Raw genomic sequence first — 72,089 nt, 5'->3', positions numbered from 1 at the left:
TAATGACCAATGATGATGAGCATTTTTTCATGTATTTATTTGCCATTTGCATTTCTTCATCTGAGAAGTGTGTATTCATCTCAGATGCCCATTTTTGGATTGGATCTTTGAATTTCGGAGGTCTGAGTTTCTTTAATTCTTTATATGTTTTAGACAAGAGGCCCTTGTCTGAGAGAGAGTTCACTAAAATCTTTTCCCAGTTTGTGGGTTTTCTTTTCACTATGCTGGAGATTTCTTTTGACGTGCAGAAACTTTTTAATAAGAAGTGGTCCCAGTTATTGATTCTGGGAAGTATTTCCCGTGCGGTTTGAGTCCTGTTCATGAATTCTTTACCTACTCCTATGTCTCCAAGGTTTCTACGTATTTTGTCTTCCAATAGATTTAGTGTTTCTGTTTTAATATTCAGATCTTTGACCCATTTACATTTTAATTTAGTACATGGTGATAGACATGGGTCTAGCTTTAGTTTTCGGCAAATGGAGAGCCAGTTTTTCCAGCACCATTTATTAAAGAGACTGTCGTTCTTCCAGTGAACCTGCTTGGCTCCTTTATCAAAAATAAGGTGGTTGAGTGTGTTCGTAGTTGTGGTTGTATCTTCTAATCTATTCCACTGATCTTCAGCTCTGTTTTCATTCCAATACCATGTTGATTTTACTACTGTTGCTTTGTAGTATAACTTCAAGTCAGGGATTGTGATGCCTCCTGCTTTGTCTTTGCTGCTTAGAATTGCCTTTGCTATTCTAGGTCTCTTCTGGTTCCAGATGAAATTTAGGAGTGATTTCTCTATATCTATAAGGTATGTTGATGGTATTTCTATTGAGATTGCATTGAATCTGTATAACAGTTTTGGGAGAATGGCCATTTTCACAACGTTTGTTCTTCCTATCCATGAGCAAGGGATGTCTTTCCATTTTCTGAGATCATCTTCAATTTCCTTTTTCAGTGTATTATAATTTTCACTGTATAAGTCTTTCACTTCTTTCATAAGAGTAATTCCTAAATATTTCATTTTTTTGCTTGCTAATGTGAATAGTCCAGTTTCTCTTATTTCCCTCTCTGTAATTTTGTTGTTCGTGTATAGGAATGCTATTGATTTCTGAGTATTGATTTTGTATCCAGCCACATTACTGAATTTATTTATTGTATCTAAGAGTATTTCAATGGAGTTTAGGGGGTCTTCTATGTAGAGTATCATGTCATCTGCAAACAATGATAATTTAACTTCTTCTTTTCCTATCTTTACCCCTTTTATTTCTCTTTCTTGCCTAATTGCTCTGGCTAGTACTTCCAGTACTATATTAAATAGGAGTGGTGATAAAGGACATCCTTGTCTTGTACCCGATTTTAAAGTAAAGGCTTTCAATTTTTGGCCATTTAGTATGATGCTGGCTGTTGGTTTGTCATAAATGGCGTTTATTATATTGAGGTAAAGACCATTTATTCCAATTTTCTCTAGAGTTCTTATCATGAATAAGTGTTGGACCTTATCGAAGGCTTTTTCTGCATCTATAGAGATGATCATGTGATTCTTATTTTTGGCTTTATTGATATGGTGGATTACATTTATTGATTTGCGTATGTTGAACCATCCTTGAATTCCTGGGATGAATCCCACTTGGTCATGTTGTATAATCTTCTTGATGATTTGCTGGATCCTATTTGCCAATATTTTATTGAGAATTTTTGCATCTGTGTTCTTTAGGGAGATCGGTCTATAGTTCTCTTTTATAGTTGGGTCTTTCTCAGGTTTTGGTACTAGAGTAATATTTGCTTCCAGGAATGACTTAGGAAGGATTGCTTCCCTTTCAATTTCATTGAATAGTTTGAGGAGTGTCAGCATTAGGTCTTCTTTATATTTCTTGTAGAATTCTGCAGTGAATCCATCTGGGCCTGGGCTCTTCTTGGTGGGCAAGGACCCAATTACATTCTCAATTTCATTAGCAGAGATTGGGTTATTCAACAGTTTTATATCCTCTTGATCTAGCTTTGGTACTTCATATGCTTCTAAGAATCTGTCTATTTCTTCTGTGTTATCAAACTTTTGAGAGTAGAGGTTTTCGAAATAGGTGTTGATGATCCTCTGTATTTCTATTGGGTCTGTAGTGATTTCTCCTTTTTCATTTCTTATTGTATGAATTTGAGCTTTTTCTTTCCTTTTTTTAATAAGGTTGGCTAGGGGCTTATCGATTTTATTTATTCTTTCAAAGAACCAACTCTTTGATTCGTTGATTCTTTGGATTGTTTTCTTAGTCTCTATTGCATTGATTTCTGCTCTGATTTTTATAATTTCCTCTCTTCTTTTGGCTTTGGGCTTGACTTGCTCTTCTTTTTCTAGCTGTTTGAGGTGTAGCATCAAGTTATTTATTTGTAATCGTTCTGTTTTCCTGATGTGGGAACTCAGTGCAATAAATTTTCCTCTCAGAACGGCTTTCATTGCATCCCACAGATTCCGGTAAGTTGTATCTGCATTTTCATTTTCTTTTATGTATTGTTTAATTTCTTCTTTAATTTCTTCTGTGACCCACTGATTACTCAAGAGTGTGTTATTTAGTTTCCATGTGTTTGCAGAATTTTTGCAGTATCCTTTGTCATTAATTTCTAATTTCAGAGCGCTATGATCCGATAATATGCAAGGGATGATTTCAGCTCTTTTGCATTTGCTTAAATATGTTCTGTGAGCTAATATATGGTCTATTTTAGAAAATGATCCATGTACTGCTGAGAAGAATGTGTATTCTGATGTTGTTGGGTGGAACATTCTGTATATGTCTATCAAACCCATTTGTTCACAGGTGTGATTCAGTTCTGTTATTTCTTTGCTCATTTTCTGTCTGGTTGATCTGTCCCTTGGTGTCAGTGGTGTATTAAGGTCTCCTGTTACAATTGTGTTACTGATAATTTGAGTTTTCATTTCTGTTAATAATTGTTTTATATAACTGGGTGCTCTGGAGTTTGGTGCGTATATATTTAAGATAGTTATCTCTTCCTCTTGGAGTTTTCCCCTTACGAGTATGTAGTGACCTTCTTTGTCCTTTATGGTCATTGTTGGTTTAAAGTTCATGTTGTCTGCAAACAGAATGGCTACTCCTGCCTTTTTTTGGATTCCTGCTGCATGAAGAATTGTTTTCCATCCTTTGACTTTCAGTCTGTGAGTATCTTTCTGGGTTAGATGGGTTTCCTGTAAACAGCATATGGTTAGATTTTGTTTCTTGATCCAGTCTGCTAGTCTGTTTCTTTTGATTGGTGCATTGAGACCATTTACATTAATGGTTATTACTGTTAAATGCTGGTTAATTGTAGGAATGTTATCTCTCTGCTGTTGCATCTTTATCTTTCGGTTCTGTTTAATTATTTGCTTTGCTTAGTGGTTTTTTCCTTTGTGTATCTAAACTGTCTTTCAATATTTTTTGCAGGGTTGGTTTGGTGTTCATGAAGTTCTTCAGCTGTTCTTTGTCATGGAAGTATCGTATTGCACCATCTATTTTGAATGATAGTTTTGCAGGATATATCAGTCTTGGTTGGAAATCATTTTGCTTTAGGATCTGGAATACTTCACTCCATGCTCTTCTTGACTTTATCGTTTGTGCTGAGAAGTCTGCTGTGATTCTGATAGGTTTTCCTTTATAAGTGATTTGTCTTTTCTCTCTGACAGCTTTTAATAATCTATTCTTGTGTTGGATTTCTGGGATGGTGATTATTATATGTCTGGGTGTAGTTTTATTTTGGTTATGACTGTTTGGAGTTCTATATGCTTCACTGATCCTGATGTCAGTTTCTGATCTCATGCTTGGGAAATTTTCAGCTATTACTTCTCTAAATATCCTCCTGACATCCTTCATGTTGTCTCCCTCTCTTTCATTAATCCCTATCATTCTTATGTTATTCTTCTTTGCATCGTCTTGTAGTTGTTGAATTGTTGTTTCCTGGTTCCTTGTTATTTTCAAAAGATCTTTCCTTTCCTGTTCACTAGCTGCAATCCTGTCTTCAAGGTCTGAAATTCTATCTTCACTTTCATTAAGGCGGTTTTTACAACTTTCAGTGGAGTTTTTTATTTCCTGTATATCTCTGTGCATCTGCATTATGTATTCTGTTTGTTTCTTATATTGCTCGTCTAGGGATTCTATCTTTTTGTTTAGTTCCTCCAATTTTTTATCTGTGTTTTCTTTAGATATATTTAGAATCTCTTTCATTTCTTTTATCATTTCTTCTTTTATCTGGGAGATTATTTCGAGTTTGAATTTCTTTAAAGCTTCCTGGAGTTGCTTGTCAATTTCAGTGGCTATTGTGTCCGATATATGAGGTGGATGGGATATATTTTCTTCTATATACATCGCTCCTAGGGTTTCCTGAGATGGGCTGGAGGTTTGAGGTTGTAATTTGGTCTTTCGTTTTGTCATTTTCCTATATTTCTGTGTTTCAAGTGTTATTTGAAAGCTTCCTCAGGATCTGTTGAAAATCCCCTTCTATGTTTGGAGCTACTGAGACTCTGGCACCGTGCTACCCCAAGCCATTAGGCCTACAGAACCAGTGGCCCTCCTCTGCCTGCTCAGAACTCCGCGGTTCCAGACAAGCTGGGCCTCAGGGACACTGTGCGCCCACCTGCCCCTTGGAAGCTCCACAGTTCTTCAATCGCAGCCGGGTTAGGGTACTCACCACAGGCCGCAGTGCTTCAGGAACCTGTGGACCCTCCCTGGTTGCAGAGATATCCACAGTCCTCCAGACACATGGAGAGGCCGATGCAGGCACCCCAAATCTGCCCAGCTCCTCCTCTGCAGACCAATGGCCAGGTGCGGCAGCTAAACAGGCTGGGCTAGGCTGGTAGTGTGGGCCAGCCCACCTATGGGGAGCTCAGCAGGTCTCCAAGTGAAGCCGGGAATGGGGAGGCTGATGTGGTAGCCTCAAACCCACCTCTCTCCTTCACTGCACCTGGAAGCCTGAGGGAACTCCAGCAGTCTGGGCGCAGATATCCAGAGTCCTCCAGACACGCAGAGAGGCCAGTGAGGGCACCCCAGATCTGCCCAGCTCCTCCTCTGCAGACCTATGGCCAGGCGCGGCAGCTAAACAGGCTGGGCTAGGCTGGTAGTGTGGGCCAGCCCTCCTATGGGGAGCTCAGCAGGTCTCCAAATGAAGCTGGGAATGGGGAGGTTGATGTGGAAGCCTCAAACCCACCTCTCTCCTTCACTGCACCTGGAAGCCTGAGGGAACTCCAGCAGTCTGGGCGCAGATATCCAGAGTCCTCCAGACACGCAGAGAGGCCGGTGAGGGCACCCCAGATCTGCCCAGCTCCTCCTCTGCAGACCTATGGCCAGGCGTGGCCTTTAGCTGTATTCTTGAAGCTGATTGTATTCTATTACGTATGAGATAAGATGATATAGAAAATTCAAATGACTCCTATTAATAAACCATCCTACTACTGAGGACAAAAGACTAACAGTTCACCTAGAGATCTAAAGTGATAAAGGTAATAAGACAGTGAGCATGACGTGTGTAACCTCACGATCTGACAAAGATTTAGTTTTCGCAATGCCCATGAGCCCCTGAAGACCCTGCAGGAAATGTTTGTAAAGAATCACACTATAGGTCTATAAAGCCAGCCCATCCTTCCTGTCCCAGAGCCCCTGACAGAGCAGCCTGTGAGAACCCAGCAGCTCCCCAGTTCACACACTCAGTGGTTGGTCACTGGCTGCAAATGTGACAGCTGAGATGTGAGCACGTCCCAGTGCTGGGTTCCTGCAAGCCACTGTCCAGCACTGCATGGGGCATGAGGAAGGGATCGCAGCTAGCACTGGAGCCCAGGCAAATTCCTGCCTCCACCTACACCTCCTTCCTTCAAGGGATTTCAGCATCCCAAGATTTATGTTTTTTTTTTTTTTCTTTTTTTTAAAATTTTATTCAAAAGGATAAAGAGAAAAACACAAAACAAAACAAAGCAGTGTAAGGGTACAAGTAATACAGAACAACAACAACAACAAAATAACAGTAAGAAATCACCAGTTAATAGATTACATATTATCATCTTAGAGACAGTTGCTCAAATCACAGTATCAAAGCATACAAAGTGGACATTCAAACAGTGAGACTGAAAACAGTTGTGTTCAATGATCCAACCAAAAACATTAATATGGTCAGCTATTTAACACCCCTAAATACACTTGCTGTTGTATCCTTTAGAGCTCTTTTTTTCCCTCTCTTTTTTACAACAAAATTTACACATTTTGGGTTTTATTACTCCTTAGTTCTTATTACTTTTTTTGGGGGGTGAGGGAGAATAAAATCAAATATGGCAAAATAAAGCTGACAGTCAAAACCAAGGATAGACATAGCACATGATGTAAAACAGAGCACAAGGTTATCAACAATAGTTATCAACAATGTCTCTTGTTTCCTTAAAAACAATTGTCTATCTCATTATATATTATAAAGTTGAACAAAACAGTAGAGAACAAGACCAATAAAACTTAAGCATTGTAAACATTACATGACTTCCAAAGGAGACAATAGTCAAACCAGAATGGGCATCTTAGTGAATCTTATTGCCTTCAAAGTAGTTGCCTATACCCTCAAACTTGATACTATCATACAGAATGGAACAGAGTCTAATCAGTCAAAACAAGATCGTGGGTGTATTACAGGACTTCAAAACAAGTTAATAGGAAATCAAAAAAAAGTTATGATTATATATCCTGCTAATTTTTAAATTTTTCCCCTTAATTAAAACAAGCATAAGAAATAACTAAATATTTTTTTTAATGAATAAGGGAGAGATTGAGATAAAACAAGACATAACAATATAACAATACAGGTCAAAGCATGACTGTTTCAGCAACCTAGTGCTTCACCACCAAATAACCCGACTTAATATTAATTACCATAGTGTCTGTCTTTTTCCTTGAAATATTTGAATAAAACTTCATATACTATAGCTTCAAATATTTCCATATCAAGAAGCCCAGAATAAAGCCTTTCCAATTAATAAGTGAAAACTTTATAAGGCTTCAAGGCCACATAATGGGGAATCATGAATACCACATATTTTTATATATTTGAATCATTACTTACATTAGGGTAACTATTCAGTATTCACACATGCGAGATTGGTTTATTTCACTTATGAGTATGGTCTCAAGCTGTGCCCATTTATTGATAAATATCAATGTGATCCTTCTTTATAGCTGAATAATACTCCATTGTATAGAAATACCACAGCTTTTTTATCCATTCCTCAGTTGATGGACACTTGGGTTATTTCCAAGATCTGGCGATTACAAATTGTGCTGCTATAAACATAGGTGCGCATATATCACTGTGGTATGATGCTTTCAGTTCTTCTGGGAATATGCCTAGAAGTAGAATAGCTGGAATAAATGGGACTTCCAATCCCAGCTTTTTGAGAAATCTCCAGACTGACCTCCACAAAGGCTGCACCAGTCTACACTCCCACCAACAGTGTAGGAGAGTTCCTTTTTCCCCACAGCCTCTCCAGCATTTGTTGTTGTTGGTTTTCTTGATCCTGGCCATTCTTTCAGGAGTGAGATGGTATGTCAGTGTGGTTTTAATTTGCATTTCTCTAATGACCAATGATGATGAACATTTTTTCATGTATTTATTTGCCATTTGCATTTCTTCATCTGAGAAGTGTGTATTCATCTCAGATGCCCATTTTTGGATTGGATCTTTGAATTTTGGTGGTCTGAGTTTTTTTAATTCTTTATATGTTTTAGACAAGAGTCCCTTGTCTGAGAGAGAGTTCACTAAAATCTTTTCCAAGTTTGTGGGTTTTCTTTTCACTATGCTGGAGATATCTTTTCACATGCAGAAACTTTTTAATAAGAAGTGGTCCCAGTTATTGATTCTGGGAAGTATTTCCTGTGTGGTTTGAGTCCTATTCATGAATTCTCTACCTACTCCTATGTCTTCAAGGTTTCTACCCAATTTGTATTCCAATAGATTTAGTGTTTCTGTTTTAATATTCAGATCTTTGACCCATTAAATTTTAATTTAGTACATGGTGATAGACATGGGTCTAGCTTTAGTTTTCGACAAGTGGAGAGCCAGTTTTTCCAGCACCACTTATGAAAGAGACTGTCATTCTTTCAATGAACCTGCTTGGCTCCTTTATCAAAGATACGCTGGTTGAGTGTGTTTGTAGTTGTGGTTGTAACTTCCAATCTATTCCATTGATCTTTGGCTCTGTTTTGATTCCAATACCATGTTGATTTTACTACTGTTGCGTTGTAGTATAACTTCAAGTCAGGGATTGTGATGCCTCCTGCTTTGTCTTTGCTGCTTAGAATTGCCTTTGCTATTCTAGGTCTCTTCTGGTTCTAGATGAAATTTAGGAGCGATTTCTCTAGATCTATAAGGTATGTTGATGGTATTTTATTGGGATTGCATTGAATCTGTATAACAGTTTTGGGAGAATGTCCATTTTCACAATGTTTGTTCTACCTATCCATGAGCAAGGGATGTCTTTCCATTTTCTGAGATCATCTTCAATTTCTTTTTTCAGTGTATTATAATTTTCACTGTATATGTCTTTCACTTCTTTCGTAAGAGTAATTCCTACATATTTCATTTTTTTGCTTGCTAATGTGAAGAGTGTCTTATTTCCCTCCCTGTGATTTTGTTGTTCAAGTATAGGAGTGCTATTGATTTCTGAGTAATGATTTTGTATCCAGCCACATTACTGAATTTATTTATTGTATCTAAGAGTCTTTCCATGGAGTTTAGGGGGTCTTCTATGTAGAGTATCATGTCATGTGCAAACAATGATAATTTAACTTCTTCTTTTCCTATCTTGCCCATTTTATTTCTCTCTCTTGCCTAATTGCTCTTGCTAGTACTTCCAGTACTATATTAAATAGGAGTGGTGATAAAGGACATCCTTGTCTTGTGCCTGATTTTAAAGTAAAGGCTTTCAAGTTTTGGCCATTTAGTATGATGCTGGCTGGTGGTTTGTCATAAATTGCCTTTGTTATATTGAGGTAAGGACCTTGTATTCCAATATTCTGTAAAGTTCTTATCATGAATAAATGTTGGACCTTATCGAAGGCTTTTTCTGCATCTATAGAAATGATCATGTGATTCTTATTTTTGCCTTTATTGATATGGTGGATTACATTTATTGATTTACGTATGTTGAACCATCCTTGCATTCCTGGGATGAATCCCACTTGGTCATGGTGTATAATCTTCTTGATGACTTGCTGCACCCTATTTGCCAATATTTTATTGAGGATTTTTGCATCTGTGTTCATTAGGGAGATCGGTATATAGTTCTCTTTTTTATTTGGGTCTTTCTCAGGTTTTGGTACTAGAGTAATATTTGCTTCCAGGAATGACTTAGGAAGGATGGCTTCCCTTTCAATGTCATTGAATAGTTTGAGGAGTATCGGCATTAGCTCTTGTTTGTATTTCTTGTAGAATTCTACAGTGAATCCATCTGGGTTTGGGCTCTTCTTGGTGGGTAAAGACTTAATTACATTTTCAATTTCATTAACAGAGATTGGGTTATTGAACAGTTTTACATCCTCTTGATCTAGCTTTGGTACTTCATATGTTTCTAAGAATCTGTCTATTTCTTCTGTGTTATCAAACTTTTGAAAGTAGAAGTTTTCAAAATAGGTGTTGATGATCTTCTGTATTTCTATTGGGTCTGTAGTGATTTCACCTTTTTCATTTCTTATGGCACGAATTTGAGCTTTTTCTTCCCTTTTTAAAAATAAGGTTGGCTATTTGCTTATCGATTTTATTTATTCTTTCAAAGAACCAACTCTTTGATTGTTTTCTTAGTCTCTATTGCATTGATTTCTGCTCTGATTTCTATAATTTCCTCCCTTCTTTTGGCTTTGGGCTTGACTTGCTCTTCTTTTTCTAGCTGATTGAGGTGTAGCATCAAGTTATTTATTTGTATTCATTCTGTTTTTCTGATGTGGGAACTCAGCGCAATAAATTTTCTTCTGAGGACGACTTTCATTGCATCCCACAAATTCCGGTAAGTTGAATCTGCATTTTCATTTTCTTTTATGTATTGTTTAATTTCTTCTTTAATTTCTTCTGTGACCCACTGATTACTCAAGTATGTGTTATTCAGTTTCCAATTGTTTGCGGGATTTTTGCAGTATCTTTTATCATTAATTTCTAATTTCAGAGCCGTATGACACAATAACATGCAAGGGATGATTACAATTCTTTTGAATTTGTTTAAATATGTTCTGTGAGCTAATATATGGTGTATTTTAGAGAATGATCCATGTACTGCTGAGAAGAATGTGTATTCTGATGTTGTTGGTGGAACATTCTGTATACGTCTATCAAATCCATTTGTTCGCAGGTGTGATTCAGTTCTGTTATTTCTTTGCTCATTTTCTGTCTGGTTGATTTGTCCTTTGGTGTCAATGGTGTATTAAGGTCTCCGGTTACAATTGTGTCACTGATAATTTGAGTTTTCATTTCTGTTAATAGTTGTTTTATATAACTGGGTGCTCTGGAGTTTGGTGCATATATATGTCAGATAGTTATCTCTTCCTCTTGGAGTTTTCCCCTTACGAGTATGTAGTGCCCTTCTTTGTCCTTTATGGTCACTGTTGGTTTAAAGTTCACGTTGTCTGCAAACAAAATGGCTACTCCTGCCTTTTTTTGGATTCCTGTTGCATGAAGTATTGTTTTCCATTCTTTGACTTTCAGTCTGTGAGTATCCTTCTGGGTTAGATTGGTTTCATGTAAACAGCATATGGTTGGATTTTGTTTCTTGATCCATTCTTCTAGTCTGTTTCTTTTGATTGGTGCATTGAGACCATTTACATTAATGGTTATTACTGTTAAATGCTGGCTTATTGTTGACATGTTATCTCTCTGCTGTTGCATCTTTATCTTTCTGTTCTGTTTAATTATCTGCTTTGCTTAGTGGATTTTTCCTTTGTGTATCTATACTGTCTTTCAATATTTTTTGCAGGGTTGGTTTGGTGTTCATGAAGTTCTTCAGCTGTTCTTTGTCATGGAAGTATCGTATTTCACCATCAATTTTGAATGATAGTTTTTCAGGATACATCAGTCTAGGTTGGAAATCATTTTGCTTTAGGATCTGGAATACTTCACTCCATGCTCTTCTTGATTTTATTGTTTGTGCTGAGAAGTCTGCTGTGATTCTGATAGGTTTTCCTTTATAAGTGATCTGTCTTTTCTCTCTGACAGCCTTTAATAATCTATTCTTGTGTTGGATTTCTGGGATGGTGATTATTATATGTTTGGGTGTAGTTTTAGTTTGGTTATGACTATTTGGAGTTCTACATGCTTCACTGACCCTGATGTTGGTTTCTGATCTCATGCTTGGGAAATTTTCAGCTATTACTTCTCTAAATATCCTCTTGACATCCTTTATGTTGTCTCCTTATTTTTCATTAATCCCTATCATTCTTATCTTATTTTTCTTTGCATCATCTTGCAGTTGTTGAATTGTTGTTTCCTGATTCCTTGTTAGTTTTAAAAGATCTTTCCTTTCCTGTTCACTAGCTGCAATCCTGACTTCAAGGTCTGAAATTCTATCTTCACTTTCATTAAGGCGGTTGTTACAACCTTCAGTGGAGTTTTTTATTTACTGTATATCTCTGTGCATCTGCATTATGTATTCTGTTTGTTTCTTATATTGCTCATCTATGGATTCTATCTTTTTGTTTAGAACCTCCAATTTTTTATCTGTGTTTTCTTTAGATACATTCCAAATCCCTTTCATTTCTTTTATCATTTCTTCTTTTACCTGGGAGATTATTCTGAGTTTGAATTCCTTTAAAGCTTCCTGGATTTGTTTGTTAATTTCAGCTATTGTGTCCAATATTTCAGGTGAATGGCATATATTTTCTTCTATATACATTGCTCCTAAGGTTTCTTGAGATGGGCTGGAGGTTTGATGTTGTTATTTGGTCTTTCATTTTGTCATTTTCCTATATTTTTGTGTTTCAAGTGTTATTTGAAAGCTTCCTCAGGATCTGTTTGAAATTCCCTTCTATGTTTACAGCTACTGAGACTCTGGCACCACGCTATCCCAAGCCACTGGGCCTACAAAACCAATGGCCCTCCTCTGCCTGCTCAGAACTCCGCAGTTCCACCAAGCTGGGCCTCAGGGACACTGTGCGCCCACCTGCTTGTTGGAAGCTCCACAGTTCTCCAATGGCAGCCGGGATGTGGAGGCAGATGTAGATGCCTCAAACCCACCTCTCCACTTCACTGCACCTGGAAACCTGGAGGGACCCAAACAGTCTGGGCTCTGGGCAAAGTGTGCTGAGCACTCACCACAGGCTGCAGGGCCTCTGGAACCTGCAATGCTCCACTGCCCGCCAGGACATACACATTCCTCCAGACACACGGGAGGCCGATGCAGGCACCCCAGATCCACCCAGCCCTTCCTCTGCACATCGATGGTTAGGTGCGGGAGGCCCAAACAGGCTGGGCTCTGGGAATAGCGTGGGCCCGCCCACTCGTTGGAAGCTCAGCAGTTCTCCATGTGCAGCCAGGATGGCGAGGCAGATGTAGAGCCCCAGATCCATGTTTCACAGTTTAACATCTCTCAGGCAAACATTACTTTCAATTTTCTTTGCAAATTATGAACTTAAATGCTAGAAGTATATTATCACAGCTGTGGGACACAGCAGTTCCTAATTTATCAGAGCTTCATTGCTGGTATATTGGTGACTCTGCTATTGCAGGTGTTGTTCCCAGTGTCACGAACATTCACTCATTCTGGAAATCTCCCAAGAGGATCTATGTTGTCCAAAAAGAATAAGGAGGTGATAATATATAAAGGTCACAACAGAAGATTTTCTGAATGGCAAATACTTTGCTACAGATGATTGCGTTCAAGATAAATATGGTAACATATTATTTAGGTTTATCCCTTATTTTTGGCATTATTTTATGTTGGTTCATTAAGGCCATATATTTTGTTTAATTTATCAGACATGTAGATTGATTTCATTTGTTTTGTTCACCAGGATGGTTTATGTTTCAATGGCAATTATAATTTTTTCTGTAATGCTGTAAGTTTTTATATTTCTACACAATTACTATTTATTTTATTGCATTTAGTTAGATCTTTGTCACTGAGGTAACATATATTTACCTTGAAACACTATACAAACTAGAAGTGCATTTGTTTAATATTTACTAGTTATTCTGAGGATCTCTAAAGTAATAAGCATTATTATAAATATATTGATGTAAGGAACAAAATTTCTGACTTGCAGGTTAAGAAACACCTCCTGAATTTATTGCTGAAATCAGTAGTTGATACAGTGATTAATGCAGAGAAGAGAAATGTAACCTCACACATCCTCACTGCAAGAAAACTCTTAGTTAGAGTCCTGTTTCCCTCTCTTCCCTGCTTCCTCTTTATAATCACCATCACCTTGTAATACACAGACAAGGCTGTGATTATAGGTTGAGTAGAGAAATGCTATCAGGTAACCTCTTCCCACACGTCTCTAAGGGATGGCACTGTAAACTACTTTTATAACACAGTTAAGAGTACTAAAGAGAGGTGACTTATAAGATTTATTCGAACACATGTATTATCACCACCTCTTCTGAGAGCTTACAAGACAGCAGACGTCTCAGAATAGCAAACGCTTTTCTCCAGACACTGAAGGTTAATTTCAAGATAGACAACAAACCCTTAATTTTATTCTGGTTTAGCCTTTACTTCTTAGAATTTTTATAACTTGACTACTAAAGTTTATTTCTTTTGGATAATTAGCAGTTAACACCTGTATAATTTGGTTCATTTATGATTTCACTTAACTATCTATAATGATAGATGTTTTAGGATTCTTTTCTTAAATTTTTAAGTCTGAGGTGTCTTGTTCCTTCTAGTTATAGCTTCCGACATAAGGAAAAAAATAGTTCCCCTAAAAGACTGTCAACACAATGACCTAACTGTGCAACATTTCCGTATTTATTAGTTACTCTGAGATTATTCCTAAAGATAATAAACTCAAATATATTGTTTTACTGAGTTATAGCCCAGGAGCTCCCTAGTGAATTTACATTTGATGCAATAGCTAACACTGCTAAGGTGAAAAAAAAATATCATCTCCTATCTCCTCCTCAATGCATGAATGGTCACGACTGGGATAATTTTGTTTTCCTCCCTTCTGCTTTCTCCTTTCCTACTCACTGTCTCCTGGTCACAGTCAGTCAATTGTCCAATTATGGATTTGAACAACTGCCCACACAATCCTTAAGAAAGAATGGAGATATGAAAACCATAGCACTATTATATAATAGGATCGAATCCTTAGATTTATTCTGACAGGGGTCATTCTGAAATAAATATTGATTCAGTACAGGGGGAAAAGGAAGCAAAAGCTACAGAGTCGAGGAAACATCTGAGGCCAGCAAGCTTATGGGATGCAGGCTGGGGAAGTTATGGCTCTACCTTTAGCAATATGAGTGACATGGAAACCTGAGCAGTGATGACTAAAATAATTTTCCAAAATTATTTAAGTGTATGCCCTCCTATTGATCAGTAGTCTACCCATGAATCACATATTTCTATTCAGCCCTGGATCTATGTCTAGTATAATTGTGAAATTATATTTCTAATTTTAATTGAGTTTTATGTAGCAAGGTACTTGGATCATATATCCTGTGTCTAAAGCAGTTATAGACAAAGCCAAGCTGAGGCACACACAGAACATTACTGACTCTTTGGAAACTTCCCTGCATTCTGCTGCTGCAAGGAAAGTGGTGGAGCAAATTTCTCTTAGAGACACTGAAAGAGAGGCTGGGCCCTGGAGCCCACAATGGTCTCACTAGAATGTAAACGCAGAAACAAGACACAGATGAGCCCGTCAGTGAATGATGTCCACACTGGGGTCTTCCCAGCAAGAGTGATGCTGGCTGATCAAGTGGATGGTTGATGTGGGCACAGTGAACATGGTCTCAACCTCAGACTCCTGGGTACTTTGGGCCCTGTCACGGAGGCCTTTCCACACCCTGCTGTCTCACGTGGATCCAGAGAACCAGGACTCAGGAGGCCACAGCTCCATGTCTGCAGCTCACTGCCGCGCCTGATTCAGGTTGATCCTTGCCCAGAGACAGTGATCACATTTTTCCGAGAGCTTGTGACAGACAGGGCCTTTGGAGAACAAGCAGAGCAGCAGCAAGGCCTCCAGGTTCTAAAGAGAGAGCAAATCTGAGCTGCAAGAGAGCTAGGACCTCATGTGTGCTAAAATTTATCATGATAGTTTCCCCTTTGAAATGGATAAAATCACCCAAGGATCTGATTCTTGTGTTGCTGGTTCAATTTTTTATGGCCTATGAGGCAAAGCATATTATTTTCAGTAAACTCTTAATGGATTTAGTGAGATCTTCTAATGTTTTCAGGCCTCATTCTTTTTTCTTTGGTCCTTATAAGTCAACTTTACTCACATCATCACAGCATTCAGGGCACAAGCTGAGTAATGAAAGACACCTTTTCTGGTCACCATAGCAAAAATCTCCAGATATTGCATCCAGTGGTTGAAGTCTTTGCTGCTTAACAGTTTGAGACTCTGCTGTATTAAATTTCATTTACACCAATATTGTATCCTGCTTTGGTTCTTAAATTAGTACTGCAAAAGTAGATCTGGCCACGAAAAAGTTACTACCTCTTCATGGAAATCACACAATGGCATTAACTTGACTCTGGAAACTTTAACTTTCAATGAAAAAATATCAAATGCTAGTAAGCATATTTTTTGATGGAAAAATGACGGTTCATTTCACTCCAGTAAATACACTGATTTCAGGTGGAAAATATTTCCCTGAGCAATTAAATACAAGTTTATAAAGTTAACAAGTAGGTGAGAAGATTAAGTAGATATCAGCGGTACCTAAAATGTACAAACACAGTGATTGTACTGAAAGGAAGGAAAGAGCACCCAGTGGGCGGTGCTTGGTGCAGAGGGTGGGAGAATGTGGTTGGACAGGGATCTCAGTTTTATGAAGAAGGTGCTACATCCCCAAAACTCCCACAGCATAGTAGTTAAAGACTCAGGAGAATCTCAAGAATAAAAACCTACCAGGCAGCATTTGTCTTCCTACCTCAGAAGAAATTGAATCCAGGGCAATGTCATGAAATATTAAAAATAAGGGAAGAATAAAACATTCAAAGCACAACACAACAATGAAAAAGGTAAATCATCAGACCAATGAAGGCAGCATACAAAAACAACTGACAATAAACATTGCTTCTGAACTATTCATTTTGCTTCATGTACAAATACCGTGACCTTTATTTCTGAGCACTGTTTTACCATGGTAACACCATCATTTATGTCTCCATGTGCTGATGACGACTTAGGTAGATTCCACTTCAGGCTGTTATGAATAAAGTTGCTTTGATTAGTCTGACATAGGATGCGGTGTGAACTGCTATTTTCAAGGACTTTAGTCAGAGGCCTTGGAGGGCATCTGATAGGTAGGAGAGTAAATTACTGCACCTGAACCAAATTAACCTGCCAAGAGCTCATAAGTTCCTTATTTTCTTGAGGAATGAACAGTTTTAGTTGCTCTAAGTACTTGTTTCTTTGTTTCAGATTTCCATGAATTAGCATTTGATAGAAAACCAAAGAGATAGAGTTCATTAGGTTATTTATTATCACCAATTAATTACAATATACTCACCATGTTTCTGTGCTTTATATGTTTTAGAATTTACCTTCATTAATACCTATTGGAAAGGCAAATGTTAATAGAGAAGAAATGAGTAACTACTGCAAAGTAGGGAACAGATAAGAACATTGTACCCCTGGGATGAGGAAGCAGGGAAGGGGGTACATAGACGGGCTGCATTCTTTGGCCAACTCTGAGTTTTTGGGCAAAATAATAGTGCACCTTAAAGACTGGGTCTCTACAGTGGCTGACATCACTTCTATTGCAGCCATCTCAATTGGAAAAATAGAGAGCATTTGGGGACCCTGCCCCAACTATGCCACCTTCATTGTCTTCCCAGCAATTGCCACTGTTGCTCACACTGAGCAGAGACACTGTGTTTTTGAGACCTGTTAAATTTGCACAGTCATAAAATATCATGGGGAGAAGTGAGAGTAAGGAGAGGAGATATGTTTCAGCATGAGATGAATCCACTTCTTTTCTTTTAGTGCTGGAGACCAAAGACAGCCTGTTGGGCACTCTCCTGAGCAAAGGACAAAAAGCCCATGTTAGGTTCCATGAAATAATGAATGACTCTAAGTAATATAAACAAATACAGTGAGCGTTCTAAACTTTTACCTGTGAATCCAGTTAAAGGTAGGGGCAAAATTTGTATATTCATTCCCATGTTTTAAAAATAGTATTAGATTCTTACTCCATGCAAACCTATGTATATCTGGTGACTTCTGAGATAGAATCAATACATTGAAAGCTTCTATTCCAGTTAATCATAGAAGGTAATGATGGAACTTTGTAAGTACAAAGATGTTACTCAATTTCTTTTACTTATTGTGTTTCTGAATACAGCCTGTTCTGAGATTATCTTTCAAAAAATTCTGTGCTATAAAGGCAAGATTTTGTCATTTTGGAAAAGGATAAACTATGGGAATGGAAAAGCACAAATTAAGAGAATGAATGTGGAGAATTGAGAGGATTTTTAGGGCACTGAAACAAAATCACATTGTTCCAAATGCTGCATGTTATTGTAGTTGTCTCTGTTGGGGGATATGCACAACATCAAGAGTGAATTTTCATGTGAAATTTGGACTTTGCACATTTATTAATCTTGATTGTTTGCAACAAAATTATCCTTGGATATCGATAATGACTGCAAAGTCATGTGGGCAGTGTTATAAGGGCCACTTCTGCATTTTAAATTTTTTATAGCCTTCAATTCATTCTAAAATTGAAGCAAGTCTTTAAAAATTCTTTCCCAGATTGCATAGAAGGGCTTCTCTGTTGCTGTCTGAATAAAAAATGATGCCATAACCCACAGAGCGCTGAGGTGCTCATTTGTGTCTTCATTAAATCTGGACAGGAACTGTCATATCTGTGCTTCTGGAGCAGGGGAAAAGGAAAGAGGGAGTGTGGAGGAGAGTCTTGGTCCTTCTTCTAAAGTCTCAAGGAGCTTCCAAACTTGGCTGGCTCAGAGAACTGCTCTCAGCAGTTGAAAACAGCAGTTGAGGTGGCAGCTGGTGCAGCCCAGTCTCACACTTGTTTCTCTGGCTGGTTTTTGTCATGGATTGTATCACTGTGGGAGGAGTATACAAACCTTGCTGATAGTAATAAGTAGCAACATCTTCAAGCTGGAGGCTACTAATGGTAAGAGTATAATCTGCCCCAGATCCATTGCCACTGAACCTTGATGGGACCCCATATCCCAAGTTGGTTGTAGCATAAATCAGCAGTTGAGGAGCTTTCTCTGGTTTCTGTTGGTACCAATGTAAAATATTGCTTATACCCTGACTGGCCTTACATTTGATGGTGACTGTGTCTCCCACAGATGCAGGCAAGGAGGATGCAGTCTGAATCATCTGAATGTCACATCTGGCTCCTGAAATTAGAAACAAGTATCAACACAACTATGGTAAAACAGGACCTCCTTGTAGCGCCAGGCAATTCTGACCAGGAAACTCTAAATAGACCAAATCATAATATCAATCCTTGCTCACCTCGGAGATAGAGCAGGAGGAGCCCAGGAGATGAGCAGGGATCCTCATGTCCGTGGCGTGTTGTGACTGGGACTGACTCCTGCACAGGGTGTGAGCAGCCTGGAAAGAAATATTTAGGGCATGGGTTGTGGTCTGTGCATTGCAAATCAGCAGAGGATGGATAGCATGACACATAGCTGCAGTGCTGTGTCATCTCATCATCATCCAAGGTTTTCTGGGACCACTTCTAAGCCTGGGTGGCACAGATTTAATGGGTTTCTCTCTTGGACCACAGGGTAGAATGCAGCTCTTCTCCCACGAGTACACAGAACATTGTTTTAGATTTGGTTCTCAAACACACTTTGCACCTTTGAATGGAGATGGCATCTATAAGTTCTGTGCCTCCCTCTCTGAATTCACAAGGTTTCTTCACTCCAGTTTGACTTATGGCCACTCACATTCAGAGCTGTGTACCTGCTTTGCTCACCCTTCCTGTCTCATTGCTTACTGAGTTCAGACTCTAAGAATCCTCCTGGAAGGGGCATCACAGTCAGATGCATACAGATCAGAGAGTAAAGCAGGAATTCCTGAGGAACTGGCAGATGGGGGAGACATGGTCCATTGTGACCTGAGGACCCAGCCATGTGAGCTTGGAGAGCTGGGCACAGAGCTCCCTCCTTTAATGGGAAATTCTCATTTCAACATTCCAGCACTCATTCCAGCATTCATTTATTTAATCACTAGGATGAGTACTCTGTCTTTGTGTATTGTGGAGGTCGTTTGCCATTTAATGGAAACTTTGTAACAGCAACCTTTTTTGTTTGGGGCCCTAAGTTCTTTACTGAATCTCTCCTCAGGAACCTGATCTTATTCTGCCCATTACCAGACAAGGGTCTATAGAAATTCACATGATTTGTATTCTTAATAAATCATGCAACTATTAAGGACAAACAACTAATAATTCTCTTGCAAATCTGAAAAGATAATGAACACAAGGCAGTTAAGGTCCAGGAATGTGACTACATGAAAAGACAAAAAGGTAGTTTTGGGAAAGAGTGGGGGACCCAGAATACCCTGCTGGTTGCAGTGCTAGGAAATGATTCAAGGCTCAGGGCTTCTTGTCCAGGGGTCTTTTCTGTTTCCCCAACTCCAGGAAATTTTTGGTAATTTGATAATATTCCCCATTTGAAACTCTTGTGCCTTACTGACTAATTCAAGCTCACAAGGAAAACTGCAAAATTTCACCAATTTGTAAAGGACAAAGTAGGAAATCCTTAGATGGATACAAAGAGAACTACTTTCAACAACTATTTATTTATTTAGAAAAATTCCTATAATTGATGTTGCAACTAATATGTGAAGCAATGGCTCTACAAATTTCAGCTCTGAGACTCAAACTCAGATTCCCGCTCATCCTCGTGTCCCCTGCTGCAGCCACCAAGCATCATGCTCTCCGTCCGTGCCCTGCTCGCCACGCTTGCAGACCAGCAGCAGCTGCAGCTGTCGCCGCTGAAGGGACTCAGCCTGGCTGACAAGGAGAACACGCCTCCGTCCCTCAGCGGGACTCGCGTGCTGGCCAGTAAGACCGCGCGGCTGATCTTCCAGGAGCCCACCGAGCCGAAGAGTAAGGGATTTGCGCCCAGCGTGGAGGAGGAACCACTGCTGAGAGAGAACCCCCGGCGCTTTGTCATCTTCCCTATCGAATACCATGACATTTGGCAGATGTATAAGAAAGCCGAGGCCTCCTTTTGGACGGCAGAGGAGGTGGATCTTTCCAAAGACATTCAGCACTGGGAAGCCCTGAAGCCCGAGGAGAGATACTTTATATCACACGTTCTGGCTTTCTTTGCCGCCAGCGATGGCATAGTCAATGAGAATTTGGTGGAGCGGTTCAGCCAAGAAGTTCAAATCACAGAGGCTCGCTGTTTCTACGGCTTCCAGATCGCCATGGAAAACATTCATTCTGAAATGTACAGTCTCCTCATCGATACTTATATCAAAGATTCCAGAGAAAGGGAGTTCCTCTTCAATGCCATCGAGACCATGCCCTGTGTGAAGAAGTCGGACTGGGCCTTGCGCTGGATTGGGGACAAAGAGGCCACTTATGGGGAACGCGTGGTAGCCTTTGCTGCCGTGGAAGGCATCTTTTTTTCTGGTTCTTTTGCGTCGATCTTCTGGCTGAAGAAACGGGGACTCATGCCCGGCCTCACCTTTTCCAATGAACTCATCAGCAGAGATGAGGGCCTGCACTGTGACTTCGCCTGCCTGATGTTCAAGCACCTGATGCATAGACCCTCAGAGCAGAGGGTGAAGGAGATTATCGTCAACGCCGTCAGAATCGAGCAGGAGTTCCTCACGGAGGCCTTGCCAGTGAAGCTGATTGGCATGAACTGCGAGCTCATGAAGCAGTACATCGAGTTCGTTGCTGACAGGCTCATGCTAGAGCTGGGCTTTGGCAAGGTTTTTCAAGTGGAAAATCCATTTGACTTCATGGAGAATATTTCTCTAGAAGGGAAGACAAACTTCTTTGAGAAGAGGGTAGGCGAGTATCAGAGGATGGGAGTTATGTCCAGCCCCACGGAGAATTCTTTCACATTGGATGCTGACTTTTAGAACTAGAGAAGCATGCTTACTTTGCTGATTTTTCCCCCCCTTTCATCATTAAAAAAAAAATCAGCTAAGGTAAATGGCCCAGCTACACCATGCATGGTCAGCAGTGTTAGCAGCACTGGTAAAAGCTGTGTAGCTACCTCAGAATCAATCCTGTTTGTTAGCAATGTGCAGTGTGTCACCCAGGGGAGGGACATGGAAGCCCAGCCACCTGGGCTCTTTGCAAGATCAAGTCTCACTTTGTGAGCAGCTGGCAGCCGCGACAGCACTGTAGCACTACAGCTTGGGGACCACAGGACTCGGCCCGGCCCTGGGGCAGTTACAGATGTCGGCCTCACTGCTTCCTAGCAGGCTAAAGTGCATCAAACTAGCGGTAAATAAACTGGCACTTTACACACAGATGCGAAGCGTACTGTCACGGGGAGAGCCTGACATTTGATTTCAACACCAAGCGAAAGAAAAGTGTTGCATTTCCCACGAATGGTAGCTCAAGTGACTAAAAGAAAGTAACCTTGTGTTCCTGGGCATGTAATTTGGAAGCTTTTTAATGAATTTGAAATACCCTACTTTTGAAGTCAATTTTGGGCAAATCTCCATGTACGTAGTACCCAGTGGAGATAGGATGTGATTGCTCCTGAGACCAGCTCTCCTGAAAGTGGTGCTTATTCCGATTATGTCAGAGATTTGATCTATTTATACGTTCTCCATTTAGTTTCTTTAAGACTTTTTTACAATATTTATCCTTTTAGGTACTCCAGTAGTTCATATTTTGGAAAGTTTTGTCACCCAATATTAATAAGAGAAATACCTTAACAAGACAGGCATCTCAGAGGTATTGCTCACGGTGCTTCTCACACTAAGCACATGTCACCTGGCAGGTTCTTGAGTGAGTAGCAAACCTGAGCTGTGAGCCGTCCCTACCTGCTCCATTCAGATATGGTTTTAGATGAAGCTTCAGACTAACACAGTTCCCAGTTACTATTACTTAATCCGCCTTTCTGTGGGAAGAGTCTCAATGGCCATGGGAAGGAGTGGATGGGTGCTTGACATCAATCCTGTGATGCCCCCAAATTCGCCGCTTGTGTTGTCTATGGGTTGGTGGTCATTGGAACCCCAGCCAGGCTTCACTGATTATACCATTGTATTAGTCTATCAATTCTTGTATTACAAGACCCATTTCTGTCTTTTTAAGTTATTCATCCCTAATGTGAATAAACCCAAGTTGTATGACCTGAAAAAAAAAAAAAAAAAAAAAACAAATTTCAGCTCTGCTGTGCTGACCAAATCTCAGGGTGTTTGTGAGGTCCATGACCCATCTGCACCTGCTAAGATCAGAAGATTGCTCATTCAGGCTGAAAAAGTTTTTGTTCTGGTTTGTGGTGTAGTGTGAAGAATACTCTATCCCTGGTGATAGTAATAACTTGTGACATCATCAGGTTACAGGCTGAGAGAGAAACCTGTGCCAGATCTGTTGCCAATGAATCTCAAATGGATCCCTGAGATGGACTGAAAGGCCCATTGAATACGAGCTTTGGAGCCTAATTTATTTTCTGCTGATACCAATGTAGATCGGAGGCAATGTTCTGACTGGCCCAGCAGGTGATAGTGGCTGTCTTCCCTTGCATCATAGACAGCCCAGCTGGAGATTGGATCAGCACACTCTGGCTTCTGGAGGCTGAAACCACCAGACATCAGCAGAACATGACCATGTACATATGAAAATCACTACAAATGTAGTCTAAAAGAAAACTGGGCATATTTTACAGGGCTTTTAAGAAGGAAGGAGGAAAAAAGAAAGAAAGACGGAAGGAAGGAAAGAAATAAAGAAAAAAAGAAAGAAGTGATAAGAGTAAGTTCAGTAACACTGTCACTTTGAACATTGTCCAAGTAGTATCACCTGAAACCTACACTAATAGAAACCTAAAGAGCTCTGATAAGGACATTATCTTGACTTTGCCATATCTATTTTTTTTAAGTTTTATTTAAGGAGAAAAAGGAAAAAAAAAACAGAAAATGGGCACAAGTTATACAGAATTTCAGAAAAAATAAACAGTAGGAAATCACTAGTTAATAGATTACATATTGTTATCTTAGAAATAGTTGTTCGAATTACAAAATTAAAGCTTATAAAGTGGACTTTCAAACAGTGAGACTGCATACAGTTCTGTTCAGTGATCCAACAAAACTTAGTAACATGGTTATCTATCTTATACACTTAAATATACATGCAGGTATATCCTTTAAAGCACTTTCTTTTCCTTTCTTTTGTACAGTGACAATTACACATTTTGGGTTTTATTAGTCCCACAGTTCTTATTACTTTTTTTTGAAGAGAGTAAAACCAAATGTGACATAACAGAACAGAGTCAGTCAAATCAAAAGGATGGACATTATACCTAATGTAAAAACAAAATACGAAGTGATAAAAAATGGTCACCATACTGCTTCTTGCTATCTTAAAAAGAATTGCCTATATCATCAGTTATAATAAAATTGAACAAAACAGTAAAGAATAAAACCAAAACATTGGAGACATTACAGGACTTTAAAAGAAGATAATAGTCAACCAGAATGGGCGTCATAATAAATCTTGTCTTCACAGTTGTTGCCTATACTTTCAAACTTGGTACTATCAAGCAAAACAGAATAGGGGAAAATCAGTCAAAACCAGATGGTGAGGGCAATATGGGTTTTCAAATCAAGTGAATAGGAAATCAAAGTGGGTTACTATAGTTTATCCTGCTATTTTTTTATTTATTTTTCCCTTAATTAAAAGATAAAAATAAAAAAAGTAAATAATTAAATAAGGAGATTAAGATAAAAGAGGGCATAACAACAAAACAGCACAGGTCAAAACATAACTGTTTAAGCAAAATAGTGTTTCACCACAAGATATCCTGACATAAAAGTAGTTACCGTAGTGTCTCTTTCCTTGAAATCTTTGAGTATAACTTTGTATACTGTAGCACCAAACATATCAAGACAATGTAAAACCATTCAAGAGAATGACAGTATTACAAGGTATTTACAACCAACTATCAGAAAATGAACAATGGTTTCTGTATAGCCTCCTTGTCTATAAAACTTTTGTTTAAATTATCACATATAATAAAATCCAATAAGAAACAACCTGTTAAGACCAATGGAGCCAGAAGAATAAAAGCTTGATGGGACTTTAAAACAAGATGATACTAAATTAGCACTAGCTATTATGATGTCTTGTTTTCTCCAAAATAGGTGTTCCTACCATCCAACCTTCTCTGCCTCATTTGTGTTGAGCTCTTTTTCTGTTGTTAGTTCTCAGTTTGTCTTCTTCATTTTGTTTTCTGCACCGTTCATTGTGGCCTCTCTGCCACTGTTTCTAGAATCTTGGTAATTTCCTTTTTTAGAATATCCTGCAGTATTCTCTGTAGAGTTGAATTGGTGTTTTCAAATTTCCCTAGTTCCTCTTTATCCTGGAAGCACCTTTTTTTTCCATCAATTTCTAGGGACAGTTGTACAGGATATATGAATCTTGGCTGGAGGTTATTATCTTTCAAAGCTTGAATTATTTCCCCCCACGCTCTTCATGATTTGATGGTTTGTGCTGAGAGGTCTGCTGTAATTCTGATGGGTGTTCCCTTGTAAGTTATCTGTTTCTTGTCTCTGACAGCTTTTAGTATTCTGTTCTTATATTGGATTTCTGGAATTTTGATTATTATATGCCTGGGTGTAGCTCTGTTTGGATTGTAGGTGACTGGGGTCCTGTAGGCCTCATACAACTGAATATTTTTACCTTTTGCTAAATTAGGGAAATTCTCCTGTATTATTTCTGTGAATAGCTTTTGTAGTCCATTTGTTTGTGTCCTTACTTCTTTTATGTTCTTAATTCTTAAGTTATAGATCCTCTTATCATCTTCTAGCCTTTGTATTATTGCTGTTTGTTTTCTTGTTATTCTTAAGAAGTTTTTCATTTCATGCTCCCACATTACAAATCTGTCCTCAAGTTCAGATACTCTATCCTTAGTTTCTTTCAAGCTGTTATGCCAGCCGTCAATAGAGTTTTTAGTTTCCTGATAATCTCTATGAAACTGCTTCATGTATTCTATGTTTTCTCTATTTTCTCCATCAAACAATTCTCCCCTTTTTTTCTGTTCTTCCATTCCACCATCTGTTTTTTTCTTGTGTGGTGCTTAGCATTTCTCTAACTATTCTATTTATATCTTGCTTTACTTGGTTAAATACCTTGTCTATGAGGCTCCGGAGATATTGCTTTATGTCTATTGGTGCCATGTCTGATATTGCATGTTTTCTGTCCTCATTCTTTTTTGCATTTACCTTTCCTGGATCAGTGTTCTTAGGATTGGGGATTGAGGACCCTTTCTGTTGCTCCCTCTTCCCATACTTTTTGTTCCTTCCATACAAGCGTATATAGGAGGCCCAGTTTCTTTTTTTGTTGGTTACAGTTTGTTTGACTCTGTTGACTAGGTGTTCCCACCCACTGCAGTGCACTAGGGAGACACAGACCTGGGCAGCCTCTGCTGGGCCCACACCTCATGATCAACCTCCTGAAGGGTGCACCACCAGGTGCTGGGACCTGGTTTGGGCTAACCCATTGGGTCTTAGTCAGTGGCATCACCCAGGCCAAGTGCTCTGCACCAATCCCACTGGAGAGGGGAATATGTGACCAAAGTCACTGCAGTGTCCTGTTCTGGCTGGTATGCCCAGTCCCAGAATGCCCTTTGCTGGAGCCTCCCACTCTATGGAAGGGTCCCTGTTCCTCTTACTCACCGCAGTTTGATGCAGGTCTCCCCGCCAGTCCTGCTCTCAACTCCATTCCTCGGTTCCCGCTCTCAGAGCTTTCGTGTGTCTCTCTCCTTGCCGTGCTGATTTTGACACAGCAGCGGCACCAGGAAATTCAAACTGCGGCTTCCAGTGGCATGGGTTCCAGCTTCCGTGCTGAGATTTTATCTGTTTTGGTTATAGCACCGGGATTGCATTTCCTGTTGGTTTCTCTCAGCTTAATTTGTTCTTGGGTTGGCAGGATATATCTCCCCTTGCTTAGGACTCCTTGCACCACACCATTCCTGGATTCTAAGCTGGGTATTTCACTGTAGCTGTTTTTATCTATCTGCCATGTTCTCCTGGAAGTCTGCCATATCTATTTTGCTTAGCCTGCATCCCAGAGAAGGCTTTTGTAAGGTCCCAAAAGCAAAGGTACTTCTGATGATAGAGCAAAGATAAATGCAAATCATGGGGACTTATGGGCTTAAACATTAGAATTTATGGGTTTCTGCTCTCAATGTTTTCTCTCCTCTCCTGCTGGTCACTGCTGAGCACACCCTAGTTTCCAAAGAGCTGGCCCCTTCCAGGATCAGAGGCAGCGATCAACAGCAGAGTGGAGACACAATCTGTCCCTGTTCTCTGGTGCAGTTCTCAGTCATCTGGAATGAACAGTGGTTCAGGTCTTTGGCTTGGTTTCAGGCAGTGTTAACTCTCCTGCTCCATGTTTTAAATCATATTGAAGAAATACATCATGTAAACTTGCCATGGAACATCTCATTCCACACGATACTGATGAGAGCAGGTCAAGTAGATGTCCTGTGCAGGATAAATTGTAACTATCTTGATTGTATAATGAAAACACTTGCTGTGCAGAGGGTGCAGTGAAAACTGTACAAAAATTCATGGGGCTGTCACATTGGTGAAGGTGTCAAATTTCTTGATGTCTGAAATAAACTGATTCATTGTCATACAAGGAATGAATTACACCTTGCCATGTGCTTCAACATTTTGGAGTGATTTGCTTTATCCCATAGTCTCCAACTAACAGAATGTCAGCTAATTTATAGCAGTATATAGAAGTAAAATCTAATCTACTGGAGCTAACTAAGTGTAAGTAAATGGCTGTGTTTTTGCAGCATTTTTGTACTTCTATCTCTGACAGTACACTAAAATAAAAAGTTAACATAGCTAATGTGAAAATGTACAAAAGGCTTCTGATTAGAAGTCATGGCATCTTCAGAAAACTGTCTATTGTACCACAATGATTTATGAAATAACTGAAATTTATAATGCAACTTTCTCCAAATTATTTCAATAAAGTAACAATAGGAATTTGTTATGATTTAGAACAAAATGTCCTCCAAAAGTCACAGAGTACAAAAGTGGCGTTTTCAGAAAGTGTTGGGTCTATGAGTGCTCTAATTTCATCTGTGGATTAATCCATTAATGAGGTCAGTAGTTGATGGAATCAATTAGGAGGCATTGGAATCTCAGTTGATGTGACCTGGTTACCGGAGTTGGATTATGAAAGTGTGACAATATGAACTCTATCTTATTCTTGGCTCCTGTCTCTGTCTTTCTCCATCTCTCTGTCTCTGTGTCACTCTGTCTCTTTCTCTCTCTGTCTCTCCCCCCCCCCGCTTCCTGGCAATCATGAGATAAGTAGATTCCTTTTTCCAAACCTTCCTTATATCATGGTGTTTCTATATCATCATCTCCTTAAAAGCATTGAAGTCAGCAGACCACAGACAGAAATCTGTGTAAACGTGAGCCAAAATAAACCTCTCTTCTCTTATATTGTTTATCACAAATATTTTGTCATAGAAATGGAAAGTTCAATAACACAGAGTCCTAGAGGATTTATCTTAAAATTGAAAAGTTTCAAATGTGTAAAAGATGTAGTTAACAAATGGGATGAATGTTTGAGTTTTTAAAAAATTATCCCAATAAAAGATGCATTGCCATGGATCTCCTTAAAATATTCTCTTTTTTATTTATGTAAAGAGAAAAAAAGAAAGGAAATAAAAAACAAAGCAGTAACAGGGTACAAATAATACAGAATTTCAAGAATAAAATATACAGTAAGAAATCACTAGTTAATAGGTTACACATTGTCATCTTAGAAACATTTGTCCAAATTATAAAATTAAAGCATATAAAGTGGACATTCATACAGTGAGATTGCTGACAGTTTTGTTCAATAGTCCAACAAAAGCTCAGTAATATGGTCTTCCATCCTACATACTCAAACATACCTGCGGTTATATCCCTTAGACCACCTTCCTTTCATCTCTTTTTTACAATAAGAATTACACTTTTTGGGGTTTTTTTTTACTCCCACAGTTCTTATTACTTTTTTTGAAGAAAATAAAATCTAATGTGACTAAACAGAACAGAGTCGGTTGGAATAGAAAGATGGGCACAGTACGTTATGTAAAAATAGAATAACAGGTGATCAAAAATGGTCACCATTGTGCCTCTTGCTATTTTTAAAAAGAATTGCCTATATCATCAGGTAAATTGAATTGATCAAAACAGTACAGTACAAGACCAATAAGACCTACACTGGAGACCTTACGGACTTCAAAACAAGATAATAGTCAAACCATAATGGGCATCATAGTAAATCTTATTTCCTTCAAAGTGGTTGCCTATACCCTCAAACTTGATATTATCAAACAAAATAGTATATAGTAGAATCAGACAGAACAAGATAGAGAGAACAATACTGGGATTCAAATCAGGTTAATAGGAAAACAAAAAAGTTACTATGATATATCCCACTATTTTTAAATTTAGTTTTCCATTAATTGAAAAAAATAAGACAAAATAGATTAATTTTTTTTAAAAGGGTGGAGACTGAGATAAAAGAAGACATTGTAACAGAACAACACAGGTCAGAACCGAATAATTTAAGCATCATTGTGTTTCACCCCCAGATAATTTAACATAATAGTAGTCACCATAGTGCTTCTTTCCTTGAATTATTTGAGTATAACTTCATATACTATAGCATCAAGCATATCAAGACAGTGTGAAGCCATTCAAGAGAATTAAAGAATTACAGAGTATTTAGAACCAGGTAACAGAAAATGAACAACGGTTTCTATCTTATCTTTTTGCCTATAAAAATTTTGTTTCTACTATCACATATAGTAAAATATTGTAAGATTCAACATGTTAAAAGCAGTGGAAACCAATGTACAACAGCTTGATGGGATTTCAAAACAAGATGGTATTAAATCAGCACTAGCTTTTACGATGTGCTGTTTTCTTCAAAATAGCTATTCGTACTACCATTTGAACAACCCTGGTTAAAACCTGTGCAATTAATGAGGGAAAACATTATATGGCTTCAAACAAATATGATTTGGAATCATTATTACCACATATTTTTTGTATTCTTATCATTTCTTACACTAGGGAAACTATTCAATATTTATACATGTGAGTTTGATTTATTTCACTTATGAGTATGGTCTCAAGCTGTGTCCACTTATTTATAAATATCTCAATGTGATCATGCTTTATACCTGAGTAGTACTCCATTGAATAAAAATACCCCAACTTTTTTATCTATTCCTCTGTTGATGGACACTTAGGTTGTTTCCAAGATCTAGCTATTACAAATTGTGCTACTATAAACATGGATGCACATATATCACTGTGGTATGATGTTTTCAGTTCTTCTGGGAATATGCCTAGAAGTGGAATGTTTGGGTCAAATGGGGCTTCCAGTCCCAGCTTTCTGAGAAATCTCCAGACTGACCTCCACAATGGTTGTACTAGTCTACCATCCCACCAACAGTGCAGGAGAGTTCCTTTTTCCCCACAGCCTCTCCAGCATTTGTTGTTGGTGGTTTTCTTGTTCTTGACAATTCTTTCAGGAGTGAGATGAAATCTCAGTGTGGTTTTAATTTGCATTTCTCTAATGACCAGTGATGGTGAACAGTGTTTCATGTATTTATTTGCCATTTGTGTTTCTTCATCTGAAAATTGTTTATTCATCTCAGATGCCCATTTTTGGATTGAATTTTTGGTGTCTGATTTTTAAAAATTCTATATATATTTTAGACAGAAGTCCTTTGTCTGAGGGGCAGTGCACTAAGATTTTTCTCCCAATTTGTGGGTTTTCTTTTTACTATGCTGGATAATTCATTTGACATGCAGAAACTTTTTAATAAGAGGTGATCCCAATTATTGACTCTGGAAAGTATTTCCCGTGCAGTTTGAGTCCTGTTCATGAATTCTTTACCTACTCCTATGTCTTCAAGGTATTTTAACCATTTTGTCTTCTGATCGATTTAATGTTTCTGTTTTAATATTTAGATTTTTGATCCATTTAGATTTTATTTTAGTGCGTGGTCATAGGCATGGTTCTAGTTTTAGTTTTTGGCATATGGAGAGCCAGTTTTTCCAACACCATTTATTAAAGATACTGACACTGTTCCAGTGAACATGTTTGTCCCCTTTATCAAAGATAAGGTGGTTGAGTCTGTTTATGTTTATGGTTGTATCTTCTAATCTATTCCACTGGTCTTCAGCTCTGTTTTGGTTCCAGTACCATGTTGATTTTACTACAGTTGCTTTGTAGTATAACTTCAAGTCAGGGATTGTGATACCACCTGCCTTGCCTTTGCTGCTTAGAATTCCCTTTACTATTCTAGAACTCTTCTTGCTCCAGATGAATTTTAGAAGTGATTTCTCGAGTTCTATGAGGTATGTTGATGGTATTTTTATCAGGATTGCATTGAATCTGTATAAAAGTATTGGGAGAATGGCCATTTTCACAATATTTATTCTTCCTATCCATGAGCAAGGGATGTCTTCATTTTCTGAGCTCTTCTTCCATTTCATTTTGCAGCATGTTATATTTTTCCCTCTATAGGTCTTTCACTTCTTTCGTGAGAGTAATTCCTAAATATTTCATTTTTTTAGGCTGCTAGTATGAAGGGTGTGGCCTCTCTTATTTATCTCTCTGAGACTTTGTTATTAGTGTATAGAAATGCTATTGATTTTTGAGTATTGATTCTGTATCCAGCTACATTACTGAATTTATTTATTACATCTAGGAATCTTTCAACGGAGTTTTGGGGATCTTCTATATAGAGTATCATGTCATCTGCAAAAAATGATAGCTTAACTTCTTCTTTTCCTATCTTTATGCCTTTTATTTCTCTCTCTTGTCTAATTGCTCTGGCTAGTATTTCCAGAATTATATTAAATAGGAGTGGTGATAAGGAACATCCTTGTCTTGTACCTGATTTTAAAGTAAAGGCCTTCAAATTTTGGCCCTTTAGTATGATATTGGCTTTTGGTTTGTCATAGTCAGCCTTTATTATATTGAGATAAAGACTATTTATTCCAATTTTCTCCAAGGTTCTTATCATAAATGAATTTTGGACCTTATCAAAAGCTTTTTCTTCATCTATAGAAATGATCATGTGATTCTTACTTTTGACTCTATTGATATGGTGTATTACATTTATTGATTTAGGTATATTGAACCATCCCTGCATGCCTGGGATGAATTCCACCTTGTCATGGTGTATGATCTTCTTGATGATTTGCTGCATCCTATTTGCCAATATTTTATTGAGGATTTTTGCATCTGTGTTCATTAGGGAGATCAGTCTGTAGTTCTCTTTTTCAGTTGGGTCCTTCTCTGGTTTTGGTATTAGAGTAATATTTGCTTGTAGGAACAATTTAGGAAGGATTGCTTCCCTTTCAATTTCATTTAAGATTTTGTGGAGTGTTGGCATTAGGTCTTATTTGTATTTCTTGTAGAATTCTGCAGTGAATCTGTCTGGGCCTGGGCTCTTCTTTGTACATAAAAATTTAATTATGTTTTCAATTTCATTAATAGAAATTGGGTTATTCAGTAGTTTTACATCTTCGTGACCTAGCTTTGGTACTTTGTATGCTTCTAGGAATCTGTCTTTATCCTCTGTGTTATCAAACCTTTGAGAGTAGAGGTTTTTGAAATAGGTGTTGATGATCTTCTGTATTTCTATAGGGTCTGTGGTAATTTCGCCTCTTTCATTTCTTATTGCTTGAATTTGAGCTTTCTCTTCCCTTTTTAAAAATAAGGTTGGCTAGGGGTTTATCGATTTTATTGATTATTTGGATTTATTTTAGTCTCTATTGCATTGATTTCTGCTCTGATTTTTATAATTTCTTCTCTTCTTTTGACTTTTGGCTTGACTTACACTTCTTTTTCTAGATGTTTGAGGTGTAACATCAGGTTATTTATTTGTATTCACATTCTTTTTTCCTGATGTGGGAACTCAGTGCAATAAATTTTCCTATGAGGATAGCTTTCATTGCATCCCACAGATTCTGGTAAGTTGTGTTTGTGTTTTTATTTGTTTGCAGATATTGTTTAATTTCTTCTAATATTTCCTTTGTGACCCACTGATTACTCAAGAGTGCGTTATTCAATTTCCATGTGTTTGTCGGATTTTTGCAGTATCTTTTATCATTAATTTCTAATTTCATAGTGCTATAGTAAAATAGCATGCAAGGGATAATTTCAACCATTTTGCATTTATTTAAATGTTATGTGAATTAGTATATGGTCTATTTTAGAGAATGACCCATGTACTTCTGAGAAGAATGTGTATTCTGCTGTTGTTCGGTGGAATACTCTGTATATATCTGTTAAGTCCATTTGTTCACAGGTGTGATTCAGTTCTTTTATTTCTTTGCTGATTTTCTGTCTGGTTGATCTGTCCATTTGTGTCAATGGTGTGTTAAAATCTCCTGTTAGAATCATGTTACTGCTAATTTGGTTTTTCATTTCTGTTACTACTTGTTTTATATAACTGGATGCTCTGGAGTTTGGTGCATATATATTTAAGATAGCTGTCTCTTCCTCTTTGAGTTTTCCCCAACCAGTATGTAGTGACCTTCTTTTTCCCTTCTGATCATTATTGATTTGAAGTTCACATTGTCTGCAAACAGGATAGCTAACCCCGCTTTTTTTTTGTTCCTGTTGCATGAAGTATTGTTTTCCATCCATTGATTTTTGTCTGTATGTATCCTTTTGTGTTAGATGGGTTTCTTGTAGACAGCATATGGTTGAATTTTGTTTCTTGATCCATTCTGCCAGTCTATTTATTTTAATTGGTGCATTGAGACCATTTACATTAATGATTATAACTGTTATGTTTTGGTTTATTGTTGACATGTTATTGTTCTGCTCTTGCATCTTTATCTTTATGCTCTGTTTAATTGTCTGCTTTGTTTAGTGGTTTTTTCCTAAGTATACCTCGGCTGTCTTTCAGCATTCTTTGTAGGGTTGGCTTGGTGATCATGAAGTTCTTCAGCTGTTCTTTGTCATCAAAGTATCTTATTTCTCCATCGATTTTGAAGTATGGTTTTGCAGGGTACATCAGCCTAGGTTGGAAATCATTTTCCTTTAGGATCTGAAATACTTCACTCCATGCTCCTCCTGACTTTATTGTTTGTGCTGAGAAGTCTGCTGTGATTCTGATAGCTTTGCCTTTATAGGTGATCTGTCTTTTTTTCTTTGACAGCTTTTAATATTCTATTCTTTTGTTTGATTTCTGGGATTGTCATTATTGTATGTCTGGGTGTAGTTTTATTTTAGTTATGGCTATTTGGAGTTCTATATGCTTCACTGATCTTGATATCAGTTTACAATCTCATGTTTGGGAAATTTTTAGTGATTGCTTCTCTAAATATCTTCTTGACATCCTTTATGTTGTCCCCTTCTTTTACATTCATCCCTATCAACCTTTTGTTGTTCCTCTTTGTGGTCTTTTGTTTTGTCATTTTCCTATATTTTCGAGCTTCAAGTGTTGTTCCAAGTGAGGGAGAGAGGACCGCCAGGCTGGGATGGGTTTCCCTGTCTCTTCCCCACTCACTGGTCCCGGCAGGGAACTGTGGCCTGGCTACCAGGCTAGGAAGAGTTCCCCCAGACTGGGACAGGATTCTGCACCTCCTCCTCACTCACTGGTCCTGGCAGGAAACTGCGGGCTGGTCCCCAGGCAAGGAAGAGAGTGCCGCCACACTGGGACTGAATTCGGTGCTTTGTCCCTTAAAATATTCTCTATCAATTTGTCTTTACAAGGTGTGACCAAAAATTAGTGAAGCCTGCTACCAAGAACCTGTAATTGCTGCACTCAGAAGGCTGAAGCAGGAGGGTCATCATGAGTTTGAGGCCAAGCTGTATTAACTAGCTAGCTCTGGTCTAAAAAAAAAAAAAATGAAAGTGAGGATAAATCACAATAGATACAAGAGGCTTCCTTCGGTTAGATGGCAATTAAGAATATCATATTCCTGAGCTGGGTGTGGTGGTGCACTACTGTAATCCCACAATTTGGGAGGCTAATACAGGCAGATCCTTGCAAGTTCAAGACCAAGGCCTGGCACTGTGCCCTCCAGGGAAAGTTTCGTGTTCACAGAGTTAGGTCCTAACTGAATTTAGTGGTGAAGAAGGCTGGCAGAGCCTAGTGGGCTTCTTAGACTCACAGGCTAGGTGGCCACTCTGGTGACTGTGTTGGATGCTCAAAGCGCTAACTTGGCTTCAGACAGAAAAAGAAGTAGAGTTGCTTCTCATCTGTGTGAAAACAGACTGCACAGTGACCACTTTGCTGACACCTGGCTGGCTATAGGGAGACCTCACCTGCATCATCTCAAATGGCACCCTGGGGATAGGGCAGCATCACTGCCTCTCTCTCCCTCTCTGTCTCTGTCTCTCTCTCTGTCTTTCTGTCTGTCTGCCTCTCTCTCTCTCTCTCTCTCTCTCTCTCTCTCTCTCTCTCTCTCTCAGCCCAGGCTCTGCAGGATCCGCACATCCCCAACACCCTTACCCCTCAGAGCTGCAGTAAAGTGAGTCTGCTAGGCCTGGAGGACCCTTAGAGCAGAGTTCTGATTAAAACCATCACACATGCAGTCTCCAAAACCACCTGTGCTTGTTTAACTCCCTGACCTTGAGCTTCAATTCCTGGCAGTCCTAACAGGTAACCAGCTGCCCAATCCTACTCCCCTTGTCTTTATTTCCAGGACCAGAGCATCTGTGGATCCTGGAGATGAGATTCCTGGTCCAGCTTCTCTGTCTCTGGAGGTGAGATTCCTGGTCCAGCTTCTCTGCCTGGAAATTTATGGGAAGAACATTTTTTCTGTCCATTTTAAGCTGGTAATTTAGCTCTTGATACAGAGATGAGGTGCTTTAAATATATTTTGGAAATGTTAGTGTGACATGAAGAGTTGTTTTGTCTTAGATCTTATTAGGAGTTTGAGGGCACAGTGCAAGGCAAACAGTGAGGCAGAGATGCAAGCGTATTTGAACCCATCCCCTGCCTTCACCAAGACCATGGGCTGGCTGTTTTTCTTTTAATTCTCTGACTTACGCGCTGCCTGCATGCATCACTGCCTGGATGCAGTGCCCTTACATCTCATACAGGACAGATTTCCCTGACTTAGCCTTCAGAGACCCTGGCAGCATCTCAAGGTGACGTTGTCTCCCTCAGCTGTCTAAGCAGCATGTTGGTAGGAACCTCCACATCCTGGTGCAAACAGAAACCCAAAAGGTCTCCCAGGCTGCTTGTCTATATGGCTTCTGCACCTTGCTTCTGGGGAAGTAGCTCTGTCTATGGCTTTGTTGTACTTCCCCAAAGAGGCCTCCCAAGATGAAAAATGGGACAAAACCCCTGAGATGGAAAAAGACAGGGCAAAAGAATATCGTTTTAGGAAGAAGTGCTTTTATTTTAGCCGGCCCAGCAATACAGTGCTGATGGAATTTGCAAAGGTATGCAACTGAGTCAGAATTTTGACTGATTTTTGTAGTTCATTTATGATTAGCTCATTGATCACTTAGTACATAGTGATGAGAAACATAAACAAGGTGGGCCTTTGTTCCCCTTTGCTTGAGGTCAGAGGCTAAACAGTGGATGATTAGCCAATTTATAACCCTTGCTCTGTCAATTCTAGGAACATTTGTCTCTCATAAAGGGAACAATGGTTGACGCAACATCATTTGTCTCTTACAAGGGGGAACAAAGTTTGACACAGCACACAGGTTACTTGGGGGGTGATGTGTACAGAACAACGTAAAGACAAGGTCAGTTAATTCTATAACTATGTGGTGCTTGGTTACTAGGCTAACGAGCTTAGTACAAAATGACAATGTCTTTTTAATTATTTTTGCTAATTATCTTTTAATAAATTGTTTTAATTTTTCAGCATCTTAGTATAACAGCTTCGGCCCCTTCTCCCATGGAGTAGAATCTGAAGATGTCCTAGTGTTTCACTGCTGGTAACACTGCAGCCAGCCTTGCACAGTGCCAGCTCCCCAAGCCAAAACAGCCTTCTCAGCTGGAGAACTTTCCCTATAGAAGTGGCAACAAGATGTGCAATCAGCCCATATCCTGAAAGTCTATGTGCTCAGAGTCTGTGTTTGGAGAGCTGGTGAATAGGAGGAAGGTGCAGTGTTGCCTCCCATGTAAACCAGATCCACTAAGAGGAAAAGTGGGCCGGATTTAGAACCCTGTTTTGGTCTATACAGATACTTTGAACTGGGTCACTTATTGGCACTTCCTTCACCCACTGCAGTACAAGGCAGCACCTCAGACCTTAGAGGCTCACAGGAATGATTTACTATTTCTTGTGATTTTGTGCATCATCTGAGCAGCTTTTCTGCTGCTTTGTCTGGGATGCCTCATGCAGCTGCAGGCTGCATAGCTATGTCACCTTCCCACCTGACAGCTGAAATGGGCTGTCAGTCTGGCTGCTTTGGTTCCCTTCCCAACCTGCCAGTTGGAGCGGTGCTGGCAGCACTTCACTTGATCCTCAGGCATTTAAAGATACATTCTTGATACACACTTTACAATTAATGAAAGTGAGTTTTTATTGTGCAGGGGCACACTAGCATTAACAATTCTGAGCAAATTTCACCAGCAGTCCTGAGTGACACCAGAGATAAAATATTCTACCCTACTGGAGTGACCAGGCCCACTGCCCACTGCACCCTGCTGCATTCATTTTCTCTCTTTCTTATAGTCTCTTTGGGTATGATATTTTTATTTGAAATCTTTGGTTTTTTAAATGTAGACATTTGTTTATATAAAGTCTTTCTTTAGAATATCTTTTGGTCCATCTCACAAGTTTTAATATTTTGTGTTCCATTGTAATCTGTTTCAAAACAAGATAATTTTCTTTTGAGTTTTTGCATGACACTAGTTAGTTCAGAAGCATGTTTTGAAATTGCCATATGTTGTGAATTTCATAAAACTTCTCCTGTTACAGGATTATGCTTTCATACCATTGTGGTTTGTGGAGCTACTTGGTATGATTTCAGTCACCTTAAAATTTTCAAAACTTGTGTTTGTTGCCTAACATGTGACCCATCTTAGAGAATAGTCCATGTGTGCTCCAGGAGAGGTATATTCTGCTGGTATGGGGAGGAAGGGTCTGGGTATGTCTGTTTAGTTCATTTGATTTAAAGTGTAGTTTAAATTCAATATTTCCTCATAGATTTTCCATGTGGATTGTCAATCCGGACACTGCCATCTGCTGCTATTATTGTATTTCTGTGTCTGTATTTCCCTTCAGAACTCTTAATAAGGTATTTACTTTTTATGTGTAGTGGTGCCAGCACTGGGTACATACATATATTTACAAACCTCATATTCTTTTGTTGAATTATTTCATGTTTTTACTCAGTTTTCATTTTAAAATTTATTTTCCCTATTATATTGGTAGTAGCACCTGCTTTGTGTTAATTTCTGCTTGCATGTACTATCTTTTTCATGCTTCATTTGCAGACTATGTGCACTCTCAAATCCAGGGTGGGTCTCTTTAAACAACATATAGTTGGTGCTTATGTTTTAAGAAATGTAGGCCACTCCAATCGATATGGTCTGCTTAAAGACTTTAATCCATTTACATTAAAGGTAATTATTAAGAATTCACTACTGCTGTTTTGTTATTTTTCTCATTTTTCATTGCTGATTCCTTTCTTTTATCTTTCTTGGTGTATTCTTCTGTGATTTGATGATTTTTTTATGATGTCATGACTTGATTTCATTCTCTATCTTTTGTGTATCTGTTGTGGGTTTTGCTTTGAATTTCTCATGGGACTTATGTCAAACATCTGGTTGTAACAGACTATTTAAAACTGCTAACCACTTAGCTTTGATGACATGCAAAAACAGAACAATTTTCTAAGCCTCTGAACCCCTAAATTTATACTTTGATATTAATCAATAATTTACCAATTTTTATATTTGGTATTCTTCAACAAATTACTGTATCTGTGGTTACTTTTCGTTTTGTCTTTTGATCCAGCCAGCAGGCCCTGGGCCTATTTCATGGTGTCATTCCTATTCGGGGTAGGTCTTATCTCATTTTGCTGCCCAAGGTGCCAAGTCACCTCTGTAAATACACTTAGGGACAAACTTAGAATTGTGCTGTTCTAGTTACCTGGGGATTTCTCAATGTGATCAAGCAGACTCTCAGGACAAATCATCACCCTCAGCACTTCAGAGTGCTGATTATTTTCTGTCATGGGTCTGTCTCAAAGCACTGACTGTGTGATGCCACTGAAATTCCCCTAAACAGCTGTGGCAGGATGGCTTGGAGCATAGCAGGAACACACTGAGAAATTGTATGGTAATTAATGTGCAGCCCTTGAGATTGCCATCAAGGAGAGAACACATCTGAAATACTATAGATTTCACCTAGAAAAAGTCTGGGGAAAAAATCATCCCTGCTCCCAGCAAACAACAAAGAAACTGAAAAACAAATATTAGTCAGTTTTACTAAAAGGACTCAGTAAGGTATTAAAATGCCTGCTCACTGGAGTGCAGTACAAGGTGACTTACACTCAGGTTGCTCCCTGCATGGGGGACACCTTACAGACTGTCTCCCAAGAAGTGGAGCGACAGGGCCATGTGCACTTTACTGTAATACAGATGAAACCCAGAAGTCTCCAGACAACGGAGTGGTTGTCATGTGATTGGACGTAATAAAATAGGGTTACAGAAAGAGACAAAATCCACTGTACTGACAGAAGATTTGAAACACTGTAGTTTCCTCCATTTTTATGTGTATTACCAATTTTTAAATATCTCAGTGAGTACACTGGAAGAGAAAAACCCAAAATATAGAGTGATTATAAAGTTTCCTTGGAAATTGAGTCATTTGTATACAAAAAGACCATGCTATTAATGATTGTGCTGGACTTCTACCAGGCAAAGAAGGGAGCCATAGTTATCCTCGGATATGACAAGGTAGGGGAGAAAGTTAATGAGGAAAATGAGAATCAAGTCACTATAGAAAACGAAAACATTAATAAAATGCATTAATCTCCAAAATAAAGAGTTACTCTGCTTATGGAAATATATTTTAATAAACTGAGGCTCTTCTCTACTGCATGGTGTCCCAGGAGGTGTGGCATAAATTTGCTGAAAGACATTTTCTTCTCTGTGACCTCAGAGTTTCTACTATAAGCAAAATAATTGGCATAGGACCATTATTTCATCTCCAGAAGATTATACTTTATGGAATTCTGCATGCATTTATTAAGATGCAAGTCTTGGAGGCCTCATAAATTACTCAAGTTCGTGGTTTCCTTAAACTTAGAAGAAGAATGTCTTATTCTAACTGCACAGATTTAGATCTCAAGGACAAATGAAGACCAGAAAGATAGTTTATCTACAAGCACCAAAAACAAATTCATTCGGAACAGAATGTGGTCACCAGTAGGAACTGAGCCCTCTGGGTCCCCAGCTCAGCCCAGATCTGCATACTGCCTCACTGATTTGCATGATTTCCCTAGAGGCCATTTCTGTTCCTTGGAGTCCTCATGAAAGGCTGGTTGGTGGATCTGGGCAAAAAGAGCCTCAGCAGAGGTAAGACCAAACTTGGGTGTCCTGACTCCTCTTTTCTGCCTTCTGCTGCTCTAGCGTCCAGGTGAAGGAGACAGCTGCAGAGAACACACCCCAGATGACAGGAGTTCCCTTTTTCTTGTGGTGAGAGACTCCCAGGGACTTTGGGACTCTCAAGCTCATGGTCCTTTCTCAGAGACCCAGGTGCCCTTAGGTTAAGGGACCAAGAGAGCCCTGGTCTGCTGGAGGACAATAGGCTGGGACCCACTCACTAACACTGGTTGTGTTTTCCTTGCTTCTCAGACACCAGTGGGAGCGCTGTACTGACACATTCCCCAGCCTTCCTGAGTGTGATTCCAGGTGAGAGCATCTCCATCACCTGCAGGGCCAGTGAAAGCATTAGTAATTATTTAACCTGGTATCAGCAGAATCCAGGCGAGTCTCCTAGGATTCTCATCTATGATGCTGATAACCAATACCCTGGTGTCTTTGATTGCTTCAGAGGCATACAGAGTGGGACAGAATTAATTTTCAAAGTCAGCAGGGTAGAGGCTGGAGACTCTAGCACCTATTACTGCCAACAGGACTATGCAGTCCCTCTCACAGTGTTACAGCCCCGCACATAAACCATCTGCACGGGAGGTTCTGTGGTTTCAACAGCTGCCCTGTCTCCTGTGCCACGTTCACCACTGCAGCCTCTGTGATGGGGGTGTGTGGGTGGCTATGCAGAGATCAGTGGTGAGGGTATAGAGGACTTGTCTTTCAGAATATGTTCTGTTGACAAAACAACCCTTCTAACCTTCAGTGAAGTCTGGACATGAGACCTCTATGCCAAGACTACACACGGCCTGTCTGTAACACGGTCTTTGAATCTTTTCTCTGAGACACTTTCTAAAACATGTGTTGTGCAGAGAACTAATGCAAAATAGGAATCCCCCTCCAGGGAAATATGGAAGATATTGCTAGTACTACAATCCTAATAGTATTGAAGAGCAAATCTGCCCCTGTCAACTGCCACTTGCTGGTTTTGAGGCTTGTTCTGTGTCGAATACTGGACTCCTCCAGGTGGCTCAATCCCCTATGAATCCTCTGTAGATAAGGAGTTAGAGGTTCTTATAGCATCGCTTGCTGAAGGTACCAGCACTCATAGGTCAGAAGATAGAAACATATTCTACTCCTCAGAACCCATAACTTCATTCATTCATTCATTCATTTATTCATTCATTCATTCATTAAAATGAGATGATATTTAATGCAATACAGTGTGTTTATTGTACATAAATTTAATACAAAGTGTATAGCTGGTAACTTCATACACACTTTGCTTTGTACCAGTGCTCAGAGGGAGATACAGCCCTGTTTGCAGCATTTCACATGCCCCCTTTTTTTGCTTCCACCCTAGTGACATCCTGTCTCATCCACTTTTACAGGAGGCTGCCATGCTCCTGTCTTCCATCAGTGCTGTTTTTCCTCAGACATACATACTTGTATGTCTTTGGCCTCTTCCTTCTTTCGATCAACATGAGTTTTGCAATTTATGTGTTTGCTTAGTTAGTAATTTATTCCTTTTATTTTGAATAATTCTCTATGACATGAACATGCCAATTAGTAAATTTATTCCTGATTTCATTAGTTGTTTAGCATGGAGGTTGTTATTAAGTTTCAGGGATTTTTAAAAGTGTCTTTTATGGACTTGTTCATTCTGGCTCTTGACTATATTCTTAGGGCTCTTGACTATATTCTTAGGGCTGAGTGATGTAGTTGGTTGTTACTGGAACAGCAAAAGGAAGGAAGAGCAAAAAATATGAGAGAACTGAATCTCTTTTTTTTTCTATAGTTTTATTAAGGATGAGTCTGTCCCAGGCTTCTATGACTAAGAGTTCTAGAGTCTACATACGTGAGACCATATTGTATTTAATCAGCTGTGTCTGAGTCATTTCACTGAGCATGGTATCCACTAGTTTCATCAGGGTTGTCATGAATAGTAGGGGTTCAATTTTATTTTATGACTAATATTATGTCATATATGTTGCTTCCACACCTTGGCTGTTGTGAATAATGCTTACTGAACATAAAAGTGCAGATATCTCTTCCATATTCTGATTCCATTTCTTTCAGAGATACACAGATGAGATCGTATGTTGCATTTATTGCTAAATATTTGAGAAACCTCTATAATTGTTTCTTATGATATTTGTACCAGTTTACCTTTCCACCAACAGTATCATGTTGTTTTCTTATTCTCCACACCTTCAACGACAGCTGGTATTTCCTGTCTTTTTGAAAATAATCATCCTAGTAGATACAAGGTGATATTTATTATGGTTTTGGCTTGTGTTTCCATGCTGATTAGCATGATTAGCAGCACTTAGTGCCTTTTTACATATCTACTGATGTCTGCTTCATTTGGAAATAGTTGTATTCTGACCCACTTTTAAGTTGTGTTGTTTGTTTTGTGTTTACGTTTGTTTTGGCTATTGAGTTGTGTGCATATATATCTTCAATATTAAATACCTATTGGATATTTGATTAGTAACTGCTTTCTTGCATTCTGTAGATTTACCTTTCCTTTTAATTTTGTTGAATATTTCCTTTGTTTTGCAGAAGGCTTTTGTCCCACTTGTTTAGATTGGTTGCCTGTGATTTTTGTGTTACACCTGAAAAAGCACTACAAAGACCAAGGTCAAGGTGCTTTACCTGTTTCCTTTCTTTTAGATTATATAGTTTCAGATCTCACACATGAGTCTTTAATAAACTTTAAGTTCATTTTAATAGTGAGGGGCATAAGTTTAATGATTGTTTTGCTAGTGTATATCCATTTTTTCCCAAAACTATTTGTTGAAGGTATTTTTCTTCCCTGTTGTGTATTTTTGGTGCTTTTGTCTAACATTCATTGATCTGTATGGATATTTTTGTTGTCTGTCTCCCAGGAAATGGTATCAGTACATGGAAGGAAGAGAAACCTAGTGCTGCTCATCTGTGCAGGTGTGGTTGTCCACTGACCTATACCACTGAGCCTAATTGCAAGCTGCCCTTTGTAAATTCTCTACAAAGTAAGACTGCACCAGGGATCTCAGGAAAGACTGAAAAACTGCAAAGAAAAATACTATCTGGAAGACAAATTCCATGCAAAGACTTAATTCAATTTGACACAATCAAACACCTAGGGAGATGATGAAACACAGTAGAGGTAGAGAGAAGCAGTGTCCCTGTTATGGATCAAAAACTGGTGGTCAACTTAACACCAGCCGAGTGAAATCAGCATGGTGCTGACTGTAGAGGGCCCACCTGAGGGAAGTGCCAGCATAAGAAGAGATGTGGAAAGGAAGTGGAGGTTTTGTGGATCTCCTAAGTGTTGTCTTTTGAAGCTTTCCCTGATATGAACTCTGTCATTATCACTGGAGGAGCTTGGGACCTTGTTACTGAGAACAATCACAGTTCACTTCGGGGGAGCTCTGGTTCTTAAATTCATCATTGCAACCTAGCTTTGAAGCAAAAAATGTGTGCTGTTCAAGTTGTGTGAGAAGCTTGCCACTCTGTATCCCTACATGTGCTTGACTGTTATCATTGGTAGAGCTCAGGACCTCACTGTCACAGAGGATGTCTGTGATAATTTGAAGGGAAACATGGTCCTTATTTTGAGCATTTCTTCTTGGCTCCAGTGTGGAACCCTCTACCTGCTAGCACGGATCCTGCATTCCACTGGCATAGACTTTCTAGCTTCCACCACTGACCTTTGTGCCTTCCCAGCACAGATCTATAAAACAGGCATGCAGGAATCATTATCATGAGTTCTATACCTCCAGGTGTACTCTTGAGAGGCATTGTCATAGGCTCCAGGTCTTCAACTGGACTCTTGCAAGACATTGCTGTGGGATCCAGGCCCTCAGTTGGATTTTCTAGGTCTTCACTATGGTGCACAGATTACCTGCAATTTCTTATAGGTCACTCTGGGTGACCATGATAAAATAATAGTATAAATTTGTGTCCTGTATGTAGTTGTTCACCTTGTAGCTCCTGACTACAACAGTCTCTCTAGGCTTCTATCTTGTTCCTAGACTTGTACTGAATGCCATCTGGCTGAGTCTTGGTGTTTGGTAAGACAAAGTGTCACAAAGAATAAATTCTGTGAACCCAACAGTTAAATTGTTTATTCAGGCTGAATAAAGGATGTTTTCTGACATGAACACCTGGGGGGACATTGGTCAAGTGTGGAGAAAACCAGACCAATGTTGGCAGTGCTGGAGCCCTGCTCTCTTAGCTCCAGCTGCTTTTCGTGCTCCTCCCAGCCTGCCCTGCTGTCCAGCGCCCATATCAATGCCCCGTTCTGCTGGGTGATCTGCTTCAGCAGGGACTCAGATTGAACCATGGAAGCCTGGGCTCTGCTCTTCTGGGTCCTGCTACTCTGGATCGCAGGTGAGGGGACTGTGGATGACAGCTCAGCACATCTGTGGAAACTCTTTTTAATGTTGAGTCCTGTGTCCTGGAACCTCTGATTCAGCAAGCACAGTAATTAAAGCTCAGCATTGATCAATGCGCTGAGAAGACACTATTGAGAGTACAGTGGGTGTGCCTGAATTACACAGGTAATATTTCTTTTCTATGTTTCAATCTCAGATACCACTGGACAAAAATTACTGACTAAGACTCCAGCTTCCCTGGCTGTGTCTCCCAGACAAACTGTCACTTTCAGCTGCAGGGCCAGTCAGGGTGTGAGGGACTACTTAGAATGGTACCAGCAGAAACGTGAGCAGGTTTCCAGGCTCCTCATCTATGCTGCCTCCAGCAGGACCACTGGCATTCCAGGCCGGTTCAGTGGAAGTGGGTCAGGGACAGACTTCACTCTCACCATCAGCAGCCTGCAGCCTGAGAATGTTGCAGTTTATCACTTTTACCAATATTACAGCAGGTGTCCCACAGTGATTCAGCGTGTGACAAAAACCTCTCTGATTGTTTGTCATGATATTGCTCAAAGCAGCTTTTTCCTTTAAGGACAGATGCTGTGGTTCCTGCTCAGTTTAAATGGCTCTGCCTCAATCTGGCAACCATCTGATTCTGAAAAGTAACTTGCTGATAAGGTTTTGACTGATTGCTGGATTTGTTCCCAGTCTCAGGTGCACAGCCATGTGTAGGAATAGCTTCCCTGCTAATGCCATCAGATCAGACTCATATTAGTGGTTGCCTAGAAAGATGTACATTTTATGCTCATGAAAATAAGACAATACAATAACCAACAACAAAACTGCATCATGTGGATGTGAGATTAACTCATGCATTCTTAACAGAAACCGTTCTTCCAGTTTTCTTTCCTAGTATTAATTTGATTCATTGCAGTGCGAATTCTCATGTTATTACCTTAAATATTAGCTTTTTAAAAATGATTGATTTAGAGTTTTGTTTTTCACATTACTTTTCAGTGTTGTGGCTGAGATTAAGTGCAGTGTTATTTTTCTTATATACCAGCACAGCTGCTGGGTCTGTACTTACCCCTCCCACTTACTACACAGCTTAGTTCCATTCTCATGTGGAGCCTGGTGAATCCCATCATGCCACTGGCTTTACAAAACTCTTGACACAAATTTTCTTTTGAAAGCTGAGTGATATTTTCTATTATTGCCACTTTTATTTTTCCCTTTTTATCTTTCTGTTTCCTCCCTCCTTTTTCCCCCAATGGCCTTGAACTCTAATAAATGACTGAAACAATCATATTAATAATCATCAATGGTGCCTATTCCTTATTTTCTTGTTATTAGCTCACTCATTCACCTATTAATTTTAGTTATATAATCAGCTTGAGACTCCAGCCCGCCGAATGCAATTAGGGCAGTAATGTTTATCTGACTCTATGAGATTCACACCTCCATTTGATTATTTCCATGAAATAGTTCATCTCAATTAAGAATGGGATATTCCTCAGCTGGGTGTGGTGGTGCACTACTGTAATCCCACAATTTGGGTGGCTAAGGCAGGCGAATGCTTGCAGGTTCCAGTCCAGCCTGGACTACAAGGTGAGCCCAAGGCCAGCCTGACCACATAGTGAGACCCTGTCTAAAAAAGACAAAATAAATTATATTCTTCATAATTTTTCTTTTTCTTAAATTATTTCTTATATATGTGCTAATTGCATAGTATTTTAAGATTTATGCATTAAATTATTTTGAAAAGGAAATCGTGTAAGTGATAGATATGAAGTGTGATCTAAAATATGGCAAATACTTAATTGAACAAAATTACAGTAAAGGACACATTGCCATCAGTTTCCCTCACAGTACCTCCCCTTGTTTTTAAGACACTCATCCTATGGTTCTTGCCATTTTCTGAAGCAGTTCTGGAAGTCCTCTTTCATGAGTGTCTTTACATGTATTGTTGTGGCTTCTTTGATGTAAAATTGGGCAGAGCTGGAAGTCACCCTGTGTCATAGCTTAACATGGCAGTGTCAGTTAAATCCCTAACTCTGTCTTTCTCTTTCTCTCTTTCTCTTTCTCTTTCTCTTTCTCTTTCTCTTTCTCTCTCTCTCTCTCTCTTTCTCTTTCTCCTCTGTCTCTGTCTCTCTCTTTTTTTCTTTCTTTCTTTCCTTCCTTCTCTATTTCTATCATCCTTAAAAGCACTGCAAAGATACACCCTCTTTTCTTTTAGAGTACATTTATGGTAATTTTCATATTCACATGGCCGTGTTCTGCTGATGAGTGATTTCAGCCTCCAGAAGCGAGACTGTGCCGACCCAGTCTCCAGCTGTGCTGTCTATGATGCAAGGGAAGACAGCCACTATTACGTGCTGGGCCAGTCAGAACACTCCATCCGATCTGCATTGGTACCAGCAGAAAACAAATGAGGAGCTCCAAAGCTCCTCATTCAGTGAGCCTTCCAGTCCATCTCAGGGATCCATGTGAGGTTCAGTGGCAGTAGTTCTGGCACAGATTTCTCCCTTACCATCATCAGCCTGTGACCTGATGATGTCACAAGTTATTACTGTCACCAGGGATAGAGTATTCTTCATACTGCACAACAAACCTGAACAAAAACTAATTCAGCCTGGATGAGCAGGGAGACTGGGTACTACCACAATCTTCTGATCTTTTCAGGTGCAGATGGGTCATGGACCTCACCAACACCCTGAAGTTTGTCAGCCCAGCAGAGCTGAAATTTCAGAGCCATTGCTTCACATATTAGTCACAACTTCAATTATAGGAATTTTTCTAAATAAATGAATAGCTGTTGAAGATAGTTCTCTTTGTATCCATCTAAGGATTTTCTACTTTGTCCTTCACAAATTGGTGAAACTTTAAAGTTTTCCATAATGGCTCTAATTAGTCATTAAGGTTCAATAGTCTTAAAGGGAGAATACTGTGAAATTACCAACAATTGTCTGGAGTTGAGGGGAAATAAAATGTCCCTGGACAAGAAACCCTCAGCCTCGAATCATTTTCTAGCACTGCAACAAGCAGGGTATTCTGGGTCCCTCACTCTTTCCCAAAACTATTTTTTTTTTTTTTTGTCATTTTGTGTAGTCACATTCCTGGACCTTGACTACCCTGTGACCATTATCTTTGCAGTATTCCAGGAGAATTATTAGCTATTTGTCTTTAATAGTTGCATGATTTATTACAGAGAGGAATCATTTAAATTTTCTATAGAATCTTTTCTGTTAATGGGCAGAATAGGAACGGGTTCCTGAATACGATACTGGGAGGGGGGCTTTCAGTGAAGACATTAGGGACCCAAAATAAAACATTGTTGCTACAAATCTTCCATTAAATGGCAAACAAACCCCACAATACACAAAGCCAGAGTCCTCATCTTAGAAGCTAAATGAATGAATGTTGGAATATTGAAGTGAAAATTTCCCATTATAGGAGGGAGCTCTGGGTCCAGCTCCCTAGGCTCAAATCCTGGGGCCTCAGGTCATAATGGGTCATGTCTCCCCCATCTTCCAGTTCCTCAGGATTTCCTGCTTTTCACTGAGGTATGTATGAACCTTGGTATGATGTCCCTTCTAGGAGGATTCTTAGAGTCTGAACTCGGTCAGTAATGAGACAGGAAGGGCGAGAGAAGCAGGTGCATAGCTCTGAATGAGGGAGGTTATAAGTCAAATAGGGATGAAGAAGTCTTGTGAATTCGGAAAGGGAGGGGAGAGAACTTATAGATCCCATCTCCATTAAAAGGTACAAAGTATGTTATGAACCAAAATTAGAACAGTGTTTACTAATCTTATGGGAGAACAGCTGGATTCTACTCTATGGTCCAAGGGAGAAACACATTCTCTCTTGAGGGAAATCTGTGCCACCCAGTGCTGGAAGAGACCCCAGAAAACCATGGACCCCTAATGAGCTGCCACAGCCCTGGAGCTGTGTGCAACCCTGCCCAGGCTCTGCTGATTTGCATGTGCACAAAACACAGCCCATGCCCTAAATATTTCTTCTTAGGTTGCTCACAACCTATGCAGGAGTCACTCACAGTCCGGACACAGCGTGTACATGAGGATCTCTACTCAGCTCCTGGGGCTTCTAGGGCTCTTGCTCCAAGGTGAGAAAGGATTGATCTTGCAATTTAGTCTATTTAGAGTCCCGTGGTCAGAGATGCCTGGCTCTACAGGGAGGTCCTGTTTTACCATGGTTGTGATGATACATGTTGTTTCTGATCTCAGGTGTCAGATGTGACTTCCAAATGACTCAGGCTCTGCCTCCTTGTCTGCATCTGTGGGAGACACAGTCACTATCAACTGCAAGGCCAGTCAGAGTATAGGCACTGCTTTAAACTGGTACCAACAGAAACAAGGGAAAGCTCCTCAACCGCTGATCTATGCTGCAACCAGTTTGCACACAGGGGTCCCATCCAGGTTCCGTGGCTCTGGATCTGGGACAGATTTCAGTCTCACCGTCAGCAGCCTGCAACCTGAAGATGTTCTACTTATTACTGTAGTATGCTACTCCCACAGTGACACAAAACATATAAAAAACTACTCAAGAAAGCAGAACTGTGAGACTGGGCTGCCCCGGCTCAGTTCTCACCGCAGCTGTGCTCAACTGCTGAGAGCAGTTCTCTGAGCCGGCCAGGTTTAGAAGCTCCCTGGGCGCTTTAGAAGAAGAATCAAGACTCTCCTCTACACCCTAACTCTCCTTTTCCTCAGCTCCAGTAGCACAGACAACACAATTGTGGTCCTGACTTAATGAAGACAATGAGCGGTGGGGTTATGGCATCGTTTTGGATTCAGATAATAGAGAAGCCCTTCTATGTTTTTAAGCAAGGATTTTTAAAGGATTGATTCAGTTTTTAGTGTAGATTTGTAAACTGAAAAATTTAAAATAGAGAGGTGGCCCTGATTACACTGTGTACATGGCTATGCCGTCTATCATTAACATCCAAGGACAATTTTGTTACAAACAATCATGATCCAAAAATGTGTGAAGTCCATTGTTTACATACAGCTTCGCTCTTGGTGCTGTACATTTCAGCAGGGGAAACAAATGTGCACTAACACCCATGCAACGTTTGCTACCATGCGATTTTGTTTCACTGCCCTAAAAATTATCCCTGTATATTCTCCTCCAGTTCCCGCCAGTGATTTGTTTTTTATCATTCCCATCGTTTATCCTTTTCCAAAATGACAAAATCTTGCCTTTATAGCATAGAAGCTTTTGAAAGGTAATCTCAGATTATGCTGTATTAAGAAACACAATAATTAAAAGTATTGAGTAACACATCTTTGTACTTACAAGGCTCTCTTTATCCTTTCTGTGATTAACTGAAGTATCTTGGCTTAGTGATTGTTTTGGGATAGAAGCTTTCAATGTGTTGATTCTGGCTCAGAAGTCACCAGATATACATAGGTTTGCTTGGAGTAAGAGTCTACTACTATTCTTAAAACTTGGAGATGAATATTCACAATCTTTTGCCCCTACCTTTAACTGGATTCACAGGTAGAAATTTAGAACTCTCACTGTTTTTGTTTGTAACACCTAGGGTAAATTCAAAAGGTTTTTCCTGAATTGAAACTCAGTACGGCAATTATTTGTGTTTATTACCTTAGGGAATAATCTCAGAATAACTAACACATATGAAAATGTTGCACAGTTAGTACTTTGGTATGAGAATCTTTTAAGGGATCTATATGATACCTCAGGTATGAAGCTGTAACTGGTTTATCGTAGATAGTTGAATAATTATAGATTCAATTAAAATAAAATCATAAATGAACCAAATTATACAGTTGTACATTAGTAATTATTGAAAGAATGAAGACTTATAAACTCAAGATATATCAACTCTAAGAAATAAAGGCTAACGTGAATAATATTTGGTCTTCTCTTTCTAACTTGAACTTGACCTTAAATGTCTGGAGCCAAGTGTTTGCTATTCTGAGAAGGCTGCTCTCCTGCAAGCTTCATGTGTTATCATCTCGTATTCCTGTGTGGGCACCATCCCTCCTCTCTGTAGTTCCTGGAGTGAGTGATCATTAAGATTCTGTTAACACTGCCATCTCACAATCAGCATTTTACCAGCAGGTAAACTCCTGCCCAAGAGAGGAATGCTGTGTCCTCTAGCAGCAATGGTGATGTTCATTGTTGTCTGTAAAAAGTCAATTCAGTCACTGGCCAAGAGGTTTGAAAACTGTCAGAATTGTGGAAATGCTTTTCTGGTCACTAGGAGTTTTTGGTAGAAGAGTAAGAAGCCTCATATGCACCCCAACTATCCTTCCTCCTCATTTCCAGCAGTGCAGACATCACAATGTCTGTTTGATTTGATGCAGGCACATGTGAGCAACACTGAATGCTTCAAGTTGTGGCAAACTTTTGGATTCACACAGCTACACAGAGGCCCTTGCATGTATTCCAAACACCAAGTTTTAAATGTTTGCATTGTTTTCCACACTAGATCCAGCTATGTGCTATGTGTACTTTGGCTGTGATACATCGCAACCTGATGCAGTTTGTGAGAGAGACCTCTGGTTAATGTCCACCAGCTTGCTGTTTCTGGATGTTACTGAGAATCCCTGATACTGGGCCTTATAACATGGTAAATGTCAGAAGTACACTGGTTGATAAAAGTAAAATAAAATTAAAAGCTTATTTCTTTGATTACACAGTGCACATTTCCAGTGCTGAGCAGGAATGTGTGGCTCATATCCAAGCTGTCAGTCAACATAAACACACACAGTTACAGCACTTTAGAAAATCATTCTTGTCAGTGCTGTTCAAGTTACCTGAGTCACTCACAATGTCACAGCCAGAGCATGAACCTCACCCTCTTTACTCCAACAGGCCTGGGGTCCCAGATATTCTCTCGGGGGTTCAGCTGCTTTTCTTCACTTGTTCCACACATTGAATCAATACTTATCTCAGAAAGTGCCTTGTTCAAATAAATCTCAGGAGACCCCTTTCTTCAGTACTCTGATTGTATTAGAAAAGCATTTTACAATGCCATCCCTTAGAGATGTGCGGGAAGAGGTTGCCTGACAGCATTTCTCTATTCAACCTAATATCAGCATGGTCTGTGTGTTACAAGGTGATAGCGAAGAAAAAGAGGAAGCAGGGGAGACAGGGAAATAGGACTCCAACTAAGGGTTCTCTTGCAGTGAGAAAATGAAGAAATACGAGGTTACTTTGTCTGCCTTTCATCCGGACTCTGTGTTATCTCCTGATTTCAACATAAACTCGGGAGGTGTTTCCTGATCTGTGTCCCAGAAACTTTCTTCCTCACAGCAATGCATCTACAATCATGTTTACTACCTTAGAACTTCAGAATAACTAGGAAATAATAAATGGATGCCCTTCTAGTTTTTATAGTGTTGGCAGGTAAATACATGTTACCTCAGTGATGAAGATCTAACTAGATGCAATGAAACAATTAGTAATTAACTATTTAGAAATGCAAAAACTTATAACATTACAAATAAAAGTATAATTGTAACTGAAATGTAAAACTTTATCATGAACAAACAAAATGATAGAGATCTAAATGTCTAATTAGTTAACCAAAATATATTGCCATGAAAAACCAACATTTGAAAATGCTAAAAATATGGGATTAACTTGAATAATACGCTATCATATTTATTTTGAACTCAGATGTCTTTAGTAAAGTATTTGCTATTCTGAAAGTGTTCCTTTGGTTAAGAGATTTATGGATTATCACCTTTTTGTTCTTTTTGACATCATCAGTATTCTCGAAGATTTCTGGATTCAGTGAATATCTGTGACACTGGGAACAACACCTGCAATAGCAGAGTCACCAATGTACCAGCAATGAAGCTCTGGTATATCTAGGACTGCTGTGCCCCATAGCTGTGATATTATATTCCTAGCCTTCAAGTTCATTATTTTCAATGAAAATTGAAAGCAATGGTTGCCTGACAGCTGTTAAACTGTGAGACATGGATCTGGAGATGCTGGAGGCCCTTAAAGGAAGCAGGAGTTGGTGGAAGCAGGAATGTGCCTGGGCTCCAGTGCTAACTGCAATCCCTCCCTCACAGCCTGTGCAGCGACTGGGAAAAGAGGGAGCTGGCGAGTGGTTTGCAAGAGTCCATCACTCCAAAGATTTTTTCACATCTCAACTGGCACATTTGCAGCCACTCATCAACTCCTGAGTGTGTGAACAAGGACGCTGCTGGGTTCTCACAGGCTGCTCTGGAAGGGACTCTGGGATAGCAAGGATGTGCTGGCCTCATAGATCTATAGTAGGCTTCTTTACTTTACAAACATTTATTTCAGGGTCTTCAGGGGCTAATGGGCAGTGCTAAAACTAAATCAATGTCATATCATGTTGGTTGCACATGTCAGGTTCACTGCCCTATGACCATTATCTTTTTAGAACTGTAGGTGAAGTGTTGGTCTTTTGTTATTAGCAGTAGGATGACTTACTAAGAGGGGTCATTTGATTTTCAAATGCATTTGGCCTGGTAATTGGTAGAATAGGATCAGCTTCATGAATACAGCAGAAAAGATTCCCTCACTCATGGCCTGAGGGTACCAAAATGAATAGGTTGCTGTGTTAAAGATCCTCCAGTAGATGGCAAATAACTCCACATCAAACAAAGCACTGAGGCCCCCCAGCTACAAACACTAGGACTGTAGAAGGGATGCTTTCCTATGAGGGAGCCACTAAGGCAGGGAGCTCTCTGCCCAGCTCTCTAAGCTCACAAGGCTGGAGCCTCTGTGCACAATGGGCTGTGTCTTCCCCATCTTCCAGTTCCTTAGTATTTCTTGTTTTACTTTGTGTCTGGTAATGCACCTGAGTATGAGGACATTTCCAGGAGGCCTCAGGGTCAGCAATGAGGGAAGAAGGGTGAGAGAGCAAGGATTTCAACTCTGACTGTGGCTGCTCTGAGTGAAACACCAGTGAAGTGGCCTGATGTATTCTGAGGTAGAGGTGACAGGTCCTATAGAACTGAAATCCTGTCAAGAGAGTCCCTAAGAGGAGGGGCAGGTGGGCAGGAAGAGGGGCTGTGACTGCAGACCTGTTACCCTGCTGTTCTCCAGAGCCCTAGCAGTGAGTGAAAAATTACAGCTCGATCCACAGAGGCTAACGGTGAACTGTGAACTTTGTGCTGCTCAGATTCTGCAGAGGGGAAGGATCCAGAGGTAATGTAGCAACTCTGGGCTTTCACTGTTCATTTTCAGTGTGCCAGTTCTAAAATGCCATGTTGTGCAAGTAACTAATACCATTGTTTATTACTATGTATTACATGCAGACAACAAGTAAACTATGTATTTACATGTGTAATGCATGCTCTTCATCTTTTCAGGTAGATCAGAAGCTGGAATGAGTTGAACTCTGGGATGGGGACATTTGGAGATTCTCTTCTTAGTCTCTACCCCTAAGGATTATTGGGAACAGCACTGAGAATCTTTGGCTCACAGAGCCAGGCCAGCTTTTCAGTCCTTGGCTCTCCCGGTGTGGTTCCTCTGGGCTCTCAGGTTGGTCAGCACCGAGAATGTTGAGTACTTTCCTTCCCTGTGTCCCCCGCCAGCATGCACCATGGGGAGCTTCACTGGTTCCTCTAGATCTCACACCCTTGGGTCAGGGGAAGGGCTCCACCCTCCTCAGCCTGGAGCCAGCACTGGGCAGCACTCAGCTATGCAAGCCTGAGTTTAATCCAGGTTTAGCTCCCTGTTCCAAGCCTCGCCTTCACTGTAGTGCTTCAAAATCTATTAAGGCCTTAACTTCCCTGCCCACGTCTCCTCAGCTCCTGAAACAACCCTGGGACATGGATAAAGGAGGATTTTTATCCTTGTTTTCCTAGAGTCCTGCTTTTTCCTAATACAGCAAAAAAAGTTTTTCTTCATATTTCTCTTCAAAATCCAATGCAAGTCATCGACACAAGATTATTTATTTTCTAAAGGACCTTTTAAAAATCTAACACATTCATGGCAGTCATCGCTGTTTTCTTCAGTTTATTCAGCAGCGCTCTGATGTGCTCTGTATGGCAAATGCAGATGAGCCTCTTCCAGTCCAAGCAGGGATAGGGATCCTGAGATTCAAGTGACCTCTGTGAAAGTGAGATGAAGCAGGAATGAGGATGGTGCACAGGTGCTGAGAAAGATTTTCCCACACTTGAAATGGGAGGATGGGGGCAAAGGTCTGTCTGGATTTCTTACAGAAGGAGCTTTGAGTGTACTTGAGGCATAGGCACAATACATCCCTCTGGAGATCATGAACCCTTAGGCACAACCTTGAAAACTCCTTGTATTGAGATTCCCAGAACAGGAGGAAAGAATTTGGTTGGTTCCTTTCTACTCTATCCATAGTGCTGCACCCTTCAGAAATACTCTAACACTGAGAGTTCTGCTTATGGGTTTAAATATATCCTGGTTCTCACGTTGTTTCTCAAGTAATTCTAACTTATCTTGCAGTGAAAATGGGGAGGAGGTAGCTGGCTGGGCCTTAGAACTGCCCTTGGAGGAAGACAGGCAGAAACATGTGCTCCTGTGTGTGCTTGGGGGAAGCCTGGGGCTGGACAGCAGTATTGCTCACGTCCTCCCCTGCCGTCTTAGTCATGCTGTGGTAATGAGTGGAGGAACCCAGACAAGTTCACGATTTCTGCTCTCTTGTTTTGTTTTCTCATTTCTAACCCTAAGTTTGAAACAGCCCCTGTGTTTCCCTCCCTTCTTCTTTCTCAAAGGGATCATAACATAGTACTTTTGTCCTCACACTAAGTGTGTCCTGAAATGAAAGAAAAGCAGTTCACTCTAATCATGGCAGAGCAGCCTGCTTCTGTCCTGTGGCCCAAAGGAGACACATGTTCTCTGCAGGGAGATCTGTGCTGCCCTGGTGTGGACAAGATCTCCAGAAGACAGGGAGCCTGTACTGAGATAGGTCAGCCCTGCAGCTGGGCCAAATCCCTCTGCCCCTGCTGATTTGCATATCCCAAGAGCCCAGTAGGCTGCTTGAGGACTTCTTTATAGGTCTCACCCTGTGCAAGTTAAGTCCCAGTAAGAACACAGCATGGACATGAGTGTTCCCATTTTCTTTCTGGGGCTCTTGCTGCTCTGGGTCCCAGGTAAGGAAGGCAGCACCAGGAATTTATTCAGCTTTGAATGTTCAGAATTCCCTAACATTTCCAGGAGGTCCCATTTTGTCTTGAATATCTATGTAGATATTTGTTGTTTGCCATTTCAGGTGCCAGATATGACATCCAACTGACACAACCTGCATCCTTATCTGCATCTGTGGGAGACACAGTCAAAATCACTTGCCAGGCCAGTCAGAGAGTTGGTAGTTACTTAAACTGGTATCAGCAGAAACCAGGACAACCTCCTAAACTCCTGATCTATTTGGCAACCAATTTGCAGTCTGGGATCCCATCAAGGTTCAGTGGCAGTGGATCTGGGACAGATTTCACTCTCACCATCAGCAACCTGCAGCCTGAAGACTCTGCAACTTATTACTGTCAGGATTATCTTAGTTGGGTTCTCACAGTGATAGAAGCCATGACATAAACCTCCCAGAGAAGCAGAAGTGTGAGGCTGGGCTGCCCTAGATGCTCCTCTTTGTGTCTCTAGCTGCAGAGCAGGTTCCTCAGATGCAGCCAGGCTTTAGAGTGCCTTGGAAGGATTTGGTAGAAATGTTCAAGTAAGCTCCTATCTACTATAGATTTCTTTTCTGTTTCTCAACCCTGATTTAAAGAAAAATACCAATTAGTGCACTGAAGTAATGTGGATTATGGCATCATTTTGTATTTACCAGGCAACAGAGAAGCTCTTATTTGGATCCCAAGCAATAATATCTAAAATCTTTTATCATTGTTATAGATTTATTAATTAATTTTATTTTTTATTTTAAACAGACAAGCACCAAAGTATAACAGAATATTGTTAAGCAAAACAATACAATGAAATCCATAGTGCACTGCTAAACAAGATGATAGAAATCAACATGGCTAACATGATCTATATTGTCATGTTCAAATTAGCTTTGCATATCTGCCGATGTAATAAATTCAAGTGAAAGAAAATGGAATTAATTCAAACAAAACAGTGTAAACCATACAGAACATCAAAACAAGATTATTGGATATTAATAATCGGTGCAGATATGCCTCTTGTAAACTTACACTTAGAGATCTGTATTTACAACAAAATTTAAAGTGCAGAGGTATATTTTTTCCTCTGCCCCTGTATCGGCATAGTAGATAATTTCTGTAAATTGCAACTTTGTCTCAACCCATCAAGATAAATTTAAACTTAAAGTTCATAGTTCACATTCAGTTTGACTGTTGATGTTAAATATTTCACCAAAAATCACAGGTATAAGGCCATATGTCCAAAATGTGTTATGACACAGTGCTGTCATAATACCACTGTCTCGTACTTATGCATCTTCTTTTTTCTCCACTTTTTGTAAGAGAATCATGTCTTCCCATGCCTATAGTTTTTCTTTTTTTTTCTTTCTTTCTTTTTTTTTTTTTTTTTTTTTTTTTGTCTTTTTCGTTTTTTATCGGTACCGGGCATCGAACTCATGACTGCCTGCTTGCAAGGCAGGCGCTTATGCTGCTGAGCTAAATCTCCAGCTCCAGGTTTTCCTTTTCTGGAAAAACAAAATCCTGGAGTTTACAGCATGGAAGATTTCAAAAGCTAATATTAAAATATACTGCTATGGAACACAAAAATAAAAATAATGAATAGTACATGTTGCTACTACCAGTAATCCCTTTATAGCATCTAATATTGTCCCGAGTATCCTGGCACAGTCAGGGTGTTAGATCCTTCACTGTGCAATGGTACGGTGTGCTCATAGTACAGCCTGTGTCTCAGAGGTCAGCAGATGGGTACTGAGTATTTGGACTGATGTTAAGAGTGTGTTGTGTTTTTAAATTATGCAAGGGAGTTTTAAAGTCATTTTCCTTCAGGTTACTTTATTGATACACCCTTGTTATAAATTCTGATGCCCATACCACTAATTGGATTTATAGGGGACCCTGGGACTCTCACTGTTCTCTTTATCATTCAGATCCTTTCACTGTGTCACTGAACCCAGCTCAGTGTTTTCTCTACCAGTCAGGGAACTTCCATTTCCTCGTGTTGATCTTTCTTTAAGAAATGAAGAAAGAAAGAAGTGGTTTCATTTTTTGTCAAAGAAAAGTATCTCCTGTTCTTATTTTCACTGCTTCATGTCTGGTTTTTAGGCTGTGGCTCTTGAACACCTTCCATAAACACAGCATTTCAGCCCTGGGTGAACAATAGACTTAAAATTCTGAGGAAGTCAGTAGGGTGTGGCATGGTTAACACAGGATCACTTGATGTTTTCTAGTTTTTAAGTCAAGATGGCAACAGCAGAAGAGGTTGTAGCCATTTTAGGGGCACAATCTTTAAGTGAAATACTAATTTTTTACAGAAAAATATCTCAGACTCCAAAGTACCAAGCATTCCCTCTCTGTCACCCACTCCCTCCTTCAGCCCATTGACAGGGTGTTTTCATGAATCCCTACTCGCCAATGTTTTCTTTATTATTTTTTTTGCCTGTCCAGAAATCTGTATTAATTAAGATTAGCTCTCAGACTTTTAAAATATTCCAAGCATAGAAAATGGTAAATAACGAATGTTTTCATGACCTCTGCCTCATCTACTTACTATTGGGTATTAATTAAATAAAATTTTAAAATTAGGTAATATGAACATCTAAAATGCACATCAATTCCTTGTGGAAGTGATGAACACATGACATCCTAGGAGAAGAGCTTGGCAGAGTCTTAAAACTTATTTTCATAGTGTCACATCCAACAGTAGAGATTTCAAGCCTTTGATAAATGCTCTTGGAAACACCTAGTTTCTCAACATCTTGCCTAAAACTATTCAAACCAGTTTTATTCATAACAGCCTGACAGGAAAACTACTTCAATCATCATCAACAAGTGAAGCGATAATTTATGATATCTCCATCCATTAAACAGTGCTCAGAAATGAAAAGGATCCCATTATTGGTACACGATTAACATGAATTGAACTAACAAGCAGCTATGTAAAAATAGGAAGCAAGTACGGAATAGAAGCTATATGATTTCTTTTTGTATGAAATTTTAGAGAAGGACAAATCTAAAATGTAGTGACAACAGATAGACCCGAGTTTGAAAAGTTGATGGGGTGAGGAGGAAATTGGTGAAAAAGAACAGCCAGAACATGGGTTGATTATTCGGGATAATTTATTATTCCAATGGAATTTTCCCAATGGAATTTTGATAGAGATTACATCGAATCTGTAATGCACTTAGATGGTATAAACATTTTTGCAGCATTAATGTCTCCAATCCCAGGAACATGGGATACCTTTCCATTTATTTGTGTCTTCTGTAATTTCTTTCACCACCTTCAGTGCAGTCTAATTTCTCAATATTTCTCTCCTGTGAGTGTGGAATATGTGTTTGTGCTCTGTTATGTGCTTACCTTCTTTTCCACCTTAAGTTATACTCCTGCACTTTCTCCTAAAGCTACCTTTCTGACACCTGTCGACCATGTGTTCCATTAAATCATATTTTTATTCTGATGCCATATGGCTCAAAATTTCTCAAATATGAATTTAATTTCATTTGCCATTCCCTATAGTTTCTCACCATGTATTGAAAAAATGGCACATAAATCTATAATTAACTTTATTATCGTTGGAGAACTGACTAACTGTGGGAGTTTTCTCTGGACTCTTCAATTTGCTTATTCAATTTAATTATCTTCATTCCTATGATGCCCTAGACTCTCTTAGTGAAGTTCTTTGTTAAACCCCCACCGAGTTTTACAGTGCTGGAGATAAATCCAGGGGTTTATGAATACTAGGCTAATGTTTTACTATGAAGTTCTATTGCTATTTCTTATAAAAGTTTAAAAATATAATTTCACTCATATACAATTTTTATTGTTTAAAATTTTTGTGGCTATTTTACACCCTTTAATGTTTCTTGTATATTCTAGAGAGTACTCATCCCTTTATATAAATCAGTTGTAGATTGATTTAGTTTCATTGCATTAATACATTTGTGTAAATATATGTAACTTTTGAAAACAGTAAATGTTAATAATATCAAATTTTTGACTTTATGAATATGGAAAAAGTTTCTTCTTTACCTCAATTTTCTTTTAATTTACAAGACATTGTGAATATGTTGACAGTGAACCCAGGGACTTTCTGAAATTATTATGCTACTGATTTTTGGTGCACTCATAGGAATTATTTAAAGAAAGTTTATTGGAAGTAAATGAAGCTATGCCTTCTTTCTTTTACCTTGTGAGTTTTATGACTTTTTCTTGTCTTTTTGCATTTCCTAGCATCTTCACCATAATTTTGCATAAAAGTGATTAAAGTGCACATCCCAATTTACCCATTCAGAATGATGAAATATCTTGTTGGTGACTGTGATGTTTTAGAGATTTCATTAGGAGTGTAAAGAGAGTTTTCCAAGACTGATAAAATGAGAATGCCAGGCTTGGGTTTGATTGATGCATTGTAATAGAACAGTGCAGAGAATCACCCAAGTAATAGTTGTTAGCCTGCACAGGAAGTTCTATTTCTGACTTCAGTGAAATGGAATCAGTGTGCTGAAGAGGGAGCCATGCAGTGCAGCTCATCTGCGAAGCTGTGGTTGTCACTCATCTACACCACTGAGCCTACGTGTGTGTCGCTCTTGGTCAATTCCTACAAGGGTAAGGCTGCATTATTAGCCGTTGGAAAAGAGTGCAAAACTGCAAAGGAAAAGAGTATCTGGAAGACAAGATTCATACAAAACCTTATTTCAGCTGGACACAATTGTGCACCAAGGGATATGATGAATCATATTAGAGGTGGAAAGAATCAATGTAGGCTTAATCTTGTACTTAAAAGATTTGTACTGAAGATCATGTAGTTGAGCTTAGAGATTTGGCAAGACAGGAAAACACCGGGATCGAGTTCTGTGACCTCAGAGTGGAAATGTTATTCTGCTGCTGTGTCCAAGGGCCTTCTGTCCTGACCACCTGGGTCTGGCTTGCTCAAGTGAGGAAAAGAAGAGCCCAGTGTTTCTGCAGCTACAAGTTCATCTCATCTCACCCCTGCTGCTTCGCATGATCCTCTCAACAGCCCCTCTTGTTTAGAGCCCATACCATTGTCTGAGCCAGAGGTGTGGGGAGACCTGCACCAGGGAGCACTTAGTGTGCACCGTGGGAGCCCTGGATCATCTTCTCTGTGTCTTGATACTCTGCATTCCTGATGAAGGCTACATGGGATACTTTTGCATATCTGTGCAAACTCTCAGTGTTACCTTCTATGTACAGTACTAGATTCTATGCTCATTAAACATCATATTTCAAGTTCAATGTAGAGCAGTGAATTTAGCTCAATCGAGGAGACTATTGATATGATCTAGATTACGTGGATGGTATTTCTATATTTTTTTAGTCTGAGATTCTACTGGAGAAACCTTGCTGACCCAGACTCTAGTCTCGTTGACTGTGCTTCCAGGAGAAACAGTTACTGTCACTTACAGGGCCAGTGAGAATTTTAGCATCTCCCTAGCCTGGTTCCAACAGAAACCTGGGCAGGCTCCCAGCCTCTTCATCTATGATATCTCCAGCATGGCCACTGGTGTTCCAGCCCAGTTCATTGGCAGTGGCTCAGGGACAGACTTTACTTTCACCATCAGCAACCCACAGCCTGAGGATATTGCAGTTTATCACTGTTATCAGTATTACAGAGGGTATTACACACTGATTCAATGTGAAACAAAAGCCTCCCAAAATTTTGTCATTATTTTGCTCATAGCAGCTGCTTCCTTTATGGATGGCTGCAGTGGTTCCTGCTCAGTTTAAATGTCCCTACCTCAATCTGTCAACTTTGTGATTCTGAAAAGTAACTCGCTGATAGGATTTTAACTGATTCCTGGATTTGTTCTCAGACTCAGATGCACAGCCATGTTTAGGAAGAGCTTTCTTGCTAATGACAACAGATGAGACTCACATGAGTGTGCAACTTGAAAGACGTACATTTTATGTCCTATAAAATAAGGCAATACTACACAACCTGGAACAAACTGCATCATATATATATATATATTTACCTTTTTATGCACTCTGAACAGAAACTGCTTTTCCAATATTCTTTCCTAATGAAAGGGTTTGCCTTAGAAGAAGTTACACAATATTAAGGTGGCAGGAGGCGAAACCAAGGGATGCTTACCTTGAGGTCATTTCCTCCTTCCCCTATGACAACTACCTTTTTCCTTCCCCAGTGGCATGAAAAAAGGTTCCAATCAGCTCCTCATGCATTATCAATGTCTTCCCTAAGTGCCACCGCCAGTCAGAGGTTACATGTATTTCTCATACCTCACATTCCAGTAAGAAGAGGCTAAACCATCTATGGTCTTGGACTCCTCTCTATGTCCTTGGACTGAAGGCTATTTTTTTACTTTATATTTTGTTCTCTTTCATCGCACTGAAAACCCTGACAGCTAGTATTGATTTGAATCTTTGCAGTGCTAATTCTCATTGCTATTACCATAAATACTAGCTTTTTAAAGACTGGTGTATTTACAGTTTTGTTTTTCTCATTACTTCTTAGCATTTTGGCTGAGATGTTTTATTTTTCTATACTATCATAGCTGCTATATCTATCTTACATTCTCACTTTCTATATATGATAGTTCCATGTTCATGTTTATTTTGGAATTTCCCATCATCCCATTGGCTATGCACAACACTTCACACAAATTTTCTTTTGAAATCTGCATGACATTCTGTTTTATGGTTACTTTTCTTTGTTCTTATTTATCTCTTTTTATTTTGTTTTTTCAATGGCCTTGAATACTATTAAGTGATTGATGCAGTCATAATAACAACCAGCAAAGGTGTAACTTTCATATTTTCCTGTTTATTCTCATACTCACTGATTCATCTATTAATTTCAGTAAGGTAATTAGTGTATGTGACTCCAGCACTCACAATGCAAGTTAGGGCAACAATGTTTATCTGGCTTGATGATCCTCGTAGCCCCATGTGGTTACCTTCCGCTACACAGTCAATCTCAGTTATGAATATTATGTTCCTTATGATTTGTCCTTTGCTCTGTAGTTTATTTCTTGTGTATATAATCACTGTATGATATTTTAAGATTAATTTGTTTAGAACTTTTGATAAAGAAATTGTATAAATGATACTTATGAACTGTGTTCCAAAATATGTTAAATATCTAAATTTTAAAAATTACAGGACTTCTGTGCAGATAACAGAAGTAAACAACAGGGAAAGCAGCCTCTCTAGAGTCATTGTCCATGCACTGGAATATAGTATCATGAGGAAGACAAGAACGAAGGAAGTGGATCCCCTGGAACCAGGAAGCATTTGCAGTGTGAACTAAAGCCCACAGAGAGAGTAAGAAGAAAAGCTTAAATGAATAAGAAGGTGGTAGCTGGTGATGCCTTTGTCCAGAGTCTAATTGTGGGAAAGGAGCTGTTAGAAACTGGGGACACAGTGGTGGCTGGTGACCCCAGAGGCCACTGCAGAGAGGAATATCAGTGGAGGGGTGTGGTGGACAAGGAGGACTATGCTGGATTACAGCAAGTACAGAGGACGCAGTCCTCCATGAGAGGGAGCAATGTGCCTGGGAGCCATTTTGGAGTCAGGCTGAACAAGCTTGGAACCTGAACTACTGCCAGCTTCCTCCAGCAGTTCCTAGCTGAGTGCAGACCCAGGAAATTACTTGGACTGCAGCAAGCCCAGTGAGTGTGGTCTCAGGGCAGGCCTGCTAAGGTTATCTGCTACTCTCCTATAAAGCAATGACTGCTTTGCCGGAATACAGTGGCATGGTTCAGAACTCTGCCTCTACAGCCTGTCCACTAGTGAACCCAGAGACAGTCCTGGAAGTGGACTCTTTAGTTTTTGTTTTTCTTTTTTTCTCTCTCTCTCATCATGTTCTTCTTTTTTCGTTTTGTTTTGATTTGCTTTGTTTTATTCAGTTTGTTTTTTATTTCTCTTTCTTTTTTTTTAATGTGTGGGAGGGTGGCTCCTATCCCCTTTGTGGGTCTGGTTCTGTTTTCTTCTACCTTTTCTCTCTTCTACCTCTTTTTTCTTTCAATCTTCTGCACAAATTTCCCCAAGTTGGTGGGGTTCAAATTGTCCTTCAACCTTACTTGTAATCTTTTTTTTCCCACACTTAACTATTACATACTCAATCCATTCACAATTTTAAGCATGAGGGCAAATGTACATGTTAAGGACTTACATATTGAACATACTTTTCTGGTTTGTTTTACATTTTGTTATATAATCACAAACCTAGTTCATATGGTTATAAACTACAACTTCAAGGTCAGCTCAGTTTGTTGTTTTATAGGTTGTGTTTGATGCTATTGGTACTACTGTAACCAAAATTCATATAATTGTTCTAAACTGCTCTTGGCCCTGATAATTCATGACTAAGATTGACTAAGGGTGACAGAAAATACTGTGGCACAGTGCAAAGAAAAAGGTACTAGGTCAAATGAGCAACAACTCATTTCCAACAAACTGAAAGGGCTAAGTCTTCCAATAGACTCAAAATCCAAAAGCCAGCTACAATCGGAAGAGACCTCAGACAAGTAATGATCACCTAAGTGTCTTAAATACCACCAAGAAAGCAACCCACCATAGGCAACTTATAAAGACCACCCCAGAAATTAAACTAAGAAAGAAATGAGAAGACATTTAAACAAGATGCCACCCTAGACATCCAGTTCACCAAAGGCAAACTCAGGAGGCAACAAGGTGGGACAATCTGAAAGCCCCCCACCAAGTCTTTCCAAAGTGGTAACAGCAAAGGAATTGAATGCAGCTCTGGAAAAAACAAATCATAAATAATCTCTCAAACACCTACAGAGATTATCAAAATACACCTCATGCTTAGCAATGTTAGAGCAGACACAGGAAAAAAAAAGAATTTAAAAAAATTATGGAAGTGCAGCATAGGAAACAAACGGAATCCATAAAGGAGATTCAAGCAGATATCCATGAGAATAAAACCTTGAACGTATCTGAAAGTATTGAAAGTATTTGAATCATATTAGGCTAACGTGAGGACAGAATCTCAGATATTGAAGACAGGCTTGCAGTTAGTGACCGGGAAAAGAAAGATCTCCTAAAACCAGCAAGGGATCATGAGAAATCAATACAGAAGCTGGTAGATGAGACAAAGAAGAATTTGAGATTAATTGGAGTCAATGAAAAAGCAGGAGATCTCACAAATGACATTAAAACCCTCTTCACAGACATCATGACAGAAAACATTCCCAGCAGAGAAAAAGAATTTGACATACAAATAAGTGAGATATATAGAACTCCAATTAGCAATAACTTAAAAAAACGACATCCAGACATACCACCTTCAAGTATTGAGAAATTCAAAACAAGACTAAAATCTTCAAAACTATTGGGGAAAATAAACAAATCACCTATAAAGGAAAGTCCATCAGAATCACAGCTAAATTCTTAGTACAGACACTCAAGAAAAACTTAGAGTTAAGTACTCCAAATTCTAAAGAAAGACAAATTTCAATCCAGATTGATGTTTCCCACAGACCTAGTTTTCAATATTGATGGATAAATAAGATACTTCTATCACAAAGCACATCTGAAGAAATTCATGAGCAGGAAACCGGTCCTCCAAAATGTTCTAAAAGACATTCTAGAAAGAGATAATAAGGACTACGGTTTCATGAACCCCAAAAGAACGAATCCGCCAGGATAGGCAAACAATTAGAGGGGAGAATAAAAGGGGAGGGAGCCAACAACAGGAAAATAACATGACAATGATAAATCAATACATATCAGTTTTAACTATCAGTGTTAATAGTCTCAGTTCATCAGTCAAAAGACAGACTGGCACAATGGATCAAGAAGCAAGACCCAACAATGTGCTGCATAAAAGAAACACATTTAATTCAAAGAGTAATTCATAGAATGAAAGTCAAAGGATGCAAAGCAATGCTCCATGCAACAGGAGCCCAGAAAATAGCAGGGGTAGCTATTCTATTTGCAGACAAAGTGAATTTCAAGCAAGACTGACTGAGAGAGATAAAAAATGTCACTGCATCTTCATAAAAGGAACATTCCAAAAGGAAGAGGGAACAATCCAAGAGGACTATATAACAATCATAAAAATATATGCAACAAATAACAGTGCACACCACTATATAGAACAATTACTAGTGGACATGAAAAGTCAAATAAACTCTAATACAAACTCTGCTGAGAAAACTCAATACCACACTGTCACAGAAAGACTGATCAAGTAGACAAAAAAAATCAATAGTGAAATATTAATATAAATCAAATTTTTGAACAAATGGACCTAGTAGTTGTTTATAGAGTATTCCATCCCACAACATCATAATACACATTCTTCTCAGATTTACATCGGACATTCTCCAAAATTGACCATATCCTGGCTCATAGAATCTTATGTACATGGAAAGGAATTGAAATTATCTCATGTATACTATCAGACCACAGTGCAATGAAATTGGAAATCCATGCCAAAGGAAACCATAACAACTTCATGAATATGTCAAAATTAAATAGCACTCTACTGAACAACCAATGGGTCATGGACAAATTAAACAAGAAACTAGACAGTTTTTACAGTTGAATGATAGCAACAATAAAACATACAAGACCTTGTGGGACACAATGAAAGCTGTCTTAAGAAGGAAATTTATAACAGTAAATACCCAATGTGAGGAAAACAGAGTAAGTGTGTACAAGCAACTTAATGTTGAACCTAAAAGTTCTAGAAGAAAAGAGCAGGTTAGACACCAAAAAGCTGGGATTTCTCTGAGAAGCACCACCATGTAATGGACAGTGTTAACTCTGATGAATGATAACATGGTCTCTCAATTCTGGAGGGTTACACAGCACAGGAAAAAATAAGTGACATTAGACAAATTTGTCATCAAAATTGACCCAACACCTAAGAGACAAAGAAGAGAGGAAATCCTTAAAGGAGATCTCCCAGTTTTTCTCATGGAGGGGGATTCTCCCTGTAAACAACCTCCTCCCCACCCAAATCTTGTCGTCTATGCTAGAAGTCATATCTAGAAAATCAAAGAATAATTCATAGAGTAATTCAAAGAGTAATTCATAGTAATTCACAATCCATTGTGCCAGAAAATCTCTCTCTTCATATTGCACTGTACTGTATTGTAATGTACTTCATTTCATGTTTGTGTGGTTAAAAACACATATGGTTCAGAGAGATTAGCCTTATGTACATTGAACCTTTTGGGGAAATTTGATTTATATCATGACTATATATTTTTAACTTTGAAAATTTATCAAAGTAGTATATATGTTACTAAAAAATCTATAAAATATATATGGAGAAGTAAGCCATCCATATTTTAATTAATTAAATGTTTTGTTAACATTTTGATGTATATCCTTTCAGATATTGTATATACATGCAAATGCATATATATTTTATGTAGTTTAATAAAAATGGAATCTTACTATAAAAATTACAGTAAAGGCACATTGCCTTCACTTTCCCTCACAGCACTTCCCCTTGCTATTAACAGACTCATCCTATGGTTCTTCCCATTTTCTAAAGCAGTCCTGGAAGTCCTCTTTCATGAGTGCCTTTATGTGCATTGTGGATTCCTTGATGTCCAGTTCAACATGTTTACCTTTCATGGTTATTTTTTTGGTGGGAGAAGAGCCAGAAGTCACACTGTGAAGTGGTCATGTGACAGAAGCCTGTAATTCCTGTATTCTGAAGCCTGAGGCAGGAGGATCACCATGAGTTTGAGGCCATGCTGCACTACATAGTGAGTTCCTGTCTCAAAAATAACATAGGTGAGGATAAATCACAAAATATGCAAGAGGCTGCCTGACTGTTAGATGCCTCTTGGCAGCACCATTCACTCTTTTGATCATACTTTGTAAAGACAAAGCAATGAGGAGTATTTTGAGCAGGATTCATGGTAACGTTTCTTTTACTGAGATAATTTTTTTTCAGAATTTGAACATTCACTGCATTGATCAAGTACACCTCATATACATTTGAAACATCTTTTCAACTTCAAGATAAATCCTCTAGGACTCTGTGTTACTGAACTTTCCTTTGATGTGGCAAATACTTGTGTCAAACAATTTCAGAGAAGAGAGCTTTATTCTGTCTCACGGTTTCAGAGAGTTCTGTCCATGGTCAGTGTTGTACTAAAATGCTAAAAAACTAAAATAGTTAAAAAGATAGTTATTAGCAGAAATGTCATTCTGTACTATGCTTATTACTCTAGCAACTATGTAATTGAAGCACCAACCACATAGTTATAGATTAACTGACCACAGCATCATGCTATTCTGTGTATGTCCTCTCCTGAGTAACCTGTTTGCTGGGTCAAACTTTGTTCCCTTCGTGAGAGACAAATGATGCTGTATCAACCATTGTGCCCTTTGTGAAAGACGAATGTTTCTGGAATTGGCAGACCAAGGGCAATGAATTGGCTATCCACCCATTGTGAAATGCCCATGACCTCAAACAAAGGGGAACAAAGGCCCACCTTGTTTTTGTTTCTCATTGCTATGTACTTAATGGTCAATGAGATAATCATAAATGAACTATAAAAATCTGTCAAAATTCTAACCCAGTTGCACAGCTTTCCAAAAACTCCATCTGCACTGTGCTGCTGGATACCAGCTTAAATAAAGTGCTCTTTCAAAGACATCTTGCCTCCCCCTCCATTTTTGATTAATATCTTGGGGTCTTGTTTTGGGGTACAACAGTCAGCAAGCTTCAATGCTTTTAAGCAGGTAATGATAAAGAAATTTTATGGTTGAAGGAAGGATCAGGAAAAGGAATCTGCTTATCTCATGATAGCCAGATAGGAGAGAGAGAGAGAGAGAGAGAGAGAGAGAGAGAGAGAGAGAGAGAGAGAGAGAACACCAGAAATAAGATATAGTTCATACAGTAACACTCCCTCATCCACTTCCCGTAACCAGGTTGCATTTCCTGAGATTTCAGTGCCTCCTATTAATTCCGTCAACTTCTGACCTCATTAGTGGATTAATCCACAGATGAAGTTAAAGCATTTGCAAGCTGATCATTTTCTGAAAGTCTCACCTTTGCACACTGTGACTTTTGGAAGATATTTAGATCTAAACCATAGCAAAGTCTTATTGTCAATTCATTGAATTATTTTGGAGAAAGTTGCATTATATTAAGTTACTCCACATGTCATTGTGTTAGAACTGATAATTTATTGGAGATACCTGAATTCCTTGTCAATGAGATTTTGTACATTTACATATAATTTATGTTAACTTTTTATTTTGGAATTCTTTCAGAGATAAAAGTGCAAAAATATTGTAAGATAAACACCCTTTACTTCATTTAGTTAGCATCAATAGATAACATTCTGCCTCCATATTCTGCTATAAGTATTAGTTGACATCATGTAAGTTGGACATTATGATGTACACAAATCAGCCCAAAACACTGAAGCAAGGTACAGTTACTTGTCATTCCTTGGAAGAGGATGGACCAGTTTATTTGAGACATCAAGACATTTGACACTTTCACCAATGTGATAGCCCATGAATTTTTGGACAGTTTGCATTTCACCCTCTGCACAGCATGTGTTTCCATTGGGCACACTGAATACAATTTCTTGCTCATCACATCTAATTGACCTGCTGTTATCAGTATCATGTAAAATGAGAAGATTCTGTGGAAAGTTCATGTAATATATTTTTCAGCCATTATTGACAAGGAGCAAGAGAGTTAACATACCCTGGGCCCAAGCTGAAGACCTGAGCCACTGTTCATTCCAGATGACTGAAAGCTGCACCAGAGGACAGGGACAGATTGTGTCTCCACTCTGCTGCTGATCCCTGCCTCTGATCCTGCATGGGGCCAGCTCTTCAGAAACTCAGGTGTGCTCTTCAGTGACCAGCAGGGGACGACAGAAAACACTCAGAACTAACACCCGTAAATTCTAACGTTTAAACTAATAAGAAGTCCTCATGATCTGGATTTTTCTTCCTTCTTACATCTAAAGTACCTTTGTGTTTGGGATCTTATCAGAGCATTCTAACCTGGGATGCAGGCTGAGCAAAATAGATACGGCGAAGTCCAGATGGTGTCCTTATCAGAGCTCCTTGGGCTTCTACCATTGTAGCTTCCAGGCGAGACTATTTGTACAAAGCAAAAAGGGCAGTGTTTCTTAAATCCGGAACTCTCTTTCTCTTTCTTTCTTTCTTCCTTCGTTTCTTTCTTTCTTCCTTATTTTCTTTCTTTCTTTCTTTCTTTCTTTCTTTCTTTCTTTCTTTCTTTCTTTCTTTCTTTCTTTCCTTCCTTCCTCCCTTCCTTCTTCCTTCCTTCCTTCCTTCCTTCCTTCCTTCCTTCCTTCCTTCCTTCCTTCTTTTGCCTTTTTCTAGAAGCTGTGCAACAAATGAGTGTCTTTCCATGGAATCCATTTTTAAAAATTTAAAAAAAAATTTTTAAGACTTCACTAATTCCTCTTTTAAAAGTTTACATTTGTAAGAGAATAAAACCAAGCAGTATAAAACAGAATACAGCTAATCAAACTAAACCAGTGAAAGCAATACAGTATTTTAGGACAAGGGAATAGGAAATCCTAACAATGGCTACCATAATATATCCTTTTATCTTCAAAATAGCTGCCCATGCCATCAGGACATAATAAAATGAAATCAATGAAAAAATAAAATTTATCAAAAGAAAACAGTGAATATGATACAGGACTTTACACCAAAATTATTGCGAATTAACAATGGCTACCACCTAGACTTTCAGGCATTTCCTCCCCTGTCACTTTCACAATATCTTTGTTTTCATTTTGGATCCCACTAACTCTTTCAGGTTTTTATACTAGGGACACAAATGATGTTCACTTATGTGAGTCCCAATCATTTCACCCATGTGTAGGATCACAAGTTGAATACATTCACCTACAAGAGCCTCATGATTATTCTTGTTTATAGCTGTGTAACTTTCCACTGTATAAAAATGCCATATCTTTCTTACTGTGCAGTTGATTGGCAAGCTATCCCTGATTTTTTTCTAATTTCCTGTCTATGGGGCGTTGTTCTTCTCTTTTGTCTTTCAGTATGTAAATTTCCTTTCCGGTTAATGACTTTCTTGTACACTGCAGATAGATGTGTCTTGTTTCTTGATCCACTCTGCCTTTGTTTCTTTTTATTGATAAAATGAGGCCATCTATAATAATGGTTATGGCCAACATGCACTAATTCATCTCTGTTATGCTGGTATCCTGCATTGGCTTCCTAATTCTCCCTTTCATCCAATTTTCTGCCCCACTGAGTGAATGCACATTGTTACTGTTCCTTAGACATTGGGCATTTTTTATCTGTCTCAAAAACATCCTCCTGTTATTCTTTCTACCGTTAGTTTGGTGGTCATGAATTCCTTCAGCTATTCATTGTCATGGAAGCATCTTCTTTAACCTTTAATTTTGAATGATAGTTTTCAGGGTGCATCAATCTGAGTTGGAAATTGTTTCTTTCAGGCCTTGAAGTACTTCACTATACCCTTTTCTTGACTTGATTGTTTGGTTTCAAGCCAATCTGAACTGTATAGTGAAATTGTGACTCAAGAAAAAAAGATGGAAAAGCAAAAAAAAAAAAAAAAAAAGACAATCAAATGTGTTTTTAAAAAATAAAGGGTTTTTTAAAATTTAAATTTAAATTTTTTTTGCTTCTTAAATAGTATAAAAGTCCACCAGTAATATAAGAATTAAAGTCCTTTTGAATTTTTTCCCCTACCATTAAATTAAACATCATCCTTTTATCAAGTAAGTGGTCTTGTGTCACAGTCACAACACAGACCAGGCCTTCTATTTTAGTAAGCTGGAATTCTTCTGTTATGGATTAAGAACTGGTGGTCATCTTAATGCCAACTGGATTACACCAGCATGGTGCTGAACACAGACATTTCACCTGAGAAAAGTTGTCAGCATAGAGACCTGGAGAAGGAGAAGGCACTGAGGCATTGTGGGCTCTCCTATGTATTGCTCTTTAGCCACGGGTTCTCCTGGAGAAGCTCTGGTTCTCACATCGTGCATTGTTTTCTGGCTCCAGCGGGAAGATGTATTCCACTTGGTCTCCAGGGTGAATTCACCACGCTGGCTTCCTGGCATACACTTGACTGTGCTTATCGTTGAAGGAGCTTGGGGCCTTTGTGTTGCTGAGGATGGCTGTGGTGCCTTTCAAGACAGCCCTGGTCTTTGTTGAGACTGTGACTTCTCGGCTCCAGTGTAGAACCCTCAACCTAAGAGCACAGTTCCTTCACCCCACTGGCATTGACTTTCTAGCTTTTAGCCCTGACCTTTGGGCCTTCAAAGCATGGATCCATAAAAGACACTGGAATGAGTCCTTCTTGTGGGCGCTGGACCTCCAGTTAGTCTCGTGGAAGGTATTGTCATGAGCTCTGGATCTTTATTAGGACTCATGTGGGACATTGCTGTGGGATTCAGTCCCTTGGCTAGATATTCTTTGTCTTTAGTGTTGTGGATGGATTTCCTGCATTTTCTTGTGTTAATTCTGGGTGATCATCATAAAACAATATTATAAACTCCTTGTCCTGGTTCTGATGGTTTCCCTCATAACCCCTGACTACAACATCCCCCTTCCCCTTTGTTCTGCATGTCCCCAAAGCCCTGCCTGTCCCTCAAGCACTTAGCAGAGTTTGGTTACTAGCTCTGGCTTGATATCAAGCTGAGGCAGTTGCAGCACTGCATGGTGGACCTGGGGCTCTGAACCTCTGAGTCTTGGGGTGCTGGCTC

At 39.2% G+C, this 72,089-nt stretch overlaps 1 protein-coding gene and 2 gene segments (V, D, J or C); all 3 read left to right on the top strand.

Moving 5' to 3' along the window:
• Window positions 1-20,027: 20,027 nt before the first annotated feature.
• LOC134471336 (ribonucleoside-diphosphate reductase subunit M2-like) lies at window positions 20,028-21,233 on the top strand. Its single transcript, XM_063229709.1, has one exon. It carries the CDS (start codon window positions 20,064-20,066, stop codon window positions 21,228-21,230), a length of 1,167 nt encoding a protein of 388 aa, XP_063085779.1. The 5' UTR covers window positions 20,028-20,063; the 3' UTR covers window positions 21,231-21,233.
• Window positions 21,234-44,211: 22,978 nt separating this feature from the next.
• Window positions 44,212-44,835, top strand: LOC134471444 (immunoglobulin kappa variable 3-11-like). The segment is given in 2 exon segments: window positions 44,212-44,260; window positions 44,462-44,835. Coding segments are annotated over 2 exon segments (423 nt in total).
• A 10,417-nt stretch (window positions 44,836-55,252) lies between these two features.
• LOC134471443 (immunoglobulin kappa variable 1-39-like) lies at window positions 55,253-55,779 on the top strand. The segment is given in 2 exon segments: window positions 55,253-55,340; window positions 55,460-55,779. Coding segments are annotated over 2 exon segments (375 nt in total).
• The last annotated feature ends 16,310 nt before the right edge of the window (window positions 55,780-72,089 follow it).

This window comes from Cavia porcellus, unplaced genomic scaffold (assembly GCF_034190915.1).
Source record: "Cavia porcellus strain 051 isolate PalLab524CR breed Dunkin Hartley unplaced genomic scaffold, mCavPor4.1 scaffold_18, whole genome shotgun sequence".
NCBI lineage: Eukaryota > Metazoa > Chordata > Mammalia > Rodentia > Caviidae > Cavia > Cavia porcellus.
The sequence above is the reverse complement of the archived record's forward strand: the minus strand, read 5'-3'. Positions and strand labels throughout refer to the sequence as shown.

Excerpts from the sequence above, each read along its gene's own strand:
- LOC134471336 (XM_063229709.1), top strand. The coding sequence starts at position 20,064 with ATGCTCTCCGTCCGTGCCCTGCTCGCCACGCTTGCAGACCAGCAGCAG.